The sequence below is a fragment of the Cyprinodon variegatus genome, unplaced genomic scaffold, assembly GCF_000732505.1.
Source record: "Cyprinodon variegatus isolate N-32 unplaced genomic scaffold, C_variegatus-1.0 Scaffold310, whole genome shotgun sequence".
Lineage (NCBI taxonomy): Eukaryota > Metazoa > Chordata > Actinopteri > Cyprinodontiformes > Cyprinodontidae > Cyprinodon > Cyprinodon variegatus.
In genome coordinates, this window is record NW_015150763.1 from 148,524 (window position 1) to 207,158 (window position 58,635).

The window sequence follows — 58,635 nt, forward strand, 5'->3', positions numbered from 1 at the left end:
TATATATATATCTATATATATATAGATATATATATAGATATATAGATATATATACATATATCTATATATCTATATATCAGTTTATAGGTCTAAAAGGAGAAAAAATAATGACATGGCCCCCTTGTTCACCTGATCTGAACCCCATCGAGAACCTGTGGTCCTTCATGAAATGTTAGATCTACAGGGAGGGAAAACAGTACACCTCTCTGAACAGTGTCTGGGAGGCTGTGGTGGCTGCTGCACGCAATGTGGATCACAAACAGATCAAGACACTGACAGAATCTATGGATGGAAGGCTTTTGAATGTCATGGTGAAGAAAGGTGGCTATATTGGACACTGATTTGGTTATTTTTTGTTTTTGAATGTAGCAAATGTTTATTTCTGAATTTTGAGTTGTTATGTTGGTTTACCTGGTTAAAATAAACAAGGAAGATGGGTATATATTTGTTTTTTTTTATTATGTTCCCTTATAATTCTGCACAGTAATATTTACCTGCTGATGAAGCTCTGGTAGAAGATTGTTCTTCCTAAGTGGAAGAATTAGATGTCATCTGACACATTAGGAGTTCCTCAGATGGATCCACTGTGGTGAGGTCGTCTGTGAAGGGAGAGATGATGAGTGGGCAAAGAACATTGAGGGATCCAGGTAATTGTTTCCCAAGCAGGAATAGATGCTCCGCCGCCTCGCCTGCTTCTGCCAGACGGTCAGGAAGATGATGATGATGCACTAACAAGTGGGGCTGACACTGTGTACAATGCATTTTGAAATGCTATTTTCTTCACAATTTCATAGCTATCAATACACTGACAAGTCCCAAACATGCTGTTTTGGTTTGTGGAAAACATATTGATATTTCAATGTTTCTAGCACATTGCTGAATATATCTATAGACCAAAGGATTAGAATATGGAAAAAAAAGGAGGATGAATGGACTTAACAGTGAAATTAGTTCCATTATAAAATAGTATTGCTGATGGAAAGCCCCAAAGGTACAGTGCCATTGCTAAAGCACACATACCACTTTCATAATTTAGGAGGTGAGATCCCGTCATCCATTAAGTCTTTAATCACTTGTCTTCACTGAGCAAAAATCTACCTGGAAGTCATGTTTCTGGACTGTGGAGGAAGAATGGAGTGCACAGGCATGTACAGCGAGAATATGTTTCCTCCATGGAGAAAGATCCGGCTACGCAACCAGGACTTTATTGCAGGGATTTAGCAGATGTACCAACTGCTCCACAGTACATCTCAACATTAGATCCACAGACTTCCATTCATTTTGAAGAGTTTTTAGGTGACATACAGAAAGAAACAAGTGCATGACAGTAAAGTGGTTGGAAAATAATCCAGTTTCAATACTTTTAACAAACCAAAAATTTGACCATTTTGACTTGTATTGCATTCATCCCCATTTACTGTGTTCATTGTGAAAAAAAAAATCAAAGACATGGTTTTAGGCTATAAGATTAGCAGCTGTAATTACAGCAAAAGCTGTTTCAACTCAAAAGGGCTTGTGAAGCACAACAATACGTCAACCTGGGGATTTTATGGCTTGGGTGGTTCTACCGCATTTCAGCTTTTGGGCTCGTCTTGTTCTACAAATTTCTTCTGTCCCTTTATAAGACTGAAGGCAAGACCACCAACACAATGGGAGGGACTAATTTTGGTAGATTGATAACTTTTCCTCATTCGTATTGTGTTGAAAGCTGAAAATAAGGGTTTGATGTAAATCAAACAAAACAAAAAATTCTTTGATGGCTAAATGGCTGCAACAACTTCTTTAAAACTGCAGGTCTTTCAAGGTGTTGTTTGTCTGATCACATCAACACTGAACCGTCCAAGACTTTAATCACCACCAAACCCTCATTCGTCTTCTATTTAGGAAAATTACAACAAAAGTCCAAAAGCTGGTAGAGTCCAGCTGAATGTAATTTAGCAATATCATGACAGCTGTTTTCTGCACAATGTTTGCCTGCATTCTTAACTCCGCCCAAAAACACGTATGTTACATCAGTTGGCTACCTTAAAATACTCTGTGGAATAAGTGTGTGATTTCACAGTGCTCACCACAGTATTTGTGGACTAACAACCTGTCCAGGATGTGCTTATTGGACACTCACAAGAATTGCAGCTGTAATTGCAGCAAAAGCTGACTCAGCACACAAGGGCTTGATAAAAATGCACGCCACACTTTCCAGATTGTTATGAATTTTGCTTTTTATTTGCAGCTTTCATTATTCCTTTCTGCTTCATACTGAAGTATTACTTTATCATTGATCTATTATATAAAATCATAAAATCTCATAAGACATAAAATCTCAATAAGATACTTTAAAGTTTGTGGTTGTGAAGTGACAAAATGTGTAAAGATTCAAAGGAGATGTTTACTTTTGCAAGGCACCCTATAAGTCACCACATTAAAGCTGTTTAAAAACAGATTACTCAGAAACCATGAAGTTTCCCCCCTAACCAAGAGAAAATTGTCTTTCTAAATGTTGAACACATTTTGCAATGGCTTTAAGACACATGGGTCTTTTGAATATATAAAAAAGCCAAATGTTTGTTTAATTTATCTCTGTAAATGTAACCCTCCACTTGCTGATTTATGACGCCACGATACTCTTTAAAAATGTCAACAACTCTTAGAGCCATGTCGCTGATGTGAGGGCGCTAATATTTATCCTATTGTTTGGTTAATTCCCAAGTTCATCTGCAAGGCATTAGATCGTCAACAGTATAAAGCTCTTTTATATTTTAGAACATTTAAAAGCAAGATGAAAAAAAACATAAAGAGGTTGGAAATTATTTGCAGTGGTCTTCTAAGAAGAGGAAGATTGATCCCGTCAGTGGACCGACCACAACACAGCCAATCTGTTACCCACATGACTTCATGTATGTTCCCCAAGAAGTCTGACAGAAGACCTGAGGAGATAATGGAGAATCAAGGCTATATTCTGTCAGCAAGGATCAAATCAGATCAAAGCTAAAGTCAGACCTAAAAGACAACAGGACACGTGGCACTGACAGATGGAGAGGTGTGAGGAGAAGGGCTTCAGAGCCCCTATGACTGGCTGACCGGCAGCTACACCCAAACACAAAGCCAACAAGAAAGGGAGAAAAGACTTCTTGTCGGAAACTGTCACCATCTGAATAAACAACTAAACAACTGGCTTCCTTCCTAACTCAACAGGACAGAGGCTTTAAAATTTACTGGATGGAGAAGGCTTTATTTTTTTCTGTATCAAGGTGCTTAAAAAAAAAAATGTAAAATTAATCAATTTAAGCTTCTTATGTACTTTCCTACTTTCTCCTTTCAGCTAAACACATCATAATGTTAATAGTTTACAATCTTCACTCTAGTTGTTTTCCTTTTGCAAATTCTTGAAATGCAGACACTGTCTTTGCAGAAACATTCCTCTCTTACAATCCTCATTTTGTGTTCTGTTTGGATTTTGAGAACCAGAGCAACACAAAGTAAAGTCTAAATGTTGAAAATATATTTCAAATGCTTTTTAAGATAAAACATAAAACTATGCGGTGACTCAATGCTTTATTGACAATAGAAGTTATATTATTTATTGGCAATGTTATCAACCATCTTTATAGATCAAGGAAGATACATTTTTAGCCCCTTTGTATTTTAAAAAATACCATAGATCATCTGACCATCTCTTCTGCTTCCTTTTGATGCTGCTTCTATCGTGCTTCAACCTGGGTTTTTGAGTACTTCATGTTTTAACCTTGTGTTGTTGTGTTGGCAAAATGAAAACCACACCGCTTTAACCATGAAAGGGATGTTTATTACATATGCTACTTACTCATCAGGCTATACTAAAGACCGCCAAAAGAACATGAGGGAACGTTGGTTATGGATTTGATTTTTGCTCCAGTTTGTGGATTGAGTGTATTTGGCAGATTGATAACTTTTCCTTATTGGTATCGTGTTCAAAGCTGAAAATAAGGTGAAGTCTAAGAATTTTATGTGAATTTGAAAATCTGTAATTGGCTAATTGACTGTGACAGCTTCTCCAAAGCTGCAGCTCTTTCAAGGTGTTGCCTTTCTGATCATATCAACACTGAACCTCCCAATACTTTAATCAGCACCAAACCTTCATCCTTGCTCTATTAAGGAAACATAATGATTAACATATTGTGTTTTTTTATAATGATAAATGAACACTTTAAAACATTTAACCTTTTAAAGGCATTTAAAGGATTTCACTTATGACAGGGATTAAATGTAGGGTAGTTTTTATGAAAACTTAAGTATTTTACACTCAGAAAATATGTGGAAGAAAATTGAGCTATTTGGATTTATTGTATTTTTGTGGTAAAATGACTCAGGGTGCCTCTCTGTTACAGGGCATCTCAAGCATTTAGGCTCAATCTGAACCCAACAAATCACTTGGAATTTTTTAGCAAGAGTGCCAAGTGCATCAGCATGATAAGTGCTGTCTGAATAGTGCTGGATGAAGAAAAGGAAGTAGTTAAAATCACCTGTATCCTCCCTATTGCTACCTTTAGCAAAGGGAGATCATCAGATTCCCACCTGGTGCCAAGGAGCTATACGGATTCCGAGTCCTTTGCTTGAGAGGGCGTATATACACAGCCCCCTTCACGGAAATTACATCAATGCTTCAAGTGTACTATGTGTGACACATGAAGATGAACAAACCATCATACAGTTTTGGTTTGATACAGTTTCAGCCTTTTGCTACTGTTGAATACCTTTATTTTTAGTTGTTCATGTCCAGAAGGTTGTAGTCCCAATTTGGCTGGCATGCTGCATGTGCGGTTCTGTTGATGTCTGACAAGCTAAAGGCTTATATGGCACAGCAGTCCAGAGTTCCTTTCCTACCCACATCATTCTACTGTTGACCCCATGAAACGTGAAGGAACACCTACACCGTTTGCAGTTTTAAAACTGAACCTTGGAGATTATAGGTTAGTTGTCCCTGATTGACTTTTCTCATGTTTATTGTCATAATTGTTTTTTTAGGGACTGGATGCTAGGGAAGGCAATGGAGAATCTAGTTTGAGATTCATTAAACTATATGATTTTCATCGCAGTTTTTATTTTTAGGATCATGACTATAAAGTTAGATCAAGAACGACATAAAAACTAGAGTGAAGGCCTCACCCAGGAACCAACGCTGGTTTTAAATCTGCTTGCCTTTCCAGGAAAAATAAGACATTTTATTTTTAGTTTAAATGATTAGTAAGTCATGCAGGAATGACCGATTGAGTAGAGATCCATTCATGTCTCATATTCCCATGTTTGCACTTACTGACATGATTTAAACTCTATCAGTGACCTTTTAACCCCTAGAAGCACAAAGTCATCCTCACAAACAACTTGAAAAGTCAGGTTTTCGTTTCCAGCTCATATAAAGAGTAAAAACATGTGCGTGAAGCTGCATAGCTATATGACCTTCTCCACCCCTCATACACAGCTCTCAATCAACACTTCAAAGGCTGGGTGGTCATGTGATGACACAACATCAAAGGGACGGAGTGCATGACTAAACCTAGCCGATGGGCGTGCCATGCTATAGCTAGAGCGCGCTCAGGTTATGGGGACCGAATCCCCGCAAGGATCATCGGCCAACCACAACACAGCCTGATTGGCCCACGGGAATGAGAGGAAGGAGCGGGTGGGAGGGAAGTCACTGATAAAAACCCTCTTATTCTGGGAATCAGGAGCGTTTAGAGCAGGAGGGCAAAAAGTGCGCAGAGGTTTTCCCTGCGCGCGTAACCGAATCTGTGCGTAAATCGGGTTATTCTAAAAAAACAGCTGTTTCCCTCTTAATGGAGCAATGGAGATCCACGATCTGCCCTCATTCAGTCCACCGTGATTGATCGATCGCTTCCAGGAGGACTTCATGTGCTTAAACAAGACTTCCCATCTCTCCATATCCCATAAGGAATGCTGGGTTTGATTCGGGCCCGGCTCACCTAGACTCCCCTGTAACAGCAAGAGATGAGGAGCCGAGGGGGTTTAAGAAAGTCAGCCGGGCTGTCAGCGGTGCGCTCCTGCCTGCTGCTGCTCTTCATCCATATGGGCTCTCCGGTGGAAGCGCGCAGGGTGCGCGGCGGCCGTGCGCAGCCCAGGCGGGTGCAGCTGCAGCAAGCGGAGCAGCAGCAGCGGGCGGAGGGTCCGGAGAGCTTCCCATTAGACTTCACAGCCGTGGAGAGCAACATGGACAACTTTATGGTGCAGGTTAAGAATCTGGCGCAGTCCCTGTATCCGTGCTCTGCGCAGAAGCTCGAGCAAAACATGAAGCTGCACCTCCTGAATAATGCGTCTGTGACCTGTAACGACGGGTCACCTGCGGGGTAAGCGCGCTGCTGGAGCTTATCTTTCATTAATGATGAAAGGATTTTATATCAACTTATAGATATTCCATCTGCGGATGTGAGCAAAGTGAATCATCTGAACTAAAACTACATCTGAGAAAATCAAAGAAAATTAATTGAAATGTTTATATTTACTGGGATTTTATTTGATGGATCAACACAATTTGCAGTCTCAGTTTCAGTTTTCCACCACAGATACTACAATGAAAAAAATAATGCAACTGGTTTTGGCATTTACTTAATTATATTAAGTTGCTTTAACACAATTGTAGGGCAAAAAATAATTGTGTTGAAGTAACTAGATATGATTAAGTAAAGGCCAAAAGCGGGTGCATTATTTTTTTTCAGTGTATTTCAGTGTGGCAATTTTTAATGAAGCTTTCTTCTTGTCAGTCATCCAGATCTGTGGAGTGCAGAACTAACAGGTGTCTGTTTAATATAAAGCACCTGAGATTTGGATCTCTGCATCTGTGTCTCTGCATCTGACTCTCTTTCCTGTCATTTTATGTTAACATAATTTGCTGTACCCTGTGGGATGTTTAAAGGTTCCAATGTTTTTATTTTTAATCTAACACTGTTTCCACATATTTTGTCCCAAGCTGAATGCTCCTCCATTTGTTCCCTGATGTTCTCCAACAGAGCTTTAAGTCCCCCGTAAAGCGGCTGCATTCATAATCACATTAAATCAAACACTGACAGGCTCTGTCAACAATTAGGACTCCCTGAAGGCACCAGATTTTATTTCGGGGATCAGATTAATTGGAGCTAAAATCAAATATATGCCATAATTTTAGATTATTCTTATTTGTAAACCATATATCAGTATTTCTCTGTGTTTTGTAATATTACATAAAATCCCAATAGAATTTATTAATACTTGAGCTTGCAAGTGCTGTATATAAATATATGACCATGTTGCTCTCCAAAATAACCATGGCAACGAGTTTCAATATGACAATCATTTTCATCTGCATAGGTTAGTCGTTTGCTGTCTCACATTTTGCATACTTAGTCCTGGTGCTTTGGATTGTTAGATAACTGTACACATATCAGGTGAATTTATTTATCTATTATTGAGTTTTGTAAGATGAATAACTTTGATTAATATATCAGTGAGGATGGTGATTAAGTTGCAGCTTTAGGTCATGCAAATGTTAAAAATGTGGCTATATTTAATTTCAATATAAAAAAAAAAAAAAAAACTATTATTAACGCTGCAGTATCAATAGAAGGGGGGGCTCTATATGGCTAAAAAGGATTACATGGTTGACATTTAATGTTCATGTTCAGGTTCTACATCAAGGAATCCAAAGGCAGCAGGCGGTGGCTCCTGTTCCTGGAAGGTGAGGATGGACCCTTGAAATAATGTCAGCTTTGTGGAGTTTATTGAGGAGCTCATTGTGTGTATGTGTTTGGTGCAGGTGGATGGTACTGCTTCAACAAACAGACCTGCAACAGCAGATATGAGACCATGAGGAGTCTGATGAGCTCCACCCAGTGGCCTCAGAGCAGAAGAGGTACGATTCTGTCACTGCACATCAGTGCCTTACCCAGTTTGTTGTGTTTTATAAGCCCCTAAGCACTCGCATAGCTTTTCCCCTCAAAGAGAGGGAAGAAAACTTCCTCGGCATGGTCAGGATTCATGCTGGTGTTAATCTTAAAAGCCAAACTCTTGACAAAATCCTTCTGTTTTTCAAGCTTTTTCCAGGAGCATAGTTCTCCAAACAGATACATCTTCCAACTCCTTCATGTTTTTATTAGCCCAAGCTTAAAAAACCTGTTGACTTACCTGCTGCAATAAAGATATATTCATAGGGTCCACAAAGATGAACATGATCAACGATATGAGCTTTATCCTCCTCCTACTAATGGTACCGTGTGTTTTCACAGGAACAGGTATTTTGTCTCCAGAGCCAGAGGAAAACCCTCACTGGTGGAATGCCAACATGGTGTAAGAATTTTACTTTTACTNAAACCCTCACTGGTGGAATGCCAACATGGTGTAAGAATTTTACTTTTACTTATTTTGTCCATTTCCAAGTTCTCAAAAAAAAAAAAAAAAAGAAAGAACAAACAAACAACAAAAAAAAACTTCATACACAAAAAAATGACATCTAGGGAACAAAAGCATCCAGATAGATCCAGAAGATATTTGCCTTAAAACAGAGACTACGATTGTCAAGTCCATCTTTTCCTGCAAGTTGATTTTTTTTTTATCATTAAAGCCATAAAAACTGCATTATGCATATTTAAAAACGCCTTTTGTTTTTATAATGAAAAACGTGTGATCATTTTAGGATCAAGGCAGATAAACATAATTTCAATTAACATATTTATCTCTTTGCAGCTGAGAAAAGCTTTCCTATGGAAAGCAGAAGCTTAATCAGATTGAAAACATTTCAGAAAAGAAAATGACATAAAAGGCTAAAACCATAACATTTTATGATTAGTAGTAATGAGTTCCTAAGTTCTGGGGAGATGCAAGAATCGGTCAGTCATAGATTGGAACTGGCTAACTTTCTATGATCGATTTGTAATCAGCACGTCAAAAACTACAAAACAACAACAAAAAATACGTTCATCCTACCAATTTTAGTCAATAAATACATCAACACCTGCATGCACTTTGTGTGATGTTAATTAAAATCAGATTAGACATGCTTTCATGCAAAAGATTAATCTGGATTTTTTTTTTTAAATCTTCTGTTAGATCTAAAAGCACCTTCCTCAATCCAAAATATGCAGCACTTGTTTTTTATCCCCTTCTATAAATTCTAGCTCATTGAAATAACACCCTGAAAGAGTCAAAATTGAAATTAGACCAGGAGAAGAGTAATTTGTGCATCTCACAATTATTGTTATAATGATGATGATTTTGCAGCTTTAACAAACAATATAGTGAGTCTGGTTGCCTTTACTGTGTCAGAGCAGATTTGCTCAACTAAAGGAGGGTTTAAGGTACAAAAGCAGTGAAGTGCAAAAGGTATAGAGATAAAAAAGACAAAGAAGTTTCCCATAACAAAATACAGCCCTTAGCTCTAAAATAAAAACATATTCTCTGTTCTTTATTCACTCTACTGTCATACAGCCACATTAGATTAAATTGAATATTTATCAGTATCAACAAACTGCTGTGAGTCTGGTTTTAACCTCGGCTGCCTTATTTACTGTTTCCTGCAGTTTTATTCCTTACTGCTCCAGCGATGTGTGGAGTGGAGCCACGCCAAAGACAGAGCAAAGTAAGGCTCACAAAATCAGATCAATCACCATGTTCTGAGGTATACCGTTTGATTTTTTTTTTTTTTTTTTTCATATGTGGGTTTTTGGAAGCCGCAACAAGAAACAAAAGTAGATCTAATTATTTTTGATCAGTTTCAGAGAGAGGGATGTTTGTACATATGTGAGACAGGATTCTGCAGAGGCACATATCTGGGAAAGGAAACTTCTGTTACTTTGAGGAAACGGGGAAGCATGAACACTGCAGTATTTAGGCCTTCATTGACCATATTGGAGACATTTTCTCATTAAAGCGGAAATTAAAGTCCTTTAAAAGACTGCCAAAAAGCAGCAGAGTGACTTGTAGACTATAAGATACAAAATCATGTGAGAGAAACTTGAACTTTTTAGCCCCTTATCCCGGCTGTGTGAAAGCCATCCAGAGGGAAGCGACCACCCACCTATTAATGCCATCCCTGCTGCTATGAAGCACAGCAGCGTTTTGCAGCAGTCTTTGTGTCTTTCACACAAGCCTCCCAACAGTTTTCAGGGTGAAGGCGATCATGGACGCAGATAAGTCAAATACAAGCCAAAGTGAAAAGTTGTTTCAGCGTGCTTGGAAGCAAAACCTGGCGCTTTTCATTTTAACAAGATTACAATTTGAAGCAAGAAACTAGGAAAGAAATCAAAGAAGAATCTGCAAACAAACAGGAAAGACTAGACCGAGTAGAGGAATTTTGGAGGGATCTGAATCCTAATGATCAAATCTGGTTTGATTTAATCATTAAATAAACAACCATGGAAGAAAAAAAAAACCTTTGAGGAAAGGCCTAAAAAACCTTTTGGCTCCTCTGTGAAGAAAGTTGCATTGCTGCCAAAGGTGCATTTCACCGATAGTGATTTAACAATGTATCACATGCAGTTTAGGTTTGAAGTTCACTTGGTCTCGTCACAGACAAGTTTCTTCAGTGGATTTTGCCATTTATCTTAACCATTATTTCAGATCAGTGCCAATTTAAACATTTTTTATTTATTTTTCTTTTTTTTTCTGCTCCTTCGAGACTCAAATATATACATACACCTCCACTAACGTTTGGTTAAATGCAGATTCACTAGCGAGCACTACACCACAAAGATATAGTATGGAATTTAGGATTCACTGAAGGAAAAGGCAGAAAGGGGTTGGATTGGATGTGATTATGAGTCATCTGGGGAGACTTGGTGATGAAGGCTATTCCTGAGCCACATTAGAATAGAAAGTAGAGATAAAAGAGACAGGATGAGGAAGAGGAAGAAGAATGAGGTTGAAGGGTGAGGGAGTTTGGGGTTGAAAGAGCGTAATAGGCTGTGAAGGATTGCTGCACCGAGTTAAAGTACATTACTGAGTAGTTAGAGGTTTGGTTGATGCATTGACCTAATCTTGGACTGAAGATATTTTGTTAGCTTTTTTACAGAACAGACCACAGATAAATTTCTACCACCTATTTGAGACTGTCACCCTCACCTGAAAGAGATCTAGTTAAAGAGAGCAGAAGAAACCCGGGAACCATCAGGGGTTCAAGCTTCTTGTAGGCTAATCTAGAAACTGTAGGTACAGCGGAATCACAATCCTCAGCAAAACTTGTTTTATTTCCATGGACTGTGCGCTGACCAGGAATTAGAACTCAGCCCTACAGCAGATATCTGTTGAGGTTGCAAACTGAACTGATTGAAATCCCACATTCCCCCTGGAGATAACTCGAGTAAAAAAAAAAAAAAAAAAAAAAACAATAACACTTTGAAGAGTCTTTAAACCTTAAAAATACCTTCATAAATGTCAAGCACAGTGGCGGTAGTGTCATGCTGAGGTTGTTTCACTGACAGTGGATGCATTGAGCAGTGAAGTTGAAATCATGAAAGAGAACTACTTACTAGCGCCCCTACTGCCAGATGGTTCATGCTTGGACACAGTGGTGTTCTAACAGGACATTGACCTCAGCCACACATCAAAGCTGGGCTTGAATGGATAGAATAGTCTAACATTAAGTTTATGGACTGGGTTTGACCTCAACCCTATTTAGAATGGATAAATTAGGCCTTAAACCTTGAGAGAGAATACTGATTTAAACAAACCCCACCAACTGTCACACATCCAGGCTAAACTATGCCTCACTTGGGTTTCTGGTAGTGAAAGGAGCATATTTTCTAAGAAACCTGCAGAGGCACATGTAATCCTGATCCCAAATAGTGATATCTATAATTATTAAAATAAAGCACTCTAAACAGATTTTAATCCTCTTGTCGGTTTTGCTTCCTGAGTCGTTCTGCAGCCTGAAGAAAAAGGACTGTCAGCATGATAAAAGGCAAATCGCAATAATTTCTGACATTTATCGGTTTTTTACAGGGGGGCAGATGCAATGTGTTATTGTCTGTAGTTTATTGATAATGACAGAAATGCTGATATTACCCATACGGTAATGATCCATGATCCATACTGTGCAATAAGCATAGACCTCCATCATTAATAGACGTGTAATGTCCCAGGTTGCGTCTGACAGCCAGCAGATTAATATTTCTATTCTCAGGTGATTACGCCTTCATGGGCTCTCTGATCATCAAAGAAGTGGTGAAGGACCTGCTGACTAAAGGTCTGGACAAAGCCAAGGTTCTGCTCCTGGCAGGCAGCAGGTAAGTTGACCAGAAGCATGTTTTCTGTTTTTTCTTTCTTCCTCTAGTTTCTCCTTCTGAATGCACTCTTGGTGTCTCCAGCGCTGGTGGTACAGGCGTTCTGCTGAATGTGGACCACGTGGCAGAGCAGCTGCAGTTGGGTGGCCACAGGGGAGTGCAGGTTAGGGGCCTGGCCGACTCTGGATGGTTTTTGGACAACAAACAGTACAAATTCACTGACTGCTTGGACACCATCAGCTGTGCCCCCACTGAGGCCATTAAGAGAGGCATCAGGTCAGACATTGACAGAGCTGGGAAAGAAAGAGTGTCTGAACAGAGGAAGTTTTAACGTGCTGATAACTTTGGGTTTTTCAGGTACTGGGGTGGACTGGTACCAGAGAGCTGCAGACAGGCTCACGTGGGTGAGGAATGGAACTGTTTCTTTGGATATAAAGTGTACCCAACATTGAAAAGTGAGTCACAAACATTCCTAAAGCCTCTGTAGAAAACACTAGAAGGACATGCTGGGGTCTGATCCTTGGTCCGTACCGTTCAGGTCCAGTGTTTGTGGTGCAGTGGCTGTTTGACGAGGCACAGCTGACCGCTGATAATGTCCACCTGACCGGACAGCCTGTTCACGAGGGCCAGTGGAGGTACATACAGAACCTTGGTCAGGAGCTGAGGAGCACACTCCAGGACATACCGTAAGGTTTACTGATGTTCCCAAACCAACATACACCCAAAAATAGTGACAGCTTTCTGATACGCTGCTGTGTCTTTAATTGGCAGAGCCATGTTTGCTCCAGCTTGTCTGTCACACGAACTCATAACCAGAACGTAAGTAAAAACATTGATTCCTTCAAGATCCAATGATATACTGACTCATAACTAATAGTCATCGTCGGTGAAACATGAAACATCAGATATATTTTCCTTTTCAGTGCAAAAAAAAAACAGATTTCCCTAAAATGAAAAACTATTTATTTTTTTTTTATATAAACTTAAGAGGCTTCTCTTTTGACAAAAACCCACAACTTGCATGGCTTGACAGTTCTGCCAAAGGTTCACATAAACCCATTGAGGGGTTCATTGTTTTACATTTACATACAGCCCCAACGATATCAGGTTTACTGCTACCTAAGCAAGCCGAGCCTCACACATCTTGTAGCCATTAGCAAGCTTCTTGCACATTTCTGGCTGGATATGGGACTGCTCTTCACAAATTCAGTTAAACTAGTTTGTTCCAGTCCAGACATTTCGCATGCTCTTAACGTTAGCCAGCTTTTTCAGTTTTGGTGTAAGCTTAGTAACACTGCCCTGTTGGAAGATCAAGGTGTTTGTTTGAGGAGACATTGAAGAACTTTGAGAAGATCATCTCCATTTATATTATTCCACCCTTTTGTGCAGTACAACCACCACCACTGGCAGTATACCAAAACCCTCAGCATGATGCTCCCACCACCATGCTGGACAGTTGGTTGAGTGTACTTTAGATTGAAGAAGCTCACCAGCTCTCCTCCAAACATTCCTCATGTCATTGTAAAAAACCTGATAGTTTAATCGGATTTGTCCAACCATTAAACCTTTCCAGAGAAAGAGAAAATGTCTCTGATTGTAAGCACTCTCCCAGTTCACAACAATGCAAAATCTGCACTTATGTTTCTACAGTTTCAAGTTTATAAGCACAAATCTTAGTTTTCCTTGAGTCGAAACTTAAAACCCTGACCTATTCCCATTACACCTAAGGGAGTCCAATTAGGATCATATGGTTGAAACCTGGACAACATGAGGATCTTACGGGAGGATGTCCCCAAACATTGGTTTTAAAATGGATGAAATGTGATAATATCAAGTTTCCAGGAAGGGCACGACTTCAACCCTTATGAAAAGATACAACGCTCATAAGCCAGCATATTGTTAGAAAGAAGCTCATTTTAAAAGAACTTTCTCATAAGAACAGCTACCAAATATCAATGCAGAATTATGCCGGAAGCTTGGAGATGACTGATTAGAAGAAATTAATTCCCTGCACATTGCTAAGGGACACTTACTCAAATGATGTAAGCGTCTGTGTGGATAGATTGATAGATCAGCATAACCATAAATAAAAAATATAAATTCCAATTGATGAATTCTTGTGTTTAAAATGATCCTGACAGAGAGGAACAGGGCGAATACAGATTGAAAGGCCACAGATGAGACATTAGCACCCTCCTGTAGCAACACTTGGTAGAAGCACTAATGAGAGCAGAGACAAAAGGCATGAGGAAAGATGGAAAGTTGTTTTTATTCATAGACGTGCAGACAAAAGTTTGGTGCACTGTGAGGATTTACCACAGACACCCAATCACACATGAAGAATGGATTTATTAACCCTGTTCTGTGGTTTGATATCAGTAAAGAGGTATTTAAAATCTTTATGTATCCGGAATGGCTGAGGTTAAATGAACGTGTTCTGAAGTATCCTGGATTACAGATACACCAAGGTGGATGCATTCATATCGTCCTCAATCCCCAAACAGAAAATCATAATTCCACTAAACTTGTTAAAAGGATTAGTCCTCAAAATGAGGGATTTTTAAGCCTCTGACAAAAAAGTACCCATAAAACCAAACCTATTCACTGCAAAAATTGAAATCTAAGTAAGTTATTATTTCTTAAAATTAGTGCATTTTGTTCTTGAATTAAGGAGGTGAGACACTTTCCCAATGGAACAAGAACATTTACCTACAAAATTAGAAAAAACAATTACATTGTCTTATTTCAAGTGCGTATTATCTAATTATCTTATTTAAAGAGTAAAAATTCACATTCCATTGGCAAATCATCTTATTTACCTACTTAAATTAAGGCTAAATATACCAATTTTCAACATATTTCTAAAATTGTTTTTGCAGTGTTGACCTTTGCTGTTGCAAACAAACCCTGTAGCAGCAAATGCAGACCCATCCACTGATAAAAGTTGTCCCTGGATAAGTCTTTGGAGCTTGAATACAGCTGGAGTTGGATTTATTTAATCTGTTCAGTGGGGCTGGGCGATATGGCTATAAAACCCATCTCTGATTGTTTTCATACATAATCAGATTGGGGAGTTTTTTCCTCACTTAAGTTGCATAATAAAAACTACATATCACATATAATGCTTTCTAAAACTAGCTTTAATTTCAATCATCCCCACCTAGTGGTAATAATTCAAAGTGCTAACAGGAAAACATAACATACATAAAATACTCTTTGGTGATCTGTTGAGGTTATGGTCCCTCATGTTGTTTACTACCTAAAGTTTCATTTGTCATGTCCTCCTATTTTTGTAAAATAACACTTCAGGGCACACTTTGTTAATGTAAAGATTTTAAAGGGTTAATATAAGAGTTGATGACATCTTGGACAATGTTTTCACCTCATATATCAATGTGCAGGTACTGGATGGACGTCCAGGTGAAAGGCACCTCTTTGCCCAGAGCACTCCACTGCTGGGACCGCAGCCTGCAGAGCAACCTGCACCTCAACAGCAGCCACAGCCTTAAAAAACCCAGGACCCCTCCGCTGAGGGGATGCCCCCTGCATCTGATCGACAGCTGCCCATGGCCGCACTGCAACCCGTCCTGTCCGACCATCAGAGATCAGCTGACCGGACAGGAGATGAGCGTGGTCCAGTTCCTGAAGCACATGGGCTTTGACGTGCAGAAGATGGCTGAGCAGCAGGGAATGGACCCCAAAAGGCTGCTGGACATGCTAAGTAATGGGAGCTGAGCTGCTTCTGTTTACCGACATGAGTCCTGTTGTAGTTTCCAGTCTTTAAAAGCAAATGGACGACATGAAGAGGAAAACCCTTTTAACCCTGATGGTTCAGTAACTTAACCATGTGAACATTAAATGCCTCATATATTTGAAAGACTGAATTATATACAACCAAACCAGAAAGTTAAAGCTGGTTAAAAGCTTTATATGGGATCAACATACGGTAGATATATTATAAGTGAGGAGGTGGCTACAGACAGTATAACACAGGAGCATCTCAGTATGATGGAATGTAAAGTTAATTTATTTCAATAAGTCAAAACTGAAAGATTTTTCTTTTCTTTCTTAAGTTTGATTATTACAGTTAGTAGATAATAAAAAAAAAACTAAAGATCAGTATCTTCTAGAATGTGAAAAATACATAACGTTTTTTTTTGCATGAGCTGCTGTATCAGTGGAGGTTTGAATGGAGGATATCAGCCTATGGTTTTGCTAAGGTGTAATGGCCAAATGAGTTTACTGGTACATCGGACATGGTGGCACCATGGTCACTGATCAAGCTTCTGGAAGATTCAGCAGGTACCAAGTTCTGCTGAAAAATGTCTGTAAAGTTTGCCAGCTGCAGTAAGAGTTCTAAAACAGGGAAGACACCTGATTAGAGATTATGTGTCTCTAGTCTTCCTCCAGAGTCAAACCTTGATTTTCTAATTAAATGCACAACAAACTTTCACCCCAAAGGGCTTCAGACCACTGAGAAACGGCTCAGTTATTTTCTTCTTATCCCTGATAAGACACTTCTAATACTATAACCCATCCCCAGGTTAATTCTGGGTTGGGTATATAACTCTTGAACAGGCTTAGCTTCATCAGAAATACAAAGCTGCAGTTTGGTCTTCCAGTAAACTTTTCATGAAATCTGAATGGAGCACTCCAGCACATTTTTCTAGTAATTTTGTGGCTCCTTGTGAAGTTAAGAAGTTCCGTCATTGGTTCACCAGAATGATTCAAATAGTCTATATTTATGCCTCAATAAGCAAAACGAAAACAAATCTATGCTTGGAATACAGCCCTTTGTATGATAACTCCATATAGGCAAATTTCACTTTTTTTTATGATATTAATTTTTTACAATTGAGTGGATGGATAAAAGTCTCATCTATGGTGCTGAATTATCTATTCACCACATATGCTGCTTTTTAAACCAATTATATGGGTGTTTACTAAAAAAATAAAATGCAACTCTGTTCTAGAGCCTACAGTTCAGTGTTTTATTTATTTTCAAGACCAGTTGTACTTTTTACTTGCATGCTTGTAATAAATACCTGTATGCTTGTGGAACCATTTGTGTTTATAGAATTTTCATATACCAAATGGTTCTCATCTTATTAAACAAAATAAGTACAGAGACCGGGTGATATAGTAAAATGTAATTTACTTACAAAAGAATAGTGATGATTTCACTATTTAAAAAAAACAAATATTTACACTATACATTTACACCAACACACCCCGGAAAATAAAAAGTTTTACCTATGGTGCAACTAATGAAATATTTAATTTACACAATTTGTAAAACTTCACAGTTAGCATCAAAGTGCTCCTTTGAGAAATAAAATCAAAACATATCAACCATACATACAGACTGATCTGCTTGATACTTGTTTAGCTTCTAAAAAAATATCACATTTAATCCTATGATGCTTAATTTTGTTGTTCTTTGATCTTAAGCAGAAGCTTAACGTAGTTGAGTCATTAAAAAATAAAAACACACATGTATAAAAGCTTTTTATATTGCTGTATAGAAAAACAGACAAGCACCGCAACCGCTTCAAGTTCATGATGGCTTTACTCTGAGCTTTTCCAGTTACAAACCCAGTGGTGGAAGATTTCTCAGACAATTGAGGAGGTTTATTTTCCAGAAGCTGCAGCTGCCTCATCATCCAGAGTCCTGCAGCAATAAAAACAGAAGAAATGTTTAAAAACTACAGAGAAATAAAAGGCTTGTTTCTTTTTCCAGCAGAATCTCTGCAAGCAGATAGTAGGACAGTAGGTATTACAGTATGCAGCTGTTTAATCCTCGCAAATAAATATATCGAAATTCCATTAAAACATTAAATTGTATCCTTCAATCATATTTACTCTGCTACAGCACTCACTAAATTTGTGAAAAGGACAAACCCAACATGACACCATCACAGCACAGATTTAATATCACAATAAAAAAACCTAAAGCATATCTTAAACATTTATATTACTACAAACGTTTTGAAGTATATGGCCATTTTAATAGCCTACTTATAAAAAAAATTAATTAACAGCCACATTTTAGCAGTGCTGCTTTTGGGTTCTGACAGCTATCGGACCCAGATCAGATCATCACGCAGCAAAAACCCAAATTAAATCCAACAGTCCAGCTTAATAATATGCAGAACTACATGCCAAAATGAAGAAAAACTCATTCTGTAGAGTTTTTAAGGCTCATCCAAATCAAATATCTCTCTTTAGTGGCAGCAGATTGAATCCATACATCACCTGTGTATGAATGTACTCCCCCCTTATCGTCTTGTGCTTAGTTCTGCCCTTTTCAGGTTAAGCAATGCAGGATTTCCCTGATTGACTAATAAAACATCCTTGATTAATTCTATAAACAGATTCTACAACTGCAGAAGACAGGGTTAAGAAAGGGAAAAGCTAATAGACGATGACGTAGATACTTCTTCCTAGAATCTGCCTTCCTAAGCTTCTAGGAAACTTACAGCTAAACACTCAGGAACCCAGTCCAAAAGTGCCCAAATTCAGCAACAATAACAATAACTAAATTTATTTGGATTAAGACTGACCTGACTTGTGAGCCTTCTTGCTGGAGTCCGTTTCTTCTCATGGATGGACTGAAGTTTAGAAATTAGGAACTTTTTATCCTCTCCCTCCTACAAGGAGAAATGAAATGTCAGTTTGGGAAATGTGACAATCTTGCTGAGGCCCGGCGTACGCGTTTTTTTCTGGGCAATTTCCTGCGATTAGTCGTACAGTGTGAACAGTAGCTGCGTGCAACGACTGAAAAAAAAAAATTGCACAGTGTACGTACGGCTTAATGAATTAGACTGGGGACACAGGTGCGTGTGCATTTTTGTTTATCTCAGGATTATTTTTTGTATATTTACTATACCTGAGGATCAGAGGGGACTAAAAGCCTGTTGGTCATGTCTATATAGGTCTATCTAATGTGGAGAAGCCCCATTTTTAATGTTAAGGAGTCAATTTGTAGGTGTAGTGTGAAATATAATGGTAATGATTGAGGTAAATGTTAGGCATAAATGCAGTAACTAAAATGGATATAAGTCAATGTAAATTCCTAATATGGATAGAAATAAAACATGTGTACAGCCAAAGCAATGTCTTACATTTTCTATCTGCTCCTGCAGCAAAGTGATAATCTTCCGTTGACCGTCAACAACCTGACTTTGGAAGTAGATGACTATCCTGAGGAAAATAATAAAAACAGAATGGTAAAAGCCTGCAGGGTGTAATTAGACAAGCTGCAATTTGAGGGTGTTTCTGTATGAGTGTTTGCTCACAGAAAGATGCCTGCCCCCACAAAAAGGAAGAAAGGATTCTCCACTAGATAGGTGTGAGCCCTGGCCAGCAGGGACAAGTGGGGGTTTTCTTTTTCCAGTTTATCCATCCAGTTTTTTCCAGCCTTGAACATGGATTCATTGCCTCGGAAGGGGCCGCATGATCCTGAGGGCTTGATACTGTAAACCACAAAACAATGCAAATGTTTACAAAAAGAAATGGCCAAAAAGAAATATCAGAACTGGTAAACTTTGGGCAGTAGGCTGTTTATTTGACCAGAGGCCTTTTCCCTCCAGCCAAGTAGAGAAATAAGGCCACTTTACCTGGTTCGTCTACTTTAAGCCTTTTCTAATTATTAGAGCAAAGGGCCTATTTCAGGCATAAATGCATTTTTTGAGCTTTAAACCATTTTATGATATTACTCCATTAAAATCCTGCTCAAAGTTGTATTTTTCTTGAACCATGAATTAATCCTGGCGAGTTCTGGTCTCTGAGCAGAACCACCTATCTTCTCCTGAAAAACCAGGTGACCATCATCGCCCTCAGTACAGCAGTGATGAACTGCTTTCTCCTCGTAGATTGACTGCGCCGGCCCTGCCCTATAAACACTCCCCATTTCTCTGATCAGCAGGAGGGACGACAGGCAGAGGGCTATCATTTCTGCACTAAGTGAAGACGAATTGGCCTATTTAGCAGCTAATCTGCAAAGTCACACCAGCTGCTTTTTATTTAGCTAATGTCTGTCTTAAAATTGTGTTTAATGGCCGTAAGAGGTCCTAGACTTTGTTAAGCCTTCATAAAGAAGAGCCTAAAAGCTAGAACTGGAGTGATACACCGACATCCTGAACTAGGCCACACCCACATGGCCAGAGGTGCATCTTTCTCACAGGTTGGAAGAAAACAACAAATATTTTATAACAAATGAATATCTTTGAAATCTAATCAATCTTTGAAAACTAAAGAATATCACTTCATCATACATATACACATACACACACACATATATCTTTAACACTTTCCCCTGATGTAACCTTAACATCCAACTGGGAGATCCAACATTTTGTGGCAACTAATTGTCTTTTAAATGCATTTTCAACTGCCTGGCAACCAGGACCTTAATAAAATACCTGCATCAGATTTGAAAGCTCTCAGTGACTCTCAGTGTTTACTTAGATAATCATTAGTAGGTAAATAAGTAGAAATCATATTGTCAGGTTACTCGCCACCTTATTGGTGTTACTGTGTGTCAGACTATACATGCTATTGACAAGGATGACTGAGATGTATTGAAGTACCTCCACATGGTGTATGTGACGCAGACAGAGGCACCGAGGAAGGAGGGGAAGCACAGGAGGGTGATGAAGATGGTGGTCATCTGACTGACTCTGTATGGCCTCCTGGGGGCCTGACAGTTCATCATTACACTGCTCTGAAAAAGGGAAACACACACACATGGCTAAAGGGGTTGGAGGTCATTGCATCTGCAAAACTGTGAAAGGAAACCCCAGAGTGCTTCGAGGGGTGCGAAAATACCTGATTTTTGTTTTAAGATGACAAAATAAACAAACATTTATCACACAGGCTAGAGATTTCAATGCTTAGAAGCTGCATCAAGTCAAAGGAAAAACGATTCTGTCAGTAGAAACATGGAGGCTATAATGCCCAACAAACATGAAAAGTATCAAAGGTGTAAAAGAGATGGAGTTGAATTTAAATACCGTCTTAATATAGAAGAGCAGCAGCAGTTTCAGAATCTGCACAGCAGGCAGGAGAGGAGTGAAAAGGACCCCTAACCTGAAGAGAATAAAACACATAATCATCATGGTTTCTCCCATTATGGCTGTGTATATATATATATATATATATATATATATATACACTAAAAACATGGCACACACCAGGCTAACGTCTGTCCATAGATGAGGTGCAGGACATTCTTGGCAATATCAAACCCTGGTCTTCTTTTTCGCCTCAGCACTTTGTCAGAAAATAACCTGCAGAACGGTCAAGACACAATAAAGTGAAGGGAAAGAGTTTTTTCTTCAGTTGTGATAGATTTAACGTGAGAATCAGGGGTTGAGATTCCAACCAGGGCCTAGGTTGGTTCTGGCAGCCCAAAGCTACACTGGAAGCTTTGGGCTGGATCGAGACAAAGGCCACCGTTTTTTTAAACTTTGCAATTTAAGACAAAAAGCATACTGAGTGGTATTAAAACAAGTTTAAAAAGAACCATTTTAAAATACTGACACTACACGAGGGACCCACCTCCACAGCAGCTCCCCAAACAAAGTATCCAGCAGAGTGAAGATGAAGTCGATGATTAGGAAGCGATAAAGCTCCTGACCAACAAAACTCTCCCAGCACTCACATGTTGGCTGCAAGAACAAAACACGTGATGATGGGCAATGGACTCACCTGCATGAAGGAACATCCTGCAGTACATATATACACATATACATAGACAAATATCTATCCATCTACCTATAGATATGTTTAGATATTCATAAATGCAAACAGCTCATTCTGAAACGGAGCCAGCCATTTGTGGATCCTTTCAAATCTCCATATGACCACGCCCCCCTGCCTCTAAAGGCTTTTTTTTTCTTCAGGTTTGGGGTTTCAACAAAGAGAAAGTAGATGAGCAACCATGTACGAGTCACCACGGGATACAAATAATCAAGATGTGATCTGATATTATCTAAAGATACTTATAAAAGCAATTTACAGTGAAAGAATAATAATTACGTCTTGGTCTTTGGATGATGGGCAGTCAGACTCAGCAGGCACCCGACTCAACCAATGGTAGCAGAGGATTCCAAGCACGCTAACTTTTAACATCAGGTTTCTATAAAATAAAGACAAAAGAGCAAACAAGGGATACTTCATGGTCTCTTAATGGAACAGTTTTCACATGAGCTTTAAAAAGCATCCTGCTGCTCTTACCGACTCAGTGCTACATATGTCCGTATAGATGGAGAGTTGTAATTCTCCATATCGGCCACAAGGTTAAACAGGCCCGGCAACACCAGGTTGATAAAGGAGACGAGCACAGGCAGAGCCAAGAGGCTGGCTTCTTTCAGCAGTCGACCCTTGGAGACATCATGCAGTCTTTCCTGCTGGTTTTGTAGAACCCCCCAAAAAAGAGACAAAATGAAAGCTGCTGCTAGGGATTTGTTTCATGAATATTTCAGATGCATTCAGCATCTTCTGTTGAAAACAGCGGGAAAAAAATAGATTTATAAATTTTTTTTAAATGTTAACATTCCTTTAGTTCCATTTTTAATTATACATTTCATTCTTTTTTTGTGCATGTTTTTGCCACGGTGTTAACTACAATGACAATAATGACTATTTTATTCTAGATTAAATGGAAACACATAACTTTAAATATTTTATGCCTCATAACCTTGTTCGCGTTTGTTACATTGAAACTTCAAAATATTTTTGTTGTGGTGTTTCCTGAAAAAAATAAACATTAATTTGGTGCATAAAAGGAAAAAAAAAATCGTTCTGTTTTGCTCCCACCAATAATTTGAAAGTTTGACATGTATAAACGTAGGGATGTCCTTCTTTAAAGGCAATGATCTGTAAACACAATCCTCCTGTAAATCATTTATTCTCATTAAAGATCTGTGAACAGACAGCATCATAAAAAAAGTCAAAGAGAAAGATATGGTGAAGTTCAAACAGGGTTAAATTATAAACAATATTAAAAGCTTCAATCATCGCCCCTAGTTCAATCCATCGTCTGACAATGGAAGAGAACGGAACAACTACTAACCCAACAAACTATTTGTTTGTACACTCCACAAATCTATATATATCTTGCAAGCAAGATGTACTATTCCCAATATGTGAATTCAAAAACTCCTTGTTTTCTTTTTCGAAAAAAAACAAAAACAAAAAGACGCATTTTGCTTCTTTGTGGATGGAAAAAGATGTTTGTGCGCTCCTCCCAACCGGATTCGTTAAGAGTTTGATTTATCAGCTGCAGAGGGATCTTATTGTTATAATCGTGTCTCCTTTAATTGCTCTCAGTGACGACTAAGTTGCTGAAGCTGAAAAGCTGTGCATTACTGCTGTAACATGAAAAAGTTCTCAGTGGTGATTACCAGCCGTTATTTGGAAGCCCGGAGTCATGGCTGCTTAACTAATTGGAAAAACATTCTTTTATAAGAGGTGTTTCAGGAAAACATAGTTGGAATTGTCATGGATGAAGTACACACCACAGACAAATGTAAGTGATGCTAAAACACACATATGTTTCACAGGTGCTACGACATAGGTGGGAGGTGCCATTTGGTGATTTACCCGATCAGCTTGAAGAATTAACATGAACGTCCCTCCCTTTTGTGAACATTTTCTACAGGAGCCTTTCCAGTTGGATACTGTGTAAAATTCAAACTGAACTCCAGGTATCAATCTGGCTTATGCCAGGTTAGCAATTCTAGGCCTTTATAGACAAAGAGGATAAAAGAAAGTTTATTGGAAGCTTTCTTTAGAAGTTTCCACAAGCCATTAAGGAGAAACAACAAACCTGTGGTGATCAGGTCAGATGAGACAAAACTGGACTTCTTATTCTTCACATGTTAAATTATTTGTAGAAGCTAACTAGTATTGAACAGATCAACCAGATGCTGGCAGCATTATCTGTGGGGACGCTGTTCCTTAGCACGGACAAGGAAGATAGTAAGACTTAACGGGGAGATGGACAGAGCTAAAAAATAAAACACTAATAATGAGACATGAGGCAACCGGTTAGACTCTGCTTTAGAGCTGGGACTGGAGCTGAGGTTTTCCTTCCAGCAGAGAACATCCCTGTCAAAGGCCTTAATATCAGCTTGAAAGCTTAAAAAGTAAAGAAAATAAACATTTACAGATTTGCTTTATCAGTCTGATGGAGTTCAGGATATTCTACAGGGAAAAAAGTTCAGATGCAACAGAGACAAACACCAAAAGAGTTGCACCTGTAGCTGAAATCAAAAGCAGTTGAATAAATCAGCTCAAATTAATGCCAAACTTCAGAATTTTGTCTTTAAAGGAAATCAAAAATTGATTTCCTCTAGTTTGTGTTGGCCTATCACTTAAAACCTCAAAGAAACATATCAGAAACTGTTATGCAACAAAATTTGAACATTATGTTCAGTTTAACAGTCTTAGTAAACCACTGGGGACATCTTCATTAAGATTTAAGATAATTATCAGGGTTGTGTGCAAAGTTGCTACTTTGCCAAGTGGCAAAGTGAAAAAAAAACAGAAACAAACTAGACATCCTGTTTGTAAGACCAGGTGCAAAAAATAAAAGAACAAACCACTCAGCCTTACTTCGTGCATATAATCTGAAAAGTAGTAAATGCCGACCAGGCATCCCGTGGTAGCGGCAATGCAGATCGTCCAAGCCAGGCCATGAACCAACAGTTTGTGCAACTTCTGCTTCAGGGTATTCTTAAATTTCCTGTGATTTACTTCAGCCAAAAGCTCCTAGACAGAGTGAAAGGATAGAAATGGTGAAATACGTCAAAGAAAACAGAAAAACCAAACATGATGGAAGACTAAGCAAGGAATGCAGAGGGACAGGAATGCATCAGATCATCACATTCCTGTCTTCTCTAAACACGACAGAGTGGGAAAGGAGGACCAAGGAGGGTGGGGAATTTTTAAGCTATGCGAGTTTACACCTACCTTGAGCTGGGTACAGATGTTTTCTGACATGAGCTTGACTGGGTTTTTCTTGATGACCTTAAAGTCCCATGAGCAGAAAGCCTTCATGGCCAGCATAGCATGAGACTTATCTATCCTGAAGCTCTGGCCGAACGATTTCGACATGCTTTAAGAAAATAACATGTAAATATTTGACTTTTTTGGGTTAATCTAAGATTCTACATTTTATTTAAAAACAATTCACCTGTACACAAGGATGATGCATGTGATGAAGAAGGCCATTCCTATTGTGAAGAAATATGCAAGAGGCATGTTGTAGGAGGGGTAGTTGGAGTCACACTGCGGACTGGCTGAACTAGAGATGTTTCCCTCTATGCAGTTCTCCCTGTTTCTTTGCAGTGTGTCATTACTGTAGTACCCATAGTACATCAGCGTATCAGAGAAGTAGCCCTGAGACAGAAACAATGTATTGGAGAAGAAGATCTATGTTTGCACAGATTGTTTAAGCTCATTAAACCCTACAACAGGGGTCTTCAATAATTCGCAGTTTGAGACTGGCAGATTGCTAGAGACAGAGTATGGACCCATATCGTTGGTTTAAAAGCACCAATCACCATTTAAGGTGCTGTTTTATGAACAATTGTCCAAGAAAATATGCAAATACTTTACAAATTAGGTAGGGCCTACTTTTTTACTAAAGTATACCCTTAGATATAGCTACCTGTCTCTAGCGGAGCAACATTGCTCTAGATGTTTTGTTTTAAAAACATTATCTTGATAGCACTTTTCTCCATTTACCGTTCCTAACTCTCTTCCTGTTGGAGGTGAGCACTAAGGGGCACTGGCATTAACATACAAAGACTGTCATTAATTAAAAACGCACAATGATGCCCAAGCAAAGATTAAATTGATCAAAATGCCACTCATTCTATGACCCAATGGTTTGTTAGATTTGTTGTTGGTCTGTAATAAAGAGTTGCCATGGCAGCAACAAAAACATTTTCATGCCCAGTAAAATAAGTAATGGTGTTAAAGTAGTAGGAGATCTTTTCTGACTCATTTTTTACTATGTGGCTTAAAGATCTCCGCACAGCCGCTTAGCAAACATTGAAAAAGAAGGTCTGGAAGGGAAACCAAAATAAATGGTCCCCGCTACATTGAGAAATAAATAATAACCCCAACCAATCACAAAAGACGGTCCCTAGTACACGATTGGTTCCTGACACGTCAATCATGGTCGTCTGCTTGTCCCTCCCCCCTGTGCGCGCACCCTGACACATGAACGAATCGACTCCCCAATGCTCGTGCAGAACGCCATGGCTGGAAGCTAGCCACTGTTATGCTACGTTCACACTTAAGGCAGCAAGATCAGCAAAAACTGCTGCTTCCTTTTTGATGCTTTTACAAGTTTAGTTCTGATGCACGGCTGAAGCATCTTAGTTGCTCTGGCTGCGCGGTGGAAAAAGTGGGTCTGATGCGTGTTGGGCGGAACTATCCTTTCTTTGCCTGTAACAATGGCAGCTATACTGCTCTGATCAGGGGGTAAAAAGTAGTTTTGAATTTATTTTGAAGTGAGAAAGTCCACTTGAAAACATTGTCAGTTTAGTCAGTTCATCCAGATTAGGATCCTGCCTTCAAATATTATTTCTGTCGGAGCCGCTCAGACCTCCGTACACCGGCGGTGCGCTGTCACTAGGAATGCCATTCAACAGCAGCCTCTGGCCCGGTTGCCTCCTCGTGGTTTGCAGCTGTGGCTGGGAGGCGTTTTTCATATACATAATCCAAACTGCAGGCACCAGGATAATAAAAGCGAACATGTTTTGCTGCTAGATTTCAGCATTTTAAGTCAATTTAGGCATTAATAAACTGTTTCAGAGGAGTGATCATAGCGCTCTGCATCATCAGTGCTGCCTGTCTCCCTGCCAGCTCCCAGATCAGTGATGCGGTGCTTCAGCTGCTCAGACGCACTGTTCCTGCTGCTTTAGACGCGCTGCAGACAGCATGGGCGATCATGTGTTTTGAGGCGTGGTCTGAAGGGAGAGGCATGGTTGTGTATGTTTAAAAATATAGCTTGCTAGAACCGTTTAGCACCTTTAATTAAAAGCTGTGCTTTTGCTGGGGTGCTGAACTCCTAAGCGTGAGTATTTTATTTATTTATTTAACCCGTCAAGCAGAGAGAGAGTTTTAGAGCATTTCCACCTGAAAAATTTTTTAATAACCCCTAAGCTATAACGGTCTCAAAGCATATTTACCACCCCCATGCTGTACCTCTGCACAAGGGAGTCAACAAGGGGGAACTTTGCTGATCCTGAATCAGTGAACCTATTGATGGTTTAGTCAGCATCATTAGCTGCTTACCGCTCCAGTCAGGAGTTCAAGCCCAGTGAAGGACCTCCTCATTGCATGCAGCTTTGGGGGATACAGGGCCTGAGGAAGCACTAAGAATGCACCGGTGACCAGCAGCAAAAAGACATTGAAGAAAAGAAGATACTTGAGGAACAAGAAGTATGAGAGGACCCCGCTGCCGAAGCGCCCGCTGATCTTCTTGAGCCGTGTTTGCCACAGTTGGAGGGAGTGCAAGAAGGATAACAAGCTGTACCAGCTATGCCTCAAAGCCTGAAAAGATAAGGATAGACAGAACAAATAATACAATCACTGTTGTAATTGAAGACAGAGGACAAGCCTCTGTGGGTTTTTATGAGTCAAAGATCATAACTGTTCAAGCAGCAGAGCAAATGAACTAGTGTTATAACAACTACAGGAAACTGAGGTCTAATTGCAAACAACAGAACAGAGTGCTGCAAAGCCCCAGAGGGATAGATGACTGGAAGTTCATTTATTAACTATGGTGTAGTTTTTAAGAGCAGCTCGCAGCTGAATTTTTTTAAACATTTTACTTCATTCAGGCCTTGAAAGAGCAAGATGGAGAAACTTGTTCTACAAATATATTCTGTAATCTAAAAATTGTTGCAGTGTGCGGAGGAGGCAGCTGGAGAGCAGCAACTCATTTTGTGCTGTTAGAGATGGTGCTGTGGTTGAACTAACTCTTCAAAGAGAATTATCCCCTGTGGGTGTAAACAGCACCATTTCTGCAGCAGCTCTTTCACAAACATCCTTTTAGAATGCCCATATTGTTTATTTAGTCATTTTTAAAATTAATTATTAAGATCTCCATGCTATGCTTGGATTAGTCCTATTGTGCATTATTCATGTATAGGTATGCGAATCATCTTTGAGAGTTTTACTCTAAACATCTGTCGTTGATAAGAAAACTTTGGTTGACAAACACAACCCTTAGTGTAGCAGAAAACAACCACTTCACATCCATCGCCACAGTAAACACTGCTGGCAGCATGAAGCTGCTGTCGCTTTAGCAGAGACAGGAAAGCTGCTCAAGCTTAATGGGAAGAGGACCCTTTTAACATTTTAACCTTAAAATTACAGTCATTTCCAGTCATTTTGCAAAGCCAAAAGGATAAAATGTCCATCTCCAGATGTGCAAGGTTCCTACAGACATGTCAAAAACACCTACAGCTGTAACTGGAGGGAAATAAGTAAAACCTTTACATACATTCTATTTTCACAATGATACCCTACAATGGGTTAGTGAGACAAAGTAAGGTTTGTGGATAGCTAAAAATGTGATACAGGCTGTTTGTGCTCCGTCATGGATTAATGAAGTGAATGAAGTTTGAACTATTACATTCTATGCGTTACTTACTATGATGATGTAAAATTTCAGACGACTGCAGCAGGTGAGCTTACTGCTGGAGTGTGTTTTAGTCTTTTTCAGCGTCAAGCTCCTGATCATGAGAGACATACACAGAATTAGCAACAATATTTTCTTTTTCCAAATGTAATAATAAAACATAAAAACTAACCACAAAGAAATTTACCTTAGTTCTTTTTTCTCCGACAAATTCAGCGGCATTGCTCGGAGCATCCTCTCTCTGTCACCCACTGAAAGGATCTGCAGGTTGTTTACCAGGCGCTCCTTCTTACTTTCTATAAAACATCCAGTTTACATTACAAAGCTGTCTGAAAATATTAGCTTGTATTTCTGTTATTTTATTCAGCAATGTCTTTTTTTCCCTTGCTTTCTGCACCTGCTGAGTCTGTAGTGTCTACCTCCACGCCATAACCCCGGATGCTGGGTCTGGCAGAGCGAGAGAAGTCTTTGATAGCCGGTCTGCTCTGCCGGCGCCTCCGTAGCTGCATGGTCTTGTTGTAGTACTGAGAGATGATGGCTCCTCTGCTACGGCCTGGATCGCAGAAATCACAAGATTGGTCAGCGTAGGTATAAATCTGAATCTGAACCAAAGCTGTCTCCCATCTGCATACAAAGCCTATTTGGTACCCCACTTGATTGTTTGATTAAAATAATTTAAAGAATTAGAATGGAAGCAATAGTCTTGACGTCCATAGACATGCATCCATCTAGTGTTTTCCTATCCATTTCCTACTGCTGAATGAATGAACCGTATACCATACCATGTGAGTGAAGACGATATCATAGTATATCGGATCTGGTTTATTAGTCAGTTGATATCTGATTTGGTTATCAGAACCTACCGATGCACCTCAATAAATCTGAATGTTATTGAAAAGCAACCCAATTCACTAAGTAATCTGTTTTCTGTTTATGATACTTCAAGACACTCAAGGTTAAATAACCACAGCAGAACACTGATGAAAAAACTAAAATAATGGTCCAGACAATGATCAGATATTAATGCTAGAAATATAACTCTTAACAAATTTATGCTGATAATCTAAGTTCAACGTTTTCTGTGAAATTCCTGAACTTCTAAAGCATCCTGATTTATTGAGATGTAGATGTAGAAGGCTATGCTGGAGAAACCAAACAATTGAGTAACTCAACAGTGACACAAGGAGGTTTTTATATTTGGTTGGTTTGTGGGGAAAAAACAAACAAAACAAAAAGAAAAACAGATCAACAGGCATTCAACAAGGCATTCATAACAGCATGCTGTACCACCCAAATTTTCTCAGAGAGGAAGATGATGAAAAGCTTCCTCCTGAAACCCTGATCAGTTGCAACACATCCGTCTTTATGTAACATGACGCTAGGTTTAGTGCTTACATCCAACTGGGTTAAACAGCGATTCTTATCACATGTTGGGTTGGGCAATAAATACAGCACTCCGTGTATGTTTACAAATTGTAGCCATTTGATCTCCACCAGGTTTACCACAGTGAGGCTGGGTGTGGTGACAAACTACAATAGGAAACAGATGTTTTACAGCATTTAAATGCTGCAGATGGGAGAAGTTTTCAGAAAGGTTATTTAAATCAGCAATGTAGGGAACAGTGTGTTCTCATTTTCTTAGAGGAACTAAATGTCAAGCAACACAGGACCAAATATGAAATAAATCCACCTCTATCATTAGCTTTTGGTCTATTCCAAAGAGATCTAAGCAGTACTAACCAATAGTACGGCTAGGCATGGAGGAGAGGATCCTCAGGGTGGCTGAAGACAACTTATCCTGGAGAAGACGGTCTGTTTGTCTTTCATTGTCGTCCTCTTCTGTCTCATCACTGCCTAACCTCCATCCTCGATACGCAGGGCCTGACAGACCTGCAAGGCTGTCTGTCAAAGTAAACAACAAATCAACATACAGTACAGCTAGATAAGGAAACTTTTCTTTAAAGTCTGTGTAGGAGCAGATTATGAATTTCTGTATTCCAAATGGTTTGGATCACATGATCTGTCAGCTGTCTATATAGGTAGGATCCGGTGTTGATGAGGACAGGTGCGTTCCACCCGAAAGGGGGAAAAAATTTTGACCGCAACGCAATACTAACGTGACGCAATGCTACCGCTATTCAAGTGAATGCTATGTGGATCGCTGAAACTATGTATGCGGTGTTATTGTCAACATGTTAGAGGAATGACTTGTGGTACAAAGGAAATATGACAATTATTGCCGAGTCATGGAAATAAATGGATTACCGGCACCAACATCAAGGATGGGTCTCATTTCAATTAAGCTGCTAAGTAAACGGCGTGTCAACTTTACCCCGGTGTACCACCTCAGGGGCTTAAAGCTTTGGCTTAGCCTCTTCAGTCTGAATTCAGCCTTTTTTAGTCAGATAACCTTTAAATACTGAAAGCGTGAAATGCAAATCTGAATGATGGAAAAGTAATTAAAACAAAAACCTTTTTTCTTCGCATCACATCCTAAAAAACAGGTATCCTATGCAGAGGAGTAAATTTATATCAGCATTTATAAATCTAACAAGCTCAACAGCAAAAGATTATTTCCTTTCTGCTTAAAAAGAAAAAAAATTTTTTTTACTAACATTTGTTGAATGGATGCTTTTTTGCAACAGAAAAAAAAGATGGGATGGTTTGGAAAACATCATGGATTGATAAAACAAGGCGAACAGGTAAGAAGGATTAAACTCTGCTTATCAAAAACTGTCGAAAAGGAAACCCTTTGCGTATCAAGCATGTAAAACAATTACAATCCTGGATTTAACAACACAAATTCCAAGGTGCCATGACAGATAAATTAAGCAGAAGGTCAACAGGCAGAAAATTTTTGTCTGTCAATCTGCTCGATCCACAACTCCAAGAGGAAAGGTTTTAGTTTCACCTGGTATCATTTTGTTAAAACTGTTCTTTAAAGAACCTTTTTCTATCCGATTACTAATCAATTAATTAAAAACAATTATCGAAAGATTAATCAATTTGCAAATTGTTAGTTGCAGACCTACTTATCAGAAACTACAAGTAAGTCAATTCTTCCAGATTTTTTAATTTGGTTTTTGGCTGCTCTTTTTATCATATGCAAAAAACTAGTTTCTGTTTATGTTGCGGGAGAGCAAAGATACCCTTACAATGAGTGAACATGGAGCTAAACGCGGAGCTGAAGGTTGCGAAACTGATGCCAGGCAGGATTTGGAAAGATCATGTCATCTTTAGTGGATCCGCAGTGTATGTACAGCATTTCCAGAGGAGATAAAATACCACATAAACACAGTTGCCTTTTGTCTGACACAACCGATAAACCCTGTTGAGAAAGACGGATTTAAGCCTTAAAATATTGAGGTAATCTCTAGTTTCTTTAGTTTTCATTACAGATGCTCTTAAACTGAAGATGGAGAACAAATAAAAAAAAAAATTAAAATTTGATCAAAATCAAAATTGGATGAAATGGGAAAATAAAGGATGATAATTTTTTCTGCCATCTTGCTAGACCCTAATACAGATCACTGGATTTTTTGGACAAACTGAAACGCATTAAAGCCTCTTTTCATCGCTTTCATTCCCATCCATAGATCTCAAAGGGGAGTACCTCGTCCTTCTTCATCAAGGTCCTGCTGCAGATCCTGCAGCTCGATAGCAGACAGTCGGTTGTTCTCACTCTGTTCTTCGATCAGCCGGCTGAACGAATCATGAACAACATCTTCATCCGCTGGGCTTCTAACAGAGGAATACATAGACATGACAGTAGATCAGTACAAGCCAGAAGTTTCAGGAAACACCAAGGGTTCCTTTGAGAGAGAAGGAACCAACCAGCAGACTAAAAACAATGAATCAGAAACCCCATGAATCATAATTGCAACCTGTGGTTAAAGTTGGATTAGTTTGCATGATTCTCCTTCCAAGCATGCAGGGTTTTACTATATGTTGTCACAGCAGACAATAAGTCGATTCCGTCTTGACCCCTATACAGATACCACAGGAAGGAAATGCTCAAGCATTGTCAAAAGACAATGACCTACATGTTAACAGCAGGTCAACTGATGTAAAAACATAAGCACAGACATAAAAAGAGACAGACAGAGTTCAATATATTCCACCTTTCCATTTAGGCTTTCCCTCCTCCTCTCCCTCTGACAGCAGGCATGAACAAGACCAGACATGAGAAACCAGAATAAAAACAAAACAAAACAGAAACTCATTGATAAACTCTACAAAAACTGAAACATTTAGACTTACTCCAGTCCAATCTCCACGTCAGGTTGACTCAGGTCAAAGTTAACACTCCGGGCCATTCTTCTGACCAGCTCTCCCCCTCATGGAGCGATCACACCCTCACCTGCTAAGGCCTGCGCTCCACTCCCACCATGATGTTGATTCCTTCCTAACTCGCAGAAGGAGGAGAGCAGCTAGAGGAGGCGGTGCAATGAGGGCGAAGTGAGGTGGAGGGGAAAATGCCAACAGTTTCCTCTCTGATCCACTGCTTCTGTCGTGTCTCTGCTTGTCCTGAACTGTTCTCACTAAAAAACACACAGAAAGAGACTGAATGTACATCAACCAGCTGAGGCTTTCTGGGTTTCTGTGTAATTTATACTGTACGTCCGTATGGAAGAACACTAACAACAAATAATTAGGAAGTAGTTATCAGTTTAAAGCTTTAAATATGATCATTCCTTTGTCCAAAGTCAGACATCCCTGCAATAAGCATAACATGACAATGACTCATGTTGTTGCCTTGTCATGAGGGAATACGTCATTTTTCCCTGAGCTATAAGAGCTCTATTGTGACAATGGAAGGGGGTGAGAGTCAGCTGTCACCACTGAAGTGAATATTCATGAGACACAGCATGATAACGAGTAATTATAAAGAAAAGTTGGACAAAATGATTTTTTTTCTGCTCTAAATATGCTTTTATTGATGTGCTACAGCTGGATAAAGTGAGCAATAAAACTTTTTTTTTTCTTTTTTTTTTAAGAAACATCCAGAAATGCTTTTAAAAATATGAAAAAAGGCTTGGATGGATCTGCATAACTGATGAGTAACCATTAAAGTTTCTGATTACTTCTTTGGTCTTAATGAAGATGTTTGAAGGTAGATTGTAACTTGCACGGGACTTTATGCAGGGGTATCAGAGTAAAGACGTAGAAAATGTTGACGTGCATTTATTGTGGAGGATTTCTTACAATAATAGTTATTTATTGTGACGGTAGAACAAATGAAAACCGTCTAACCAACCAAAAACTGATGGTTTTGTCAGGATTATTATTGAAACTGTTTTCTTCAGTTTGTTCCATGTGAGCACCAGTTAATGCAGCTTAGTGATGGGAATCAAACTTTTCCATGTTACTTGTGTACTGAAGAGGTCCAAATGGATGTTTTTTATGAGCCGTATTTGTGCTTGTGGGGCTTGGGCAGCGGTGACATGCAGAAATGCACGTGTGTACAAATATACAAGTGCCCTAAACGGACTGGAGTTTTCTATCACACTGAAATTTTACATCCTCCCCTATTAGCATACAAACTTATTATTACATATAAAAAATAGATTTTTATAAATATAGTAGATAATTTTCCTTCTACATCACAATGAAATATTTTGTAGACTTTTAAGACTTTTAAGTTTGTAGCTGTACAATTACAAAATGTATTGGTGTATAAAAGAGCTTCTTGATGCTTTGAATGAGCATTAGAAATACAGTCTTTTTTAATTAGGGTTAGTGTAACTGCCTATAAGGGGTCCTCAAATCAAGTTTTTAAGAGCGACTTCCAATGAGTGACTTGATTTTAGGCAACTATTGGGTTAAATTAAGTCAAACACAGGAAATTCCACAGTGTTATATGCAGTGTCGAAGTACATTGACTATTTTAGTTATTACAAGAACAACAACAGGAACTGGAGAAAGATATATGTTACGTAGAGAGTCAATTCAACACTAATTTGGTAGGACTAAATGCACTCAGATTGATGTTAAATCTAAAATTTAAAGTGTTACTTTAAGGCTGCAAAATTTACTGTGAGGGTGTTATGCTATCCCTACCTGCATGAACTGCCCCCTACCCCACGTAAAAATGTGAGAAAATAAATCGGTTAAAGATAACCCGTGCTAGTTATGAACTTAATCAGCTGTGTTGGCTGTTGCCTCTCAGTCATTTAACAAAGTACCTACAGTCTGAGTCAACCTCTGGCATGTATGTGTCCTTCTCCGTGTCTTAAAGTGTGCATGAGTGAGGAGTTATGGGATGGACTCTGTGATGATAGGATGTGGCTACATGTCCGGTCAGGTCCAGCTGTACAGTTGCAGCCAGTAATCCAACTCTTCATCGGCTGTAACTACCACCCCAGCATCATAGCAAGAATCATTCAGACACTGGTTGAACCAATCTATGCGTTCGTGTATCAGCACACAGCTAAATTTGACTCTATGTAAGTATTGACAAGCTTTCAAGCTATTAAGATTGTCCTTGTGTTTGTCTACCACCTTGAAGTCAATAAACTACAAAAATATTGGTCTTTTACAGAAATGGTGGTGAAACTTGTCTATACAGAAGTTGAGAAACTCCAGTTGCATACAGAGATTTTCAGAGAAAATACCACATTGTGCTAAAGAGGCATTCACTGCTTTCTGTTTTGTTTGTTTTTTAATTGGCGCTCAGGAGCGCTGTGAGGCAGAGCAAGACAAATTTTTCAATTCTAGCTATATCTATGGCACCTTTTTGGTAAATACAGCAAAGCAAGAATGCTGCAGGACCTGCCCGTACGGGAAGCATAAATTGCAGGAGTTAAAAAATCTGAACTTGTATTTGCATTAACATCCTAAAAAAAAACAATCAGGGTCTAGATGTGACTGACGTAGAGTGAAGGAGCACAACAGACAACATTTTTTCAATCAAAAGAGTAACATAAAGTTGGTTAAGGATAATGTAGGGAATGCTCTTAGGATGTTTGTAGGTGTCTTTTATAAAAGCTGCTTTAAGTTAACCTTTAAGTTATCCTTCCTTAGCTCCAGCACAGACACCAGCATCTCCCCGCTCTGGCGCTCTCTACCTGCCAGACTTCTCTAATGTACATTTGTCCTTCTTCAATCTACCACTGTTAGCCTACAGATCAAGTCTCAGCCATTTACCACCTCTCCCACATCCTGTCTGGCCGGTGGGCTTTTCTGAGGTTCCTTAGCTCTGGTGCTCTTTCTGCTGGGGGTCTTGCTCCGATTTCACTCCCTCTCTTGTCTGAACTCAAGAATACCTTCTCTAATTAGCTCCGCAGTGATCCAGCGGCTCCTGGACTCCCTAAACTGGGAGCCTCTCTGTAGGATCTGCTTGCCCGAGGGATGTTGACGGCTTGGCTTTCCACAGGAAATATGGTAAAACAACTCGCTGCATAAAATCTTTGTCTGGTACCAAACTGAGCATGTGTGCAATGGGTAAACAATAAAGTAGTGGCTAAGCAAGTTTGCACCTCCCACCAAAGTTGGGAAAATAATGATGAAAATCCCAGAATCCAGCGGGAGAAAGCGCCAAAAAATGTTTAATTCCCAGAGGGATAAGACTCCAATAGCTTTTGGAATACAGCATGAAAGTTGGCGTTCTCTGAAGTGGGAGCTAAAGCTGCAGAAGCATTTAGATATGGCTGCCGAATTGATGGATGCGCGAGTAAAAGTCCTGATATGAACAATTAGTACTGATAGCTATGCTATTCTTGTTCTCTGCAGTATAAGTGCAAATGATTATTATAAAGAGATTGACATGTTTTTTTGGTGTGGGGAATTTCAGGGCAATTTTCTGTAACAGCAGCTAAAATCAGAGATATCCTCAAGATCAGATTAAATTCTAGCTCTGTAGCATTTTATTGTGTTAAACTTGTGTTCATTCCAAATAAAAGGTTTTAGCCTTTGACCTTTTTGTTTTTCCATGAGGCATTGCAGGACAGTAGGGCTCTATTAAGTAGCTGCCTCAGTTGTTTGGCTTTCTGATAGTTTTGTGGTGCTCTTAGCAGATAGCACCACATCTGTTTATGTCTGTTAATAAGCACCAAGGTGTTAGAACACTATTTAGGGCCAAAGAGGAATATCTTATTTTATCAAGACCAAATGGTTTTAGGTCTTTTTAAGAACTAGATAATGATAAGCATATTACCTAGTGATGGAACCAGCATATCTTAGCTGGAAAAGTGCCAGCTTCCGCCTTAAGAGTAAGTCTAACCACAAACAGAATGAAAGCATCTCTTTCTACAGAACTCCCTGGCAAAATAGTTACATCAAATAACACCTCTACATCCTGTTTACGTGCATTACCAACAAGGCATATAGCTTCAGACCCAGGGACATCCTTGTAAGAAATGAATCTTAAAAAAAAAAAACTCATCCTATGGATTTTGGAGGCATCTGTTGTCCACAGTTAATATTTGTCATTATGTCTAAACTTCTGAAGGAGGTTATAGTTTTAAGCTATTTAGTTCTTGTCCAGTCAAACCTCAGAACAACATTCAAAAGAAAAAGATTCATAAGAAAGGGTAGGGTACCAAATAAAAGACACCAATCATATGATAGATATGGTGTCCAATATAAGGCAGAGTTGATGTGACCTGTATACAACAACTGGCTTCCACACCACTACAGCAAACAAAACTATTTTATACAATGAAAAAACTTTTTCAAAGTCTAATCACATGCTGTTTCATAAAAATAAACAAACAGTGTCATTTTTCCAAAATAAAAACACACACACAGAACTTAGTTAGGTCCATGCATGGGAAGTATGTTCCAAAACAGGAGATAAGACAAAGACCCCTACCCTTTTCTAAGGGCGGAGGTATTTCTAGTCTTATTCCCAAGTGAATACAGTTCCAGCAAGACACATATATGGATGGAGCTCTGACTATCAGCCAGAAAACTGAGAGTTTGAACATGTATTTCTATATGCTGTCTTCTTCTCCTCAGTGAAAACAACCTTCTCCTCACAGATTTTCCTTTCTCATTACAAGACATTTCCAGGATCGTGTTACACTGGTTTCATCATCTGCTCTCTTCATATTCTGCGTGTTGTGTTTTCTTAATGTGCAGCTTTAGTACTTTATACATAACAATCCCCTGAGAATCTAAAGATGAGGGAGGAAATGCTGGGAGGGGGACATGGAGAGTAGATCAGAGCTGAGTTGTTCTGCTGCCAAATAAAATATACTTGAAAAAATAAAGAGGATCGTCTCCACTATACAGATTTGTTGCATTTGAGGATGGATTCAGACCAAGCTGATCAAAAAGAAACCCTTTCAGGAAGTTGCAAAACATCCATGACAACAGATTAACTATACAGAAAAGACCAAAGATCAAACACTAGGATGACAAACATGGGCGTTTATGATCCAGAACAGAAACCAAAGGAGTTCAATCAGCAGACATAAAATTATAGCTGTAAAGAAGAGGAAGGGGACTGATTTTTGCTCTCCTGTTCAGTAACTTCAGACAACTGGAAGGCATTATTGCCTTCCATTATTGCCTAGTGCTGAGAAAAATCCCATAAGAGCTGCAGAAGCAAAAGTCCTTTAGCTCACGTCACAACCCTAAAGCAGGGCATTTAAATCCATCCAGTGCTTTATATAAAAGCAACTTCTTTTAGTCAAAGCCCTCAACAAGCTAAAACCTGCAACTGATTCTGTATGAGGGCTAGTATTACTGTTGGAATGGCTCCCACCCACCATTCAGCTGATAACACAAAGAAAACGTGTAGATTATAAAAAGGGAAGATCTGAAAACAGAACAGTGACATTTGCATAACTACTGTGCATCCTCTGAATTAGGCCATAGATTACATTTTCAAACTAAATGTAAATGAAAGCATTAACACCTTCTGTATTCTACAGTGATAGGAACCAGTGACTATCAATTGAAGCTCCAGCAGATTGATTTTCTACTAAGCTGAGACCATATGAGAAAAATATCTCTTAGTGAGCTCTCATTCTGAGGAAGCATGTGTTGACACCACAAAACAAAGCTTTTCATGACTGTGCAGGAATCCAGCTACAGTGTAATCTCATTCTGAAGTCTGCCCCCTTGTGCTGCTCATGGAGCAAATTAACCTGCATTCAGAGCAGGAAAACTCCCTGTTCACCCCTCTAATCGTGATTCCGACCCCCTCTCCTTCGCTAATGAGCTCCAGGCTGTGAGCAACAACATTAACCTCCTTCAGTTTAAACTTTCCTCTAACCTGCTTGTTAAAGTTGCCGACTAGCTTAATCTTTAACTGACCAACAAAGGCGAGTTACAAGTCAACACGTTAAAGAGGCATTGTTAAAGTGACGCGGGTTTTATTTAGCAGAATATATCTCTTCTATAAGTAAGCTAATCAATAAGCTATTAATTAATAGGCGGAGATAATATTTCCACCTTATTTACGTAGTTTACTTACCCCGCCGCTAACTTGGCAAACCAGTTTAACCTCTCCGTCTGTCAGTCAAATCAGCAGTATGTGCAGGCAGCGGGGAGAAACCATTAACACGTTTTCTTTAAAATATTAAAATAACGAATAAGTTTTAATCCCAGCCTGAAATCCACGACTTTTATTTAACTGTATAATTTAGTCAGTAGGGGGTTCAATTCAAATTTTTTTTATTGATGTCTTATTTTGTTAACATATCAATTTAATGTAAAGTTGACCCCCGCAGAGCTGGCGTTGTTGGTTCGGTCCAGCTCTGACAAGTCAGTCTTTTTTGATGAAACAATGGAAATCACAGGCTCGTAAGATAGCGCACATAGGACATAAAATAGAAACACTTCTAGGAAATATAAACGTATTTTAAAGACACCTAGTAAAAATACATTAAAAACAACCTGAAAGTGAGGCGAAATTAAGGTTTTCACAGACTGAAAAACAGTGATAGCACTGTTGTGATATTAGGTTCAATGTCTATCCAGGTAAGATGCCACATTAATGTTGTGATTTTATGTTCTATCCAGCCAGCTGGGAATTTATATTTCTGATACTTTAAGATGTTTATTTTTTATTATCTTTTCATTAATTTAGAGAAATTGTAATGTTTTCAGGCCAACTCACAATGCAAATAATGAATAAAATATTATTTGGCCAAATAATGTGTTATTAATTAATTTGCTTAATCAGGAACCAATAACCTTTAGTTAAGGATTCTTTACTCTCTTTGAAATAGCTAGCAGCAAATAGACATCAGGATTCCATTAAATGACTCTTGGTCATACTTGGTAATCAAAATCTAATGAGCATATGAGGAACATGATAACACTAATGTTATATCAGTGTTTAAACCCTTAGTAAAATAAAGCTTGTCTAAGCTTCAACAACAGCTCAAAGCATATTAAAATAGCATAGCATGCAGTCCATCCTGTTAGCTTGTCTCTACTCATCATAAAAAGACATACAGTATTGTTTGTTCTGTCCCTAATCATGCCAGGCCTGCAAACCTTTTTGTCCATGTCCGTTTGTTGGGTTTAGTTTCATCTAGCTGCAGCTCAGCAATCAGGCCAGCAACAACCAGGGGTTCTTTGTCTCACAGCAGTGGTCCTCTTTTGTCTCAGTGGTTTATCAAGGCAGGTTTCTCATCCAGTCTGGCTGTATAAGTTCTGAAACTCAAGAGAAATGTGCTGCAAAAGATCTGTTTTGAGTTACCACAATGACCCATCCTTCATGATTCTGGAGATAAAGGTCCCCTTGGGCCTTGGATCTCCATCCTGGCCGTGACCCTTCCGAAGAGGAATCCAGCTTCATTGGCAAGAGAGTAGGAAAAGAGGAAGAATGTCTGTGCTTTTCTTGTCCTGACAGATAGCGGGTTGGTTCATCACACCTCTGTGGGAGTTCCTGTGACAGGAAAAGTGGGGGCCCCAGCAGAGGTCCCCCAGCTGTTATTCACCAAAGCTGCGTCCTCTTCTCTGGTCATCATGTCAAGATGAAATATGGACACTGGTTCCCAATGTCCAAAAACCATGATCATGGTAAATGGCACAACAGCACGCAAATAATATTAGTAACAACCCAAGGTTGTGGGGCCTTAGAGTATGATTTGAGCCCTCCTTTAGATAGAAGATCACATCTATCAGAGTTTTAAAAAAAGAAATCGTTTTGGAAAAGGGGAAAAGTTTAACTCACTTAATTTCAAAGTGAACAAAGATTATTTGAGAGACTGCTGTTTAATCCTTATTTAAATGGTCCCTCATGCCTCCACCTGTAACTGGTGGGACCACTGGGAGATGACCTTGGGTCACTCCTTTGGGGTCCTGCAACGAGGAACCCAACCACCAGGAGTACTATGAGGAACAGTGGGGTCTCAGCTCTGTTGTACTGTCTGACGTCACATGCCTCAATTACCGGTAATCTCAAAAAGCATTCTTTATTAATGTTTTTTTGTGAAATCTAAGCATTTGTGTAAGGCCCTGATGATCTGAGGGCCTTAAGCAACAGCTTGGTTTGTTCATCCCTAAAGGGTCAGCTCTGAAATAAACTAACATCTACCACTGTAACTTTACCAATACTAAGATACACACACACACAAAAAAAATCATACATCTCAACATGTTTGTACATTTATATATTCTTGTTCAATAACTTTCACCATTATCTTCATATAAAACTTGCATTCTACAAGTGATTTTAATCCTGAATTTATTTATGGCAACTACATGTTTGCTCGTCTATGTGTAGCAACTAATTACCAAAATAAATTTCTTTGTAAAACACTAATTACAATAAAGTGCAAATAAGATCAAATGATCATAGGTAGATCACAAATTCAGTAAACAATTCCTTATCTGATCTGCTCTGACTTTCAAGCAGAACCTTCCTGTTCCTGTTTCCTGTTCCTGGCTGAATTATTTTAACTGCTGGGTTTTTGCTCTCAGTTTATTGTAAATCATCATTGTTGTCTTTTACCTTATTGACTCAGTTGAGAAACTTGGTTTGCAACAGATTTTATTTTTTAGACATACCCACCAATAAAAGAAGAGGAGAAATTCAACTTTAGCTTTCCAGGGAGCAGTGGGCTGCCATTGTGTGGCCCCCGGGGCGCAGTGTGGGGCAAGGGTCTTGCTCAGGGACCCAGAGTGGCAGTCTGTGGGAATATGTGGGGCTTAAACCCAACCGCAATGCTCTCACCACTAGGCCACCACTCCCCCCTAAACGACCCAGCTCACATCGAAAATCCCATATAATTCAAAGTCATTACACATTATCAAAAAAATATATATATTGAAAAGATGAGTTAGATCACATGCAGTTATCCTAAACAGGGAACAAAGAGACGTTCCATGATATTTCTCCTCACCTGCATGATTCTGTTTCCAGAGTGTAAGGGAAGCAGTTCCAACTAGTTGTACTGAGCATTCTCTGGCCTCTGGTGATTAAAACCTGCATTCAATCACCAGATTGAAAGCTTCATACATAGCTGATAGTGTGTTTCTGTAACAGAGCTTACTTTTACCAACCAATGTAGTTTAATCCTTAGCACAAGATGAAAAATAAAATAAAAAAATGACCCCGTCAAAGCCCCAATAACATAAAGTAAAGCATAATAAGGAGGAAGATTGATAGATACATTTTTTTAATAGGATTTGGCAAATGTGGGATGTATATGTTTAAAAGTATTCATTTATTATTGAACAATAGGTCTAGAACAGCCAAAATGGACAAAAACATTAATCAATATGTATGTGTTTTGGATAAATATTGATTTTAAAGTTTTGCCACAGATATTCAGCTATATTCAGCTACTTACACACAATTATGCTGTGATCTAAACCATATTTGCTCTGGCTCTCAGGGTCGTTATCTATTCTAAAGCTAACCCATACTGCAGTCTGATGTCTCTTGCAGCATCTAACAGATTTTCGTCCAATATCACCCTATATTCAGCTGACTCCATCTGCCATATAGTCTGACTAGCTACCCTGTTGCTACAAACAAAACCATTCACCCAGGTGATGCAACCATCACTATGTTTTCCAAGCTGTACTGACATGTTTTAAATTTGATGGGCAATATGAAAGGAGATGGTTGTCATTTTATTGTAAACAGACTAATGTAAATATTGTTGAATTAGCATGGATCAAATTCATAGATGCGTTTTTGGGTTTAGATTTATTTCAGAAATGTTTTTGAAGGGTTGAAACAGCTTGCAGTGGGTTGAAATGACAAGTAACTCCTTTCCACAAATTTAAAATGAAGTTTTCAATCTTCTTTTTTAAATGCAAAAACATTCATAATCTTTCTTTGCCAACTCTCTGCACCTGGGTTTGGTGTTTCCGTTCGCTCTGATCTGATCTTTAGCATTCCTCTCTTTCTGATTGAGTGTATTGCTAAACGCTTCTGCTGAATGGAAACAAATCATGTTTAAACAGCCCCTAAGAAATGACGTTGCTCTTTAAACTTCCATGTAAAAAGTCACTGACTGGAAGCCTCAGATGTCTTTGTGGTCTCCTGAGTGTGGGTGTAAAAGGTCTTCTAGTTTCATCATCTTCTTCATTTCAAACACTCATTGGTTTAAAATGCAAGCAAGCTTCCCTATGATGATAAAGTAACTAAGTAGCCTGGATTTAAACTATTCAGCATGACAGTACCTTTCTAGGACTAATGCTGAATAACTTAGGTCAAGGTAAATAATTGAATTCACATTTTGATGGATTTAACTTGAATTGCAAAGTAGGGTCAAGGTACTTTAAAAGCAAAATAAGACAAAAAAATTTAATGGAACTGATGTTTTATCTTTTTTAAAAGAAGGAGAAAATAAATCCACCCATCCATGTCAGAGTTTATGCATTTTTAACCAATTATTTTTTTGATTAGTGTTACAATTTGTTTATCATCCCTGCTGTGTTTGTACATTTCTTATCAAATGTAACCATTGCCCATGTCTGCATCCTGTCATGTGACTTCCTGCAATCAGTCAAACTTCAGATGTCATGTATGCTCCACCTTCCGAAACAAAGAAGAAAATGTCCAACAGCGTCAAGCAGAAGTGGTCCGCCACTGCATGGCCTCTGATGTGTGATGCCAGGTGTTAGGCAGGGTATTTTGGTGCAGCACTCGGAAGTGACTCTTCCCCTTTTCATAACTTTAAGTTGCAGCTCAAGTGGAGAGGGCATCGATATGTGTTACATATGAAGACAGAAGACGAACAACTCAGTTAATAAAAGAGGAAGCGCAGGAAGAAAATGGAGGACCACAAAACGGTGCAGTTCATGAGACTCTTGTCAGGTATTGAAAATCCCAATTACTAATTTTTCAACTCCCTGTATTTCAAAGTTAGAGTTCAATTTGTTTATTTACAGGAACCTTGTATCTTCTATAAATGCATGTCAGGAAAGCAGAAATATTGACTCACAGCCCTAATTTAGAGTAAACCTGTCTTTTTTTTAATGAATAAAAAGGTATGCTTTTTGATCTCCATAAGCTGATTAATCCGTGTTAACACGACTTACCTCCAAATGGGGACTTTTAATTAATTACCCATAGTATGTTTTTATCATTAAGGGAACATTTTAGATGACTTTTTTTCTTCTTTTTTTTCCCAAACTTCAGCTTGTGGACAGAGAGAGACTGGCATTAGAACTCGTTTACAGAGAAGTTTGCTGTTTATTTAGTGAATAAAGAGCGGTCAGCAACTTAGCACAGCATCTCATATTATTAGACTCCCAGCACCTTGCTCAACGTCCAGATGTGTGTTTGCCGATTGTTTTCTCACGGATTGGTACTTTCCATCACACACAACTTTGTCCACTTTGGAACACTTGTGCATTCATTTAACATGAAAACTGAGGGCTGTTTTTTTGTTTTATTTATTTGTAAGTAGTCTGTAAACATTAAAGAGGTGGATAATTCAGATAACATTTCTGTGCCATTTCTGGGGAAACTCTGAAATATAAGCCACAGCATATTTTGGTTGTTTTCTGTTTTGGGGAATAATTAAACATATTTCAGTGCATTTGATTATTTTTTAGGTTTACAACATTACAACCACATGGTATAATACATTTTTAAACAATCGATGTAATGAATCAACACACAGATGATCCATGGATGTGGAGAAAATGGACAGAGACATCATACTGTACCTATGCTTGGTTCAATAATCTGTAGGATCTCCTTTTGCTTGAATTAAATCTGCCTTGTTTTTCTTTTTCCACTCCCCTCTCAACTCCAGCCTTATGTATGGAGAAGCATTCGTGCAACATGATACTACCACCACCATGTTTGCTGGTGTACTGTTTTCACCACACATGCTGATTTTTATGAAGGTCTAAAAATCAAACGTTGGTCTAATCTGAACGGCACCCTTACCTCCACACCTTTAAGAACGGGACTTTAAATGACTTTTGATACATAGATATGTTTTAACAGTTTATTTGTAAAGTGCACTGCTACTACAGTAGCTTTACTTTCAATGTATTTTCTTACCTGTGCTGTGAATCTCTGCCCTGCAATGCACTTTGATCAGTTTAGCGTCTTTCTTTTTGTGATTGTATTCTTACCATTTTTAGGTGAAATAATGTTTTAAGTGAATAAACAAGACTCTCCAAGATGTGCAAAGTTTAATATATTATTTCATGACACAGCACTGTTTTCATATTCTCCTTCCACCTCACAATCATGGTCGTCTTCGTGTTGGTCTTCATAGAACATGACTGAAAAGTATGCAGAGGTTTTGGTTTTAATGTAAAGTATTTGGAAGGGGTTCCAGAGGATATTTCATTATTTAAATAACTTTATATTTCCAACATGACATAAAGGAAAAGGAGTCCTTATCGGTTTAAAAAACAGTGAAGTCAAGGAACATATGTTGTGCTGATTCCATTTTACTCTCCCAACAGAAGACAGCATTGGATCTACCTTGTCCTCAGACTCATGTGAGTACTATCAGACCGAGATATATGACCTGCTGCCCAGTGTCCAGGCTGTACGGTCCCTGCATGGCGGCTATGATACACAGGAAAGCCATGGTGGTCCAGAGCCTGAGGAGTCAAGAGGACCAAGAGATAAGATGTCTCAACATCCCCTCAGGAACCTGGCCATGTCTATGCACGGAAAGAGAGATGCAAGGTGGGAAATTTTATAAAATATAAAAATATTTAATATTTGTCTTATATCTAAGCAAAAAAAAAAAAAAACTAAAGAAGAATAAACTCTCCTAAATGTGGATCTTCTATGTAAAATATTTCGCAAAAACAGGGGTCAGGATTGACAGGTTTTTTTGACCAATTATATCAATTGTTTGTATATATGGAAAGAAAGACAGAAAGAAACAAACAAACAACAAAAAATAAGAAATATCTGATAGAGTGTTTTGAAGTAAAAGAAAGTTATTATTTTTTGGAAAATATATAATCACTGGTACATCAGAGATGCAAAACTTATCTGAATCTGTTTTTTTTTGTTTTTTCGTCACTGTGATGGATGAGATCTGGAAATTGCCCTTATGAAAAGTTTGGGAAAAAAACCCGTAGACCCTTTAGCTCCCTGTAGACAGTTTGACTTGGATCATAGATTTGGGGTTTGGCTTTAATGTCTTGGCTGATGACCTGTGATCTTGCTTCAGCATTTTTACATGTTGACATTCATTTTCTGAAAATGTACCATGTCCTCCTTATGCAAAACAGTCACGCCATATGTAGCTGCCAATTTGCCGAGTTTTAATGATGCTATCATGCTTGCAAAGTTCCTCCTTTTACCTCCATGTGTTATGATGGCCAGTACGGTTAAACACCTTAGCTTTACTATAATACAATTATAAACACAATGTAGTCAAAACTTTCTGTCTTTGTACTTTAAAGCATCTGCAGGTTTTATGATGCTTTTTAGATATCTATGTTCTAGTCTAACTTATGGTTGTTATTTATGGATCATAACTGAAAGAACAAGAATCCAGAGACAAGCTGCTGAAACTCATCTTTAGGCTCAGTTGTTTAAATCTAACCAGCTTTAATCTCTTTAGTAAAACCATACATTTTTTAAACCTTAATTTGTGTCTGTTTAGATCTTGATTAATGACACTTTGAGTGTGTGAATAATAATATATGTATTTGCTGCTGTTTAGGGAAAGGAGGAAAATGCAGATCAGTAATAATGGTTTTATAAAGTCATGGAGTCGGAGCCAGAGCATCAACCGGAAGAGGATCCAAGCTCAGGTGCGAGAGATGGGGTTCAGCCTGTTGCCATGGCGACACATACTCCTCAAGATTCAAGGTAACACAGAAGAACAGAAATGTTTCTGCGTTCAAAGCCGTAGACAACTTTCATAATTTCAACTATAATTCCATTTCTTTTTCTTGTTTCTCAGCGAGGTTTGGGGTCGGAGTCAAGTCCTACTTTGTTTTCCTCAGATATCTGATCTGCCTGAATCTGCTACACTGTGCTCTAATCGGAGGCTTCATTCTGGGGCCCACAGCATTTTATGGCAGAAACAGGACTGGTGTGTTCAATCTAACAACAAAAAGTATTACATTTAATTGAAATCCAATTGAGCTACGTGTAAAGGAAAATCTCTTCTGTTTTACAGAATCGTTGAGGTTTAACAAAAATGACTCAGTGTTAGATTTCTTCCTGGGATCGGTAGGAGTTTATATTCATTTTATCAGTAATAGTTGTCTGTATGCATGAAGCAAAGCTACGGTTTGTTCAAAATGCAACAACACAGATTTGTTCTAAAACAATACTTGGCATAAGATGGATAAATCTTCTTTTAAACAGGGATTTCTTGATCGTTCTCCTGTTTTCATTGGTTTTTACACCCCTGGCTCTCTGGATCTAAGCTGCCTGAACACTCCCCTGCTGTACCTTGCCGGGATCCTCAGCATCTTTGCCTTTAGTCTCATCATAGCGGCCCGCAGGTTAGTGATCAACTCCAATACACCATAAGAGATTAGTCATCCTCTGTTTACAAGGGATCACAAAAGTGTATCTGTCAATCAAAAATGCAGTTGTTTAATCTAGCAGAAATGGGACTCTGAAAATTCAGATCATCTAAATAGTCTCACTGTTCAAAAGTATTACACAGGAGAAGATAGCAAAAAAAAAAAAAAAAATGCAAAAACACTGCAAAATCAATCTTAACATGAGTACAAAAATTCTTAAACCAGGTGTGTTTACCATTGGTTTGAGCAGGTAAATAATATGATCTGCCAATGGACTGAGTATGTTGAGTCTTAAAGTAATATAATTATATATTTTTCACTTGAAATAAGAGATTACAGTTGCTTTGTGTTGTTTTAAATGTAAATCGTCTTGTTCCATTGTCTCCCACCTGCTCAATCAAGAAAAAATGCAACCAATTTAAGAAAAATGAATTTACCTAGATTTTAATGTTTTGGAGTGTAATGCTGCTGAGAGGAGGCAGTCATCAATAATAATTTGACAAAATATAGGAGAACAGCAAGACAAGTAAGACATTTATCCCAAAAAAAAAATCCCCAAAAGAACAGGAACCAGAGAGAGAAGCTGAGAAGATAATAAGGCTTCCTACAGTAAAGATGCTGCAAGAATAATGGAACACTGAATAGTTGTGTTTTATATGACGTGGCAAAAATCTCCAGTGTGTCCCTTCTTGCTTGACTAAAGGGCAGTAATAAAGACAGAAGTCTTCCTTCCAAATAAAATATCCATTGTTGGATTATTTTAAACCAATTAAGTAAATGTATTATCTGAGAGCCTACAGTGCCAGAAGTTTCTGTGTGGCAAGAAAACAATAGTACACTTGAGTTAGGCCCCTTTCCCACTGGCTTCCTAACATGTTGCTCTCCATCTTCTGTATTTCTGTCACGCTGGTGACATCATCAACACCAACCATAGTGTTGGACCTAGTTAGACCCAGCTATTTTTGCCAGTGGGAAGGGAGCCAAATGCGGATTGTCAGCAGGTCAACCCATGTTTGAAAAACACGCTTTGGTATTTTCAGTGGGAAAGGGGCTGTGACAATTTGGCTTAAAGGTGGAAATATCATGCTTTGGGTTATATCTCTTTAGATAGAACTAAAGAACAAGGCAAGGAAGCCATTTTCAAAGACTTGTTAGTTTGACCCAAGACCTTCAATGTTCTTCAAGAAAGCTGCCAATAATGGAATGAGCATACATCAAAATCAACATAATAATGTCCTCAACAGAAGGTTTATTTTTCAAAATCTTGTTTATCCAAGTAAAGAATGCACAAGTACAACAACTATATACAAATAACAAATATGCCAGGTGGTATGCCACAATAAGTAATTATATATTAAGGGGAAAGAAATAACAAAATGATAAACATGTGCTGAGGAGTGTCAGATATATATATATTCTACTAAACATGTATTCTACAACATGAAGAATTTTGAGTTGGGAACAGATTGATATGTTGTGCTTTTTTGCCTTTTGGTGAGTGGAGGATCAAATATTTCACATATTACAAAAATATTTCTTAAGTTCAATTAAATAATCATTAAAGTCAGCCTTTTTCTTTAGACATTTTAAATTATGCAAGTAAAATTTGGCTAATTATAATTCAGAGATTGATAAGGAAAATTTTGGGATACATTTTACTTTGCAACTGAAAACCAAAGAGAATTTTTTTTCCCATAGAAGTTGAAAATCTTTTAAAATAGTTACAAAGGTGTTGCCAGAAAGTCTTAGAAAGATTACTTAGATAGTCTTGGGCAGGATAGATCCTGTGAATTGCTTTGTATGAAACTTCCTTCACCTTGTAAGTGAGGAGAAAGTGATTAGGTAACAGCCAAGTACGTTTCCAGGACACATCAGTTGAAGAGAGGAAATTAATTGTTTTCAAATGTCTAATTTTTCCCAGGTTGAGTGGTCAAACATTGTCAGGCGGAGCTTCTTTGTTTATCATTTGTCTGCAAAGAATATATGCAGCTTTGAAGGTTGTGAAGTTACCTGTAATGGCGTCATTTTACCACATCATAGAAACGTTTTAGATATTTATTTTTTCCAGGGTGTGAATACTTTTTAGACCCATTACATCTGCTCTGCTGTTACAGAACAACTGTTGGCTATAAGCACACCTGGATGCTTGAGAAGCGTACTAGTGTGAATGTAAGCTTTAAGATCTTCTGTGGCTGGGACTTTAACATCCAGGATCCAGCAGCTGCAATGCTCAAGCACAGCTTCATTAGAAACGATCTCAAGGTGAGAAAGATACTCTATACCTGAAGATTGCAGCTTAGTTTTCTGCCATATTGGATCATGAGTTTGTTACAGTAGATGGCCTAACCAAATGTATCTGGGGCAATGAAACAGTATAATAAAACATTAGTTTTTTCTTGAAAAAAAAAAAAGAAGCTAAAAATGCAGGCAAAATTAGGTAAAATGATCTATAGGTCCCTTAAGATATTGTACAATAAGCAGAAAAGATAGACATGAGTATTATTTTGAAGAATGTATTATCACATATATAAAAAATGATTTAAATTGTTTGGATTATGTCCATTTAGTTTGCTAAAAATGCTGTGTTGTAAAATCTGTCTCTCAGCTTTTTCTGGAGGAGCAGAGCTTCTCCTTGAGGAAAGCTCAGAGGACTCTTGGGCAAAAGGTGCGTCTCTACCTGCTTAGGTTCATCCTAAACCTGGTTGTTTTATCACTGCTCGGTGGAGCTTTTTACCTCATCTACTTTTCCACAATGCTATCACTCACTGAGGTAAGGTGTGGGCCTGAAGTTTGGTTTTTTTTCCAGTGCAAACATGATTAATTATTCATTTGTTTCATTTGTGACTGTTTTCCTTAGAGTTCAGACGGATGGTTTCTTAACCTGGTCCTTCAGTATCTTTCACCCATAACCATCACTTTTGTGAACCTAATCCTCCCTCACATGTTCCGTAAGGTCTCGTCTTTTGAGGACTATTCTTTAACTGTTCAAGTAAATGCAACACTTGTGAGGTATGAAGCAGAAGAAGACGTTTAGCTTCTGCAGATTACACACAAATAAGCATTACTGATAGAACTTAATCTGTGTTTTACTCAGGAGCATCTTCTTGAAGCTGGCTTCCCTTGGAATTTATTTGTTTTTCGTCTTCAAAACGCGACAAACACAGCAAGAAAAAGTAAGTGAGAGGAATTATAGCACTTTATTTTTATTTAAGATCTTTAAATGTTGCTATCATGAGGTGATTTCACCCAAGTTCCAGGTTCCTATCCATCTGAAAAAGTAGACATTATTTTCCAATGTCAGTCTAATAAAAAAAGTTTTAATTGTCTGTTCTTTATTCCTGCTCATGTCTTTGTCTTTAAAGGCACACCGTTTAACTTTTGGCCACTACGGGCACTATACCTGTAACTGCCAGTATTTTGCTTCTACTAAACATCGACAATAATAAAAAAGATATAGGACTGTATACTAGGAGCAAAATGTTAATTACCATTCTAATAATAATGTTGAGAAAAGAGAATCGGTTTTACATCCAGCTTCTTCTTTCAGTCTGCGCCAACGAACAAACTGCTTTCTAAGATCGACTGCTTTTTCCTCGCTCATGATGCCTTTCACGCTTTCTCTTTTTAGCCTGCTCAGAAGGTTTAAACTTTTTCCTTGCCTCAGCCATGACTAGTAGTCCAACAGGCAAAAATAGTAGAGCTCCATGACTATATAACAGCCTGTGGATATAAAGAGATAAGTTCTTCAGGGTCATTGACGGTCCGTCATCTCCCAACTTACATAGTTGGTATTTCAAGAGGGCAGTATCCGTTCTGCAAATGCGCCATCAGCTCATTTGCGCATGCGCATCCAGATATACATCCTGGTAGTATTGTTAAAAGTACCTAAATTATGTTTTCCCTCCCCCAAAATAGTAAACGTACTAAAATATAATGTTTTAAAGGTTAATAATGTATTTCCTGAGAAAATAAATGCCATTAAATCCTTTCTGTTTTATCACTTGTCTGTACCCGATCTGCACTGGAAATGGGATCCTTCGCTACTTCCGGTGGCTAACTTTTTCAGCTTTGGATTTAAACATAAATCTAGTCTTCTTGAGTTTTATGTTTTTGTTTCTTTTTAACCTCATGCTATATAGTATGTAATGTAAAGAAAGAAACAACTAAAATGCATTTAAACATGGTTTAATCATATTTTGCCAGACTGCTCTGTGCATGTCCGAATTCTACTTATCAACCACAACTGAAAGTCTCAATGACCCTAAAAAGTTTTGGAAAACAATTAAAACTTTGACTGTTGAAAATAACTCACAGACTTTGCCAAATTTTATTGTTCATAACTCAACAAATAAAAAAATTCGAAATGTTAAATTGTTTTAATCAACACTTTATATCCTCCAAACCCTCTAACACAGGGGTGTCAAAGTGGTTCCAGAAAGGGCCGTGTGGCTGCAGGTTTTTTTTTCCAGCCAAGCAATAGCACATCAGACTCATTCATCTCATGAAGTCATCATGTTCATTTTGACTGGAGTCTGGTGTGACATTGCTTGGTTGGAAAGAAAACCTGCAGCCACACAGCCCTTTCTGGAACCACTTTGACAACCCTGCTCTAACATGTCAACCACACGTGTAACAACACCTGCACCAGTTTCTGATGTGTCAAAATTCAGTTTTCAGCCTTTTACGTTGTGTCAAGTCTATAATGCATTGAAATCATTAGATGCTTGAAAATCTCAAGGACCTGACCTAATTGATTCCTACTTTTTAAAAATATCAGCAGATTACATAGCTCAACCCTTGACTTACATTTTTAAATTAAGTCTGAGCACTATGCAAATTCCCAAAATTTGGAAGTCTGCTTTTGTCACTCCACTATTCAAAGGTGGCGATCCAGCAATCTTAAATAGATATAGGCCTATATCAAAGCTCTGCATCCTATCAAAGGTTTTAGAATCTTTAATCAATGAACAGTTGAAAGAATATTTGTACTCTAATAATCTGTTGTGTAAATTTCAGTCAGGTTTTAGAAAAGGTCATAGTACCATCACGACTTTGAAAGTGATTAACGATATCTTGGCAGCTCTTGACAATAAACAGCATTGTGCTGCACTCTTCATTGATTTATCAAAAGCGTTCGACACTGTCAACCACAATTTACTTGAAGAGAGATTGACCAATATTGGACTCTCTAAACAAGCTAATGGATGGTTCAGTAATTATCTGACTGATCGATCCCAATGTCTCAAATCAGATAAAATTAGTTCTAGTACATTGTCACTAACTAAAGTGCCCCAAGGCTCCGTTTTGGGGCCTCTACTATTTACTATCTATGTGCACAATGTTGGCCAGGATCTTATAGACACTAACTACCATTTTTATGCTGATGACATGGTTTTTTACAGTTTTAGAAAAAACCCTAGTGCGTGTGTCTCTACTTTACAAATTGCTTTTAATTCGGTTCAGCACAGGCTTTTAAAACTAGATCTTTCTTTAAATTAAAATAAAACTAAAATGATGTTATTTTCAAAAACAAAGACAAAATTGCAAAATAGCTATCCTCTTATCACCTTGGATGGGTCAGAGATAGAAAGGGTTCAATCTTTTAAATATTTAGGAATTTTAATTGATAAAAGTCTAAATTTTAAATACTCATGTTGAACAATTGATTAAGAAACTCAGACTGAAAATTGGCTTCTTCTTTAGGAATAGGCTTTGTTTCTCTTTTAATTCGAAGAAGAGACTGGTAGTTGCAACGTTTTTACCCATTCTGGACAATAGTGACCCAATCTATATCAATGCCCCAGATCAAGTTCTAAAAATTTTTGACTCAGTTTACCATGCCTCCCTACGATTTATCAGAAATTGTAAGCCTTGCACACACCACTGTGAACTTAACATACATGTGGGCTGGCCAGCATGAGAGACTCGTAGACTCACTCACTGGTATATGATCATTTATGAGGGTATTCTGCGTCTGCTCCCCTCATACCTCTGTGAGTACATTCAACCAAGAGCGGTTGGACTGTATTCTCTACGTTCTCAAGAGTCTTTGCTTCTGTCTGTACTTAGTGTCCGCACTGAAGCTGGAAAGACAGCTTTTCAGTACTCTGCCCCCACAGCATGGAACAATCTTCAGAAAGACTGGACGTTGAAGGATTTGATTCCAATCGGACATTTTAAAACGATTGCTCAAAGGTTTGGAAATGAGATCTATGGTTTGTAACTGTTTTATGAATTTCTAATTATAGATAGATGTAATTTTAAACTGTAATGTAATTTGTAATGTAATCTTTTGCCGCTGTCTTGGCCAGGACTCCCTTGAAAAAGAGATTGTTGATCTCAATGGGACTTTTCCTGGTTAAATAAAGGAATAAAAAAAATAAAAATGTCTGATGATGATGTCAGAAAAGCAGTTTAGCGAAGAAAATGTAAAAAGCTTAAAAATTGTCTCACAAATGTCATGAAACATTTTTACAGATGTTTATTAGTATTCTTTATTGAGTTAAGGATAGAAATAAGTAGTTTTAGTACCACAATTACATTATTTATGGACACCCGGATGTATATCTATTCACACATGCGCAGAACGGATCATACTTCTGGGACGGATTGCATAGTGACAGGCAGCCCCGCTCTTAGTGTCAAGCGCTGTATATTTGCTTGAGGAATCATTTAAAACAACTCATATGTGTCAACTCTTTAGGTCACAAAGTCTGCGGTGTGCCTTTAAATCGTTTCTATTAACCTTTTTGTAATGTAAACTTTTTAAAGAGAAAATTACAATTTACCACATTATCTCACATGTTATAATGATTCCTTGTATTTCCCTTTTTCTGTGCATGTTCATTTTTTTCTTTCCTCCGGCCTGTATAGATTCAATAAATACAACCAAGCCACTGTAGAAAAGTCTTTAGAAATAAAATTAGGGATCTGATGGCTGAATCTTAGAAAAAAATCTCAGATTTCTACCCAAACCCACTGTTGGGGAAAAAAGTCTGCGATTTAAACTTTATTTTCACATACACTACCGTTTAAGTGTTTTGGGTCACATTGAAATGTCCTTATTTTTTAAGGAAAAGCACTGTACATGTGCTAATGTGATAAACGACTATTCTAGCTGCAAATGTCTGGTTTTTGGTGCAATATCTACATAGGTGTATAGAGGCCCATTTCCAGCAACTATCACTCCAGCGTTCTAATGGTACAATGTGTTTGCTCATTGGCTCAGAAGACTAATTGATGATTAGAAAACCCTTGTGCAATCATGTTCACACATTTCAAAACAGTTTAGCTCATTACAGAAGCTACAAAACTGACCTTCCTTTGAGCAGATTGAGTTTCTGGAACATCACATTTGTGGGGTCAAATAAACGCTAAAATGGCCAGAAAAAGAGAAATTTTATCGGAAACACGACAGTCTATTCTTGTTCTTAGAAATGAAGGCTATTCCATGCGAGAAATTGCTAAGAATTTTAAGATTTCCTACAACGGTGTGTACTACTCCCTTCAGAGGACAGCACAAACAGGCTACTGCAGGTACTATTTAATGAAGATGCCAGTTGGGGACCTGTGAGGCGTCTGTTTCTCAAACCAGAGACTCTAATGTACTTATCTTCTTGTTCAGTTGTGCAACGTGGCCTCCCACTTCTTTTTCTACTCTGGTTAGAGCCTGTTTGTGCTGTCCTCTGAAGGGAGTAGTGTATTTCTTTAAAGTTAAGACTAGTTTAAAGTTATCTTCATTGAAATGTACAGTGCTTTTCCTTAAAAACTAAGGACATTTCAATTTGACCCCAAACTTTTGAACGGTAGTGTATTTAATCAAGTCTGCTGCTTCTGTCTGTTTGATGCACATCTTTTTGAAACTATTTACAGTAATTAAAAAAGCACTTATTTCCTCTTTTTTTTTAAGTGTTGCACTTAGCTGCCAGAGCAAACGAGTCAGTCAGAGAAAGGACTTTGTCTGTTTAATTCTGGACCAACTCTGCTCTGACTAAAGTTTTAAATCATGACACAAATTCCTTATACAAATTTCACATAATTGGAGATGCAGTGCACATGAAAGTTAGGATAGACATTTTGCCTGATTAAAGCGTGATAATGGTTCAAGGTTCCTAAAGGGTTTGTATCAACCACATACATTTTTTTATATTAAACATTAGCCGTTTTTGACATGTTTTTTTGTTGTTGTTGTTGTCTGTGTTTCTTTTTAGTCTGGGTGCAGAGAAAACCAGCTTGGCAGAGAAATGTACAAACTGTGTATCTTCAACTTCATCGCCACTTTCTGCAGCACTTTCTTTGTGAACTACCCGAGGAAGTGGGTGTTGTTGAGATAACCACTCTACTTCTTTTTTTGAAGTGTTGTTTTTGAGACCCTTAGTGAAAGATTATACCTGTTTTTTTTATTCTGAATACATTCTATAGCTATAATTATGATACTGTTTTTTATATAAAGTTGGTAAATATGCTTGTGTTCCTGCTATTTCACAGGCTTTTGCAGGAGATGTATCCAACATCCTTGCTTGCACGTCTATTAGGCAAACAGAGATTCCTGATTCCTTTTAATGTGCTGGATCTGGTTTATGTGCAAACTGTATCTTGGGTGGGAGTCTACTACTGCCCTCTGCTGCCGCTGATTGGAGTAGTCACGCTGGTGGCCACATTCTACATCAAAAAGGTTGTACACTGGAACGGAGATCAATGTTCACTCCCACCTGTACTTATGAGCTTTGATGACTTATGTATCCAGGGGAGGATTTAGGAAATTAGGGGCCCTAGGCAAAGACAGGGGCCACTGAACTGAGAAGACAACACATTATACAGATACAGAAATTTTAATACAATGGACAATAATTATTTATTTTACGTTTTGTTCCTCTCTTCTTGTCCCTTTTCTTGTTGTTTTCCTGTCTATGTTTTGCACTAAGCTTACTTTTCATGCTGTCTCAAAACGAATGAAAATATTTTCCTTTCACTAAGCTCACTTAGCTCCTTCCTGTGTTTCCAAAAAAGCGACGGCAAAAGTAAATAACAGTCCTTTTCACTGTAGACAAGACATGATCTGCTTATCTGTTCTCCATTTTTCATTTGGATGAAATAATAGCTGCATGAATCATGACAGTAGACAAAATAAAGGAGAGCAGGAGGCAGGGTTACGAATCTACTTGCTCTGGAGAGCAGAGTTCTGTGCTTTTTATGTTGTCGCCAAAGTCTTCAGTAACAGAAAAAAGTTGCTAGATCAGGCGCTTTTTTGAAATAAAAGTCCCAAAGGGGTCTAAAAAGTCGCTAAATACAGCAACATAAGCGCTAAGTTAGAGACACTTCTCCTTGCACTTTTTGTTTTCAAATTGTTTGCTGCTGTCGGTTTGGACCTTTATAAACATGTGCAGCAAATGGACTGATCCAATTTGGTGGACACAGAAGGGCTTGAGACACACTTAATGTTATAAGGATTCTGATGGCATTTTAGAGAAAGGATTTTTTTCAAAAACATAATTAATGTACACAAAAAGGAAAAGCTGTATCAACCATACATGTAAACAGAGTTTTATGCCCCCCCCAAGAACTTGGGACCATAGGCAACTGCCTAGTATTGCCTAATGTTAATCCCCCCCTGTATGGCTCTATCCCTGTTTGCCAGTTGTGGACCACTTTTAAGTGACCACTGGAGACAGGGAACTGCTCACAGAACATCATCTGAGAAGAGAGGCTGACATAAGGGCTGGTCATTGATGATTTATCATATTTGATCTAATCCTTGTTGTTTCCCTTTATTCGGCTTTTCCAACATGTAAAAAAAAAGTGTTAATTTGCTGCCCAACTCATCCAAACTACTAACATAATTCCATCATTAATAGATATTGAATGATACCACTGTTCTGATTTCTCTCATTATAACTCTTAGTGGTTATAATGTTATGCCTGATTGATGTTTTCTACTATTTCATTAATATTCCTTTTTGAAGTTTTTAAATCTAAAATAATGAGCAGATGGCATGGCAGGTAACTAGATTATAGTCAATATTTTCATTAATATAGAGATGTTATTCATCAATTCAATGAAAATAATTACAACTCAATAAAGATTATATTATTAATGATGATAATGATTAAAAATCAATATTTTTAACCAGTTTTTTATCAGCTCCAAAGCTGCCTGATTAGTTCCATAAAATTAGCAACCAGTTAGTCTTCATTAACATTAGAGAGGGATTTTTAATTCTGTTGCTCTTTTTTTTAAAATTATTTATAGAACATTTCATCATTTTAATCATACAGAGTTTAAGCATTTATAGAGATTTCAAAATGGCAAAATCATAAAGAAAATTAAAAGAAACAATAGAAATGTTTATTAAGTATGAAGTTAAGGTGAACGCTGTTCTTCCTTCCTTCCTTTCTTTCTTTCTTTCTTTCTTTCTTTCTTTCTTTCTTTCTTTCTTTCTTTCTTTCTTTCTTTCTTTCTTACACAAACACACATCGCAATGTCCATTCTCACAAAACATGAATACAAATAGAGCAGCTACGTCATCTGTCAAAACTAAATTAGGGAGATCAGTTCAGTTGTATGTCCACAAGATTCAGGTAATAGTTGCGACGAAGATTGCACACTGATGCCACTGGTGATGCTTTTGGAACAATTCTCAGTCCAAGCACAAAAGTGTAATAAGTCTGAACATTACAGTATCAGTTTATATCAAACCATTTTCGTTTTAGAACTGGAGGTAAATTGAAACATTTCCCTTCAGCAGAAATGCCACAGAACAACCGCTAGGGGTAAATAAGGTATCAATATTAGCCTCACCAGCAGAGAGTTAACATTCATGACTAAAATCTCCATTCATAGTAGTT

The 58,635-nt window shown here is 38.2% G+C and overlaps 3 protein-coding genes across 4 annotated transcripts in view; 2 read left to right on the forward strand and 1 right to left on the reverse strand.

Annotated features, from left to right (window-relative positions):
- The first annotated feature begins 5,695 nt into the window (after positions 1 to 5,695).
- On the forward strand, positions 5,696 to 17,190 carry LOC107090768 (palmitoleoyl-protein carboxylesterase notum1a-like). The gene is made up of 11 exons (XM_015384333.1): positions 5,696 to 6,338; positions 7,650 to 7,702; positions 7,781 to 7,876; positions 8,250 to 8,310; positions 9,540 to 9,598; positions 12,140 to 12,242; positions 12,324 to 12,515; positions 12,597 to 12,694; positions 12,778 to 12,925; positions 13,011 to 13,058; positions 15,641 to 17,190. The coding sequence occupies exons 1-11, from the start codon at positions 5,983 to 5,985 to the stop codon at positions 15,972 to 15,974; spliced, it is 1,548 nt and encodes a 515-aa protein (XP_015239819.1). The 5' UTR covers positions 5,696 to 5,982; the 3' UTR covers positions 15,975 to 17,190.
- Positions 17,191 to 17,457: 267 nt separating this feature from the next.
- On the reverse strand, positions 17,458 to 39,385 carry tmc6 (transmembrane channel like 6). Of its 2 annotated transcripts, none has more exons than XM_015384332.1 (21): positions 39,329 to 39,385; positions 33,166 to 33,446; positions 32,519 to 32,646; positions 30,646 to 30,807; positions 29,303 to 29,458; positions 29,093 to 29,201; positions 28,918 to 28,999; positions 27,555 to 27,812; positions 25,441 to 25,646; positions 25,218 to 25,362; positions 24,861 to 25,016; positions 22,479 to 22,648; positions 22,281 to 22,380; positions 21,801 to 21,910; positions 21,434 to 21,529; positions 21,254 to 21,329; positions 20,831 to 20,964; positions 19,538 to 19,714; positions 19,364 to 19,442; positions 18,803 to 18,889; positions 17,458 to 17,910 (listed from the first exon to the last, which is right to left on the reverse strand). In XM_015384332.1, exons 2-21 carry the CDS (start codon positions 33,219 to 33,221, stop codon positions 17,899 to 17,901), a joined length of 2,499 nt encoding a protein of 832 aa, XP_015239818.1. In that variant the 5' UTR covers positions 33,222 to 33,446; positions 39,329 to 39,385; the 3' UTR covers positions 17,458 to 17,898. The 2 variants fall into 2 exon arrangements, with proteins under 2 accessions (XP_015239818.1, XP_015239817.1); XM_015384331.1 differs by having other exon boundaries at positions 22,479 to 22,651.
- Positions 39,386 to 43,867: 4,482 nt separating this feature from the next.
- tmc8 (transmembrane channel like 8) overlaps positions 43,868 to 58,635 on the forward strand; it is a 21,149-nt gene continuing 6,381 nt past the window's right edge. The window contains exons 1-12 of the mRNA XM_015384306.1: positions 43,868 to 44,137; positions 45,751 to 45,979; positions 46,974 to 47,122; positions 47,217 to 47,348; positions 47,436 to 47,488; positions 47,627 to 47,766; positions 49,905 to 50,052; positions 50,396 to 50,560; positions 50,648 to 50,799; positions 50,885 to 50,963; positions 56,001 to 56,104; positions 56,278 to 56,464. Of these exons, the coding sequence (XP_015239792.1) occupies positions 44,095 to 44,137; positions 45,751 to 45,979; positions 46,974 to 47,122; positions 47,217 to 47,348; positions 47,436 to 47,488; positions 47,627 to 47,766; positions 49,905 to 50,052; positions 50,396 to 50,560; positions 50,648 to 50,799; positions 50,885 to 50,963; positions 56,001 to 56,104; positions 56,278 to 56,464 (1,581 nt within the window). The 5' untranslated portion in view covers positions 43,868 to 44,094. The remainder of the gene's footprint in view (positions 44,138 to 45,750; positions 45,980 to 46,973; positions 47,123 to 47,216; positions 47,349 to 47,435; positions 47,489 to 47,626; positions 47,767 to 49,904; positions 50,053 to 50,395; positions 50,561 to 50,647; positions 50,800 to 50,884; positions 50,964 to 56,000; positions 56,105 to 56,277; positions 56,465 to 58,635) is intronic.

What these genes read in the sequence shown, in the direction of transcription:
- LOC107090768 (XM_015384333.1), top strand. Translation starts at nt 5,983, where the DNA reads ATGAGGAGCCGAGGGGGTTTAAGAAAGTCAGCCGGGCTGTCAGCGGTG. An exon ending in CTGCTCCTGGCAGGCAGCAG is followed by an intron (nt 12,243 to 12,323) that starts GTAAGTTGACCA and finishes TGGTGTCTCCAG; the next exon opens with CGCTGGTGGTACAGGCGTTC. An exon ending in AGCACACTCCAGGACATACC is followed by an intron (nt 12,926 to 13,010) that starts GTAAGGTTTACT and finishes TTTAATTGGCAG; the next exon opens with AGCCATGTTTGCTCCAGCTT.
- tmc6 (XM_015384331.1), bottom strand. Translation starts at nt 33,221, where the DNA reads ATGGCCCGGAGTGTTAACTTTGACCTGAGTCAACCTGACGTGGAGATT. An exon ending in GACGTGGAGATTGGACTGGA is followed by an intron (nt 32,647 to 33,165) that starts GTAAGTCTAAAT and finishes TTCCTCTGTTAG; the next exon opens with AAGCCCAGCGGATGAAGATG. An exon ending in ACATATGTAGCACTGAGTCG is followed by an intron (nt 22,381 to 22,478) that starts GTAAGAGCAGCA and finishes TTTATTTTATAG; the next exon opens with AAACCTGATGTTAAAAGTTA.